We start from the raw sequence: 70199 nt of genomic DNA, 5'->3' as shown, positions 1-70199 counted from the left end.
GATCAACGACGAATTGACAGGAACATTGCTAGAATAGGCGAAGACATTTTCCTTGAATTCTAAAACCTGAAAGAAAATATATTACTCTCAATATCTGGCCTTTTCATTATTTTTCTCATGATGATTTTTGTGATGGTTGAGGATAAGGTGGCGACACCTTGAACTGTAACAGACAAAACGTGGCATTAGCCACACCGTGCCAATACACCCCCAAGTTATGGGTCTAACCCTCATACAGAGCCGTAGCAGGCCACGTAAGATTTGGAGGGTGGAGGGGCACAATACAGAAACAAAAAAAAGGGGGGACACAGCCACGCCTCTACTGGTCATTTTTTTAATACTAGGCCCTGTTAAAAGTGTCTTTACCTAAACATTATTACAACCATACCTGAACATTCAGTGGTGTGCGACGTTGTACTCCTGGAATCCCAAACTTTTTAGGGATTGTGAAGCTTCCGGACGTTAAAACAAATCGTTTCCCTTGGAGCGATACGCTGTCGTGTCTGTCTGCTACAAGTGTAAATTGGCTTGTATTGACTAATAATGGGTTCTCTCCTATCTGTTTTTGAGTAGATAAAGAGAAGCTGGTGTCGTCTATGATTCTCGTGATGTCACATGTAAGGTTCCGAAGAATATCCTGCAACCGTGAGGCATCAAAATATCAAAAAATTGATATATCAAAAAGAGGTTTGTAAGGGGCTTTAATGCGGTTCCTCACATTTTGTATATAAAATGAGCTGGAATGATAAGGAGTGGTGGAAAAACAACCGCGCCGAAGTTACTACTAATTCAGCAGCTAATAGTACAGCATAGTAAAAAATGTCACCGTAAAGACATAAAAATGAACGATAAGGCTTACCTTACGGTTGTTTTGTTGGCCAAGGCTTAAAGCTGCTTCCATGATACTTGCCAGACTGGTAAGGACCGCCTTTCCGATTCTTTCTACTGTATCGGCAGGTGTATCGGAACTTGACAATGCGGTGAGAACGCTCCCAATGTTAGACAAAGACTTCAGCCCAGCTGCCTGTAACAGGACACAGGGAGCCAAACCTTGTTTTAATTAAATAAAAGAGGGATCACGTTATTAGGGAGGCTAATCACCCTCCTTGCAGCTGGAATGCTAACAAGAGCGCAGGTATTACTTTATCGAGTCGAAGGCATAGAAGGCGCCTCAGGCAGCCGCGATACGAGTCATGCCTGACCACAGAACACAGCTTAGATTGAAATCGTTGGTTTTTGTAAAGGGAGGAAAATCGGAATAACCGAAGAAATATGCTCCCCTATGTAACATCTACTGCCCATCGGTGGTTTACCTGTGCTGTACTCGACAACTCCTCGCTCCTGTGCGTGACTGATCGAAGGGCGTTGCTTGTTAGCTCCAGGTCAGCTGAAGATGCTAAAGGGATGCCCGATACTTGAACAAGTATTCGCTCTCTGACCTTTGAAAAAATTAATCCAAACAATTACTTCATGGAAAAAAAAAAATATTCATCATGAATCTATTTCCATTGTTACCTCGATTCTTTGCCTTCTTGCAGCCGCCGTGGCTTGCATTATTCGCTCTTTTTCTCTTTCCGCTTGAGACGCGCTTGATTCACTAGAGTTGCCACTTTGATTGGTGCTGCTCTTGTTAGAGCCTCCATCTGAAGAGTCACCTCCATTACCACTAGAGCTGCTGCCTGAATCGCTCCCTGTAGATAAGGAAGCCCCACTAGACCCACCTGCTCCACCGGAAGCACCTCCACTAGAACTGCCCGCTCCACCGGAAGCACCTCCACTAGAACCGCCTGCTCCACCGGAAGCACCTCCACTAGAACCGCCTGCTCCACCGGAAGCACCTCCACTAGAACTGCCCGCTCCACCGTTAGCACCTCCACTAGAACCGCCTGCTCCACCGGAAGCACCTCCACTAGAACTGCCCGCTCCACTGGAAGCATGCCCATCCCCTCCACTGCTATCGATGTTGCTTCCACTGCTGAGGACTGCTAAGGAATTCAGGAAACTGCCGATGATCGCAACTTGCTGTAGAGCTTGCTGTGTGTTTTCTTTGCTGCTTCCAACACTGTCCATTCCACTTGTTAAGGAGCTTAAATTTACCGAACTCGGATTTTTAACCTTGAACAAAATTATCTGTTTCAGAAATGCGGTTCAAATCAAGGAGAAGTAAATACCGAGACCCGAAGAGCTCATTTTAAGAATGAATATCGTGAAACGAAAAGGATCAAACAGTACATATCCTTACCTGCACTTCTATCCGTGCTTCTGAACTTGAACCATATGAGTCTGAGATGATAACCACCACCACAAGGACGCTGTCACTTTCTCCCATAGGCAGTTTAGTCGATGTCTCATTCGATAGACCTGTGTACAACACATTCAATTGATTGTCGTATTCGTAGGAAAATCTGTATTTCAGGGGCGTATCCGGGTCTTCCCAGTCCCTGCAATATATCTTAAACCGTGTCGTCATAGCTTCCCCGAATGAGGGGTCCACTGCGCATGTGCCATTGGCAGGCCCGGTATTTGTACTGACACGTAACTCCGATAGCCCCGCCTTGCCACCAGGCCTCCAGGAGCGTAGACTGAATCTGTAGGTGGATCCTTCTTGCAGGGAGTTGGATAAGATAATGAGGTTTGACCTTTCGAGGCCTGTGCTGGTAGACACCTGTGGTAATGATTTCCAGCTTGTGTAACCTGCCCGGATCTGTATTTCCCATTTATACAGTAACAAACTTGTCGATAAGCAGTCCACGCAAGAGCTGGAGAGGACCAGGTTTGTGGAAGGGACTAGCCTTGCTCTGCAGTTAGCCATACACCTATAGTCAATAAGAAAGTCATAATTGGCTGAATACTTTGCCTACTGTCTTATTGGAGACTATAGCGACTTTTACATACTTGACGAGATAATCAGGACCTCCCACCTCAGTTTAACCAAAGCTGAGGAGTCATGTAAACGTTCTACTTACGTTATTTGCATTGTTGGTGCAGCTCCTTGAACAACCAGAACACTTTGATCATACGTCGCATTCCTGTGATTTTTTTTTATCAGTAGCTTGAATTTGTAAACAGCATTCTCTATCAAGCCTCTAGTAGACATTGAGACGACCTTTTCTAGCGAGAATGCTTTACTGATATTACCAAAACATCCTTTGGAGCCATCACCCTCTTGCCTCGTACAGAACCAGATGAATTGTAGGTCCGTGTCCTTCTCGCCTTCGCCGACATCAGGGTCTAAGGAAAGTGTTCCATCTAAAGTTAGCATGGAGTGTGAACCGACAGATCTAGAAGCCCCGCCTATGATGTACGCCTTAAGTGATGATGGCACTATGTTGATCAATAACGTTCGTGAAGCCTGGGTTTCATTATATAGTAGTATGATATCAGGCCCGAATGGGGAGACAAGCGCTTGAAATTCGTACTGACCGTAATCCAAGGAGCGAGCGGTTATGTTCAGTATTGCTGGAACGGAGGTATACGTCTGAATTTTTGTGAGCTCCTTTTTTTGTCCATCGGATTTCTTGACCAGCCAGCGCAACAATACTCCCTCCGCAAGACTGCAGTTTCCGTTGTATGAAAACCCTATTGAAAATCCCTCAGCTTTTCTATACTTAAGGACCTCGCTGATGTTTATAGCTTTATTATCGTTAGACCTTGTGAAATTGATCTGACGAATTAAGCAGTCCGGTCTTTGGACGATGACGTTCGTGTTAAGTCTCACCGAAGAAACATCGTTATAGCCGTATAACAATACAGAGTAAGAGCCTTCCGAAGTGAACTTGTGTCGGAAAGTAAGGCTCGTGTTACTTGAGCCTGCGAAGATTTGAGTATAGTGTTCTGGATGTGCATGGCAGTTGACTCCACCGATTACTAATTTTGGCGAGTCATCACCAAAGTTGATTTGGTAACAAGCGCCAGTCCCAAAATCTTCAACATTTATGTAAAACATCGTAGAACTTCTAAGCAAAGTAATCCTGTCCGCAATGAACGTAACGTTTAATATGGGTTGCATTACAGTCACATTTATTGACGCAGAACCTTGAAAGAGAAGGTTTATAACTGCTACTTTAATACTATATGTTCCTTGCTTGGTGAAAGTATGAGAGAAATACGGATACTTTGTAAAATGTGTTACATTATTATTTAGGACTTGCCAGACATACCGCTGATCGTATTGCTGAGATGGCACTCTGAAAATTACTTCCATTTCATTTGAAAAAATACAATGACCAGACAGAGTTCTATTGTATTGGGTACATGTGAGGTTCGTCAGACTTGGGCCTGCAGAAAGATATAACGAGGTTCGCTTGTGGACATGTCCCAATGTTTCCACTGTTAATGAGCTGACGTTGTTAAAGCATACTACAGTGATCGTAAAATAGCCTGGATCTAAGTACAGATGGGAAATAGCTTGGGAATGGGATACAAGTGCTCTAATTACATTTTTACCATCGCCAAAATCCCATGCACAGGTGGCATTTGTCGGTAGCATTTTATCCTCCGGTACGGACAAGTTGAATGTCATCACACCATGGGCCAAGGTCACCGGGCCATCAGACCAAATCGAGAGTCTCAGTACAGGATTTTGTACGAACACTTGAGCAGATAAAGCAGTAACCGCCCCAAGTATATTCCTCGCCGTTACGTGTGTGCGATACACTCCAGCATACTCGTATCTATGCACCGTCGATACGCAACTTATGTTTGTTATTTCAGTTCGATTAAAGTTTAGTATTTTTCCGACACCGAAATCCAACTCAATACGAACATTCGATCCTGAGCTCCAGGATATAGTAAAATTTACTGGTGCATCTGGTGATGTGTGAGACGAGTTTTGATATATTTCTAGCTCGCGTATAGGTACTTGCACCTCAACTAGTCGCTCTGCGGTAATCACTGCAGCAAAATTTTCGCAGGCGATAAGGACTCTGTATTCTCCAATATTAGAATAATTATGATAAACTATTCTATTTATGTCCGAGTAATCAGTTTCTATTTCATTGCCATCTCCAAAGCTCCATTCACAAAGAAACCCTTTGCCTTGGCTCATACTAAGGTCAAATGCCCAGGGAGTGCCATATTGGACAATGGGAGCTTGGAGAAAAAGCCCTTTGATGGGTTCTGCCTCTTGGATAACAAAAACCATGGGATACAATCGGCTTTTAGCACTCACACCGTTCATGCAAGTAACGTTGATAGTAAATTCCCCTGTCCTGTTATAGCGATGCGAGGAGAATCCTATCGGACTAGACCCGTCACCGTAGAAGTCAAAATAGCACTTGACGTTTGAACCTTCGGATATTGTTACAGAAACATCGATATATTCTCCAACACACATGTACACTGTTTTTGTACCATTTTTGGCTCGTCTCGGCAGCTTTACAGTGATGGCTAGACCATGTATTGCAATATCGAATAACACTTCTATCTTGCCAGTGATGGTTGTGGTTGCTCCTACTATGTTAGACGCCACTACCTTGACTGAGTAAGTGCCAACATTTGTGTAGTTGTGTCGTAAGAGGTGACGACCAGGCCCTAATCTATGTAATATAGCTGTCTCGGAAGAATCCCCAAATGTTATGGTGAATGTCGCGTTGGTTCCTTTGAAAAAAAAAATTTCAATACAAAATTGGGGTTTGACCTAACATCAGTATGTGTTATTTGGCGCCACACGCATATGACCTTAGCCTTGAGTGATCAAAGCCCTTACATACATTGCATTGTTTCCTTAAATTGTTGGCATAAATCGTGACATAGCACATCATCTTACGGCCTCGGCCGAGATGTCTTGCACAACAGTTTAACACATTTAGCGAACGGCCATGGCAGATGGGAGGTCCTGCTGCGGGATCCCCGTGTCCTTTGTATAGTGACAGGGAAGGTCAGCTTGCGAGACCTGACGGGGCGTCGGCCTGGGTTCCACAGGGTTAGACGGGAGGTGTGTCTGTCCTAGTCTTTTGCACGAAAGCTGGACAAAGCATAATACAAATTGTGCCCAACCATTTGGAAAGCACTCTAGGGGATTGCTAAATAAATTACTGCATAGACTAAGTAAGTGAACATGTTTACTTGTCTTGGTATATCATGGACTTTTATCATTGCTTGTTTAGTATACAAATATCAATTACCTTGCTGAAGCTCCCAACGGATGCTGGCCGTTGAGCCAATCAGCACCGGCAAGCTATCATTTATGTATCTCAACCCTTTGATGGCGTTTTGCACGATGATGGTATCGTAAACGGTTTGGTTACTGATCTCGTTGTAGCCTGTTAGTGAGATTCTGTACACCCCTGCCCTTCGGTAGCTATACAGGAAAGCCTTGCGCAGTGTCCGAAATTCCATTCCATCACCGAGCGCCCAGACGTAAGTAGGTGATGTGCCGTAGTGGAAGTACATTGACATTGAAACCGTTACGTTCGTTTTGATGTACTTGGGTACTCGTATGCGAAGGGAAGATATTGGAATAACTACACAAAAGCAATCAAACATGATAAACAGGAGTGGAGTTACAATATTGATGAGTTTAGCACTTCGTTACTTATAGTGGCAGTGGTTGTTGTGTTGTAACTTACTTGTAGTAGCAGTGGTTGTTGGGATTCTACTTACTTGTAGTGGCAGTGATTATTGGGCGTCAACTTTCTTGTAGTAGCAGTGGTTGTTGTGTTGTAACTTACTTGTAGTAGCAGTGGTTGTTGGGCTTCTACTTACTTGTATTGGCAGTGGTTGTTGGGCTTCAACTTACTTGTAGTGGCAGTGGTTGTTGGGCTTCTACTTACTTGTATTGGCAGTGGTTGTTGGGCTTCTACTTACTTGTATTGGCAGTGGTTGTTGGGCTTCAACTTTCTTGTAGTGGCAGTGGTTGTTGTGTTGTAACTTACTTGTAGTAGCAGTGGTTGTTGGGATTCTACTTACGTGTAGTGGCAGTGGTTGTTGGGCTTCTACTTAGTTGTAGTAACAGTGGTTGTTGGGCTTCTACTTACTTGTAGTGGCAGTGTTTGTTGTGTTGTAACTTACTTGTAGTAGCAGTGGTTGTTGGACTTCTTCTTGTAGTAGCAGTGGTTGTTGGGCTTCTACTTACTTGTATTGACAGTGGTTGTTGGGTTTCACCATATTTATAGTAACAGTGGTTGTTGTGTTGTAACTTACTTGTAGTGGCAGTGTTTGTTGTGTTGTAACTTACTTGTATTGAAAGTGGCTGTTTAGCTTTAACTTACTTGTAGTGGCAGTGATTGTTAGGCTTTTATTTACTTGTATTGAAAGTGGCTGTTTAGCTTTAACTTACTTGTATTGGCAGTGGTTGTTGGGCTTCAGTTTACTTGTAGTGGCAGTGGTCGTTGGGCTTCAACTTACTTGTAGTGGCAGTGGTTGTTCGGCTTCAGTTTACTTGTAGTGGCAGTGTTTGTTGTGTTGTAACTTACTTGTAGTGGCAGTGGATGTTGAACTTCTTCTTGTAGTAGCAGTGGTTGTTGGGCTTCTACTTACTTGTAGTGACAGTGGTTATTGGGATTCACCATATTTATAGTAACAGTGGTCGTTGTGTTGTAACTTACATGTATTGGCAGTGGTTGTTGGGCTTCTACTTGTATTGGCAGTGGTTGTTGGGCTTCAGTTTACTTGTAGTGGCAGTGGTTGTTGTGTTGTAACTTACTTATAGTGGCAGTGGTTGTTGGGATTCTACTTACTTGTATTGGCAGTGGGTGTTGGGCTTCTACTTACTTGTAGTGGCAGTGGTTGTTGTGTTGTAACTTACTTGTAGTAGCAGTGGTTGTTGGGCTTCTACTTGTAGTGGCAGTGGTTGTTGTGTTTTAACTTACTTGTATTGTCAGTGGTTGTTCTGCTTCAGTTTACTTGTAGTGGCAGTGTTTGTTGAGTTGTAACGTACTTGTAGTGGCAGTGGTTGTTAGGCTTCTATTTACTTGTATTGGCAGTGGCTGTTTAGCTTTAACTTACTTGTGTTGGCAGTGGTTGTTGGGCTTCAGTTTACTTGTAGTGGCAGTGTTTGTTGTGTTGTAACTTACTTGTATTGGCAGTGGTTGTTGGGCTTCAGTTTACTTGTAGTGGCAGTGGTTGTTGGGCTTCAACTTACTTGTAGTGGCATTGGTTGTTTAGCTTTAACTAACTTGTAATGACAGTGGTTGTTGGGCTTCCACTTACTTGTATTGGAAGTGGTTGTTGGGCTTCTACTTACTTGTAGTGGCAGTGGTTGTTGGGCTTCTACTTACTTGTAGTGCAGTGGTTGTTGGGCTTCTACTTACTTGTAGTGGCAGTGGTTGTTGTGTTGTAACTTAGTTGTAGTGGCAGTGGTTGTTGTGTTGTAACGTACTTGTAGTAGCAGTGGTTGTTGGGATTCTACTTACTTGTAGTGGCAGTGGTTGCTGCGTTGTAACTTACTTGTAGTGGCAGTAGTTGTTAGGCTTCTACTGGGCTTCTACTTACTTGTATTGGCAGTGGTTGTTAGGCTTCTACTGGGCTTCTACTTACTTGTATTGGCAGTGGTTGTTAGGCTTCTACTGGGCTTCTACTTACTTGTATTGGCAGTGGTTGTTTGGCTTCTACTTACTTGTATTGGCAGTGGTTGTTCGGCTTCAGTTTAATTGTAGTGACAGTGGTTGTTGTGTTGTAACTTACTTGTAGTGGCAGTGGTTGTTGTGTTGTAACTTACTTGTAGTAGCAGTGGTTGTTGTGTTGTAACTTACTTGTAGTGGCAGTGATTGTTGGGATTCTACTTACTTGTAGTGGCAGTGGTTGTTGGGATTCTACTTACTTGTAGTGGCAGTGGTTGTATGGCTTCTACTTACTTGTAGTGACAGTGGTTGTTGTGTTGTAACTTACTTGTAGTGGCAGTGTTTGTTGTGTTGTAACTTACTTGTAGTGGCAGTGGTTGTTGGGATTCTACTTACTTGTAGTGGCAGTGGTTGTATGGCTTCTACTTACTTGTAGTGACAGTGGTTGTTGTGTTGTAACTTACTTGTAGTGGCAGTGGTTGTTGTGTTTTAACTTACTTGTAGTAGCAGCGGTTGTTGGGCTTCTACTTACTTGTAGTAGCAGTGGTTGTTGGGCTTCTACTTACTTGTATTGGCAGAGGTTGTTGTGTTGTAACTTACTTGTAGTAGCAGTGGTTGTTGTGTTTTAACTTACTTGTAGTAGCAGTGGTTGTTGGGCTTCTACTTACTTGTAGTAGCAGTGGTTGTTGGGCTTCTTCTTGTAGTAGCAGTGGTTGTTGGACTTCTTCTTTCTTGTAGTGGCAGGGGTTGCTGGGCTTTAACTTACTTGTAGTGGTAGTGGTTGTTGGGCCTTTTGTATTGGAACTAGTTGTTAGGTTGTAACTTACTTATAGTGGCAATGTTTATACGATTGCAATATATTTATAGTGACAGCGGTTGTTGGGCTTATAATTACTTTCAGTGGCAGTGGTTGTTAGGCTTCTAATTACTTAAAGTGGCAGTGTTTATTGGGCTTCTACTTACTTATAGTGGAAGTGGTTGTGAGATTGCTACATACTTGTAATTGCAGTGGTTGTTGGGGCTGACGTTGTGTGAGCCGTTGGGGGTTTTGTTAAGACCTCTCTCACTACCCGACAAGGCGGGCCCATCTCTACACCGGGAAGCGTTTCTGCAATAAAACACGTATCGTGCGTCATGGAGTAGAACATATTGTTCATGTCTATGTTTAATAAACAGGGCGTGATTGTTGAAATAATTGATAAAAACTTTAAAGTCATGAGCATAAGGCTCTCTTTTTGACACGCTCAAGATATTGACCAATCAGAGCATATTGTTTGTTGCAGTGGCTTGATTGCATTTTTAGTTCACCTGCGGTTTTGTTGAGAGGTCGGCAGCCGTAGATTTCTAAACGCAGACATATATCCTTGACCCATGTGTGAGGGTTGAGGCGAAGGTAACGCGTGTAGATAGAAGGGAACATTGAACCATAAAGGACCGTCCCTGCGTCGCTATTCCCTCTTATCTAAGAATTTAGGTTATAATAACGATAAATAGGATGTGAATGATGGTGATTATGTACTATACTACTTTCAAGAATTTGAAAAACAGTTGCAAGAGTTTGGTTTATACTTTTCGCAACATCGCGAAAAAAAGGCCCTGTACATCGTGTTTCTACAACCTCTACAAAGTTCTTTATTCGATTTCTTTGCATTGCAAGTTGCAGGTAAATCTGCCTCGTGTACATCCCATTATTCAATCAGTCCGATTTTGTTAGACACATACCAAGGCAATGTTTTTCTCGGTACCGTAGCAGTACCATGTCATATTGTCAGGGCTGAACTGAAGGTAGAAGGATGACACCCATGCATCTCTACCGTTCCCTTGGGTCGCCACGAAAAGCAACATCATCTTCTCGCCGATATCCACCTCAAGCCACTGGTCTTGGTCATGTGACATCGCGCACCAGTAATTACCATTCCCCAAGCGGCCATCGTAAGCGGGGTGGTCGCTAAGCCAGGAAGAAGCTTTTATTCTGGAGTCAGGGATGAGACGGTTTTCCAGGCCTACTGGCTGTGGGCGACTACAGTCTAATGCGAAAAAACAATAAGATGATAAAAATCAGTCTAATACCCATTAAGACACAGTCCAAAAAGGTATTCGGCCTACAATAGACACCGTAAATGGGACTTACATGTACGCCATCCTCAAAACTCGCCACATCTCAGCGGTATTATATTTTGCTATTCTAAATTATTGGTAAATCAAAGTGCATCTGAGGGAATAATATTTTGCTATCACAAATTATTGGTGAATCAAAGTGCATCTGAGGGAATATAAGCGATATCTTTTATGCTAGAAGAATCGCTTTTACCAAAAATATGATTTTACCCCAAATCCCCGATTTTTTTACAGCCGTTTGAATAAACCGCGCGTGAAGCGAAAATCAAACACTTGTCAACTCTCGTCATGTACACTTCCAGGTTACCACTTTTGATTTTAGATAATAGCAATAGCTACTAAATACTACTAAGCAACTACTAAAATTAAAACAATTTAAGTCGGGTTTACCTTGTCTTGGTATATTGTCGGGTATACCTTGTCTGGTATACTTGTCGTGTATACCTTTTCGGGTATACTTGTCGGATATACCTTGTCGGGTATACCTTGTCTGGTATACTGCCGGGTATACCTTGCCTGGTATACTAGTCGGGTATACCTTGTCTGGTATACTGTCGGGTATACTGGTCGGGTATACTTGTCGAGTATACCTTGTCTGGTATACTTTCTAATTACACAGGCACTATAGCTATACACTACTATAGCTGAAAATAGCACTAAAGCCTATTATTCTACTAGCTTCTTTAACAGGTAATAAATGGTAGCGACGAATCTCGACAAAGCTACCAAAGGCCCAGTTTCACTAAGTTTACCTTGACCATGTGCTAGCTCCCAGGGGTTGAGGAAAATCGGAAATACCTAGTAAACAAAAGATTTAGATATGTACCCTGCATATGATGAAGAACAAAGAACTTAACAATTTGTCGAGTACTTACCAAAATAAAATTAAATATACACTGTATAAAACTTCCTGTTTTCATGTCTTTCTCTTTGTTGTCTATCGTAACGTTAAAGTGTGCTATTCAGATACACTAATCTTTACTCAGAACCAGCCCTTGATTAAGTACTTTTATCAACTAACGTACGAACGAGATCTCGTGTTTTCAAACAAATCTAAAATTTATAAAACCACCAAAGACACTGTATAGACAAAGAAAATCTCCCCCAGGGTGTAAGTCTTTCTTTTTCCTGACACCAAATTAAATTTTCATGATTACGAAGTGCAACTGACGTGCCTAGCTTTACTTCTTTGTGACAAATATTATCTATACATCCATTATTTGTCATTACTTTTTGATTAATTCAAATTTTTAGCTCTAATTTTAAGTTTAAAGACCAAATTCCCTAGCCTATCCGAGTTCATGAAAATTGTTTTCCCTCGAATCGATCCAGTTTCATTGGCCATGTTATTATTGGAATCAGTCTGTGTTTTATTGGAAAAGGGTTTTGAAGGGTAATGCCAACAGCTAACGACAGATCCTCTAAGAGGTTTGAATGCCGAAGTGAGATATATATCTTGTAATTGTATTCAAAGGAATCTCGAGGTATCACTTTTTGCTCATAAAATATTACAATGTTTGTAGCACGTAAATTGTACGTTATCTCTATTTTTATAAGAACCGTTTTTATAAGAACGTCCAGCCTGCGATTTCACCAATTTTCAAAAAATGCCTAGGCTCAGATAGCAGAAGAATATTGCTTTTTTAGACCTGATGCGTTCTAAAAATGTGCTCATAATAACATCCTTAATATATTATTGCTATTGATCATTAGTGTAATTCTCTTCCTAATAATTCATTGGGTTTTAGATTCTTATATGCACTAAAATTTTAGAATATCGTTAAGAACAGTCAGCCTTTAAACGTCCCAAAAATAATGACGGCCAAATCTAGCCAAAACTAGACGGGTTTTTTTTATAAAAGAGTGTATGCAATAAAGTTTTTTTAATCTATTTCTCTTGCAAACAAGTTTATTCGCATGAATATATAATAAGGGAAACATTTTATTCACCGTTTGTAAAAACAAATTCTTGGCACAATAAAGGCTATTTTTTAAACTGGTTCACCGTAAATTTTTCTGTTAGGAATACAATATCAATATTAACCTTTTTAAAAAATAATGAGCGTACAACTTTGAACTCTCATTATAAATAGCATATCCTGGCCAAAAGGTTACATAAAAGATCGGAAGTTTCATTTGTCTGTTTGAATGGTTGCATCGTGTTTACTAAAGAAAGATAATAAGCTTAAAAAACGTTGTAATTTCCTGTGAATACAATGTTTAAACATAGTTATTACCCATGGTCTAAAGCGCTGGGTACTCTTAGGTCACCGCGAATGCTTCGCCTTAGGATGTTCTGCTGTTGACATAAAGACAGTGATATAGCATGCTCGCGCAATTTTTTTTCAAGTGCTTACATGCTCAATTTTAATATCAAAAAACGGAAGAGCATCATTGCCCAAGAACTACTTTTTTCATTTTCATTTCTCACTTTAAATAATTCACCCTCTTTGTAAGGACTCGGGCTTTGCTCGTGATCCGATTACCGAACAACGGTAGGGGAATTAGCATGGAATATTCGCAATGAACAAAGATGATCGGTCGTTGCCATGTTACGTAAGAGAGTCATTTCAAAATTTTGGCTCATAATGGAAGCCTTAGATATTTTTGTTATTTGCTTCCGGGACCCCTCCCTCTACCCCTTGCTAGCTACGGCCTTGCATTCTAGCCAACTCGAATAAAAGGTTGTCGTTTTGTACATAATTCCAAGAACTCGTTTGCGAGAGTCTCAACTTTACACTCACTGTCAATCACTTAATGTTTTTATGAAATATATAATATACATTTTTTTTCATATAGCTGAGTTTAATGTTTGATCTAGAATAGATTTCTTTACAGTTTGTAAAGAAAATAAGAATCTTGGGGTAATACTCTAAACTGGTCCGTGTCCTTCTAGAAGACTCGCGGAGTTCGGACGAGTGGCCTGTCCTTTTAGGTAAAACTCGTGGCGTTGTTAGATTCCTCTCCCAAACCCCTGACTCTCCTCCATTGTCTGGTAACAACAGCGCGGAACTCTGGCATCCTAATGGCGAATATCCAAGGGTGAATAACCGCCGAGAATAGCGCTGCAAGGAGGACCCATAGTCTTACTCGGCTCACTTCACATACCTCTTCTCCCACTACCGTATCAATGACGGTCACCACAAAATATGGCACCTAGAGGACCACAACAAGGCCGGTAATGATCATGATTGCCCACGCCGCCTTGTTATTCCTCAGCCCTTCTCGCGTTCTCGAGTCTCGCTGATGCTGCTGTTCTGTTGGTTGAACTTGGTTGCTCTGTATTGTTCCAATCTTGATTTCACTCTGCTTTTGAAGGTTCTTGACGGTTCTCAGTATGCAACAGTTTAAGATGATGATGAGAATGCACGGGAATAGAACCGTCAGTACATTTAAGCCCACCCACAAGTACCTTATATGCTCATGAGCAGTAATAAAGCTAAGAGAAGACAGTGCGAGTGAGAACACCCAAGCTGCAGCAATCCATATCTTGCACCGAGTCTTTGTAAGGAGTTGTTGGTACCTAAATGGTTTTGTCACGGCCAGACATCTGTCAAGGCTAACCAAGCACAGACTAGACGTCATGGCGGTAAAGATAAAGATCCACGCAAAAATCTCTCGTACAGTGGCACTGACCTTTTGCTTCTCGGTCAGATAACCGTTCCAGGCGGCATAGATGGCGTTCATAGTGAGGCCAAGCAGTAGGTCTGACGCCGCTAGAGACGCTACAAAGTGGTTAGATACAGTTCTTATGGATCGGAACTTAAAGAAAGCCGCTATGACTAAAGTGTTTTCAAGAAAAGCTGTGATTCCTGAGGTGACATTCAATGAAAATAGAAGTTTTTTCTCGGTTTGTGTGGCTGCTTCGCCACAACTCCTGTTAGACATCTTTCTACTCCATTGTACCAGTGTATTTCTGTCTGAAACCTGGAAATTTTCAGCTGCACTATTTTTTTGACACATAAGAATTACCATAAATAGATAACAGCACTTTGTTAAAAGCAATTAACATTACAAAAAAATCAGTGTCAACAATGCGCTAGAAATTACCCAATTACAAAAAGTCAAGTGCACAACAGAACATTGCCATACATATGTTGCCATGACTAAAAATTACCTTTGGCAACATAAAAGTGCTTGTTATGAAGTTTGAAATCCTCAAAACCATAATTCTGTGTCTTTGGTACGTGTTCTGAAATACAAGTCCGACAGAACGGGAGTAACTTTAGTTGTTTCTTTGTATTTTATTTTACCAGGAGCATTATAAATGTACGTAATGTCGAGGTGTCGGCAATAATAATAGTGTCCGTAGTGTAAGGTGAAGTATGAGTAGAGGTTCCCATTAGCCCAGGGGTTTTATTTTCCACCGTCCGCCGGCTAATAAGAAAGTTGATTTAAGTTTTATTTGAACCAACCCCTGCATTAATTAGCCAATATCCGAATTGGACCTTTTACTTTTCACAAATAAGCGCCACCTTTAGGCCGACCCCGTGCTTCTGACAGGCCATTTTGATTGGCTATTTTGAGTTAAAAGCAAAAAGACCAACGAGAAGTTCGATGAGCGAGATTTTGACGAGCGCGAATAAGACGGAAAAGGAGAGGAAGAAAGTAAAACCGTGATTTCCGCTGATCTTTGATTGGCTGTTTTTGACAACCTTTTTTCTTCTTCAAATAACCGACCCTCTCGGGCAAGCGATTCCCTTCCTTTTTCGCGCTCGCTCCATTTTTCGTGCCGTCAAAATCTCCCTTATAGAAATTCTCGTAAATCTATTCGTTCAAAACACACGGGGACACTGGTTTACCGAAAGTGCCATAAAAGCGATTGTTGACTGTAAACAAAAAAACAACAAAACTCTCATTTAATTTATTGTAAAATAATCTCCAAAGCGGCACCAATGTTTGGCAGCGGCTTCTGTAAAACACTCGTTTTCTGAACAGTTTATAATTTCGTAAAATAATCCTTAAAGCGGCACCAATGTTAAAGTAATACTAACATTTATAGCTTTTGTTGTAAACTTCTACAAGGCGGACCAACCTCGGCCGGCTCCCCCCGTTTTTATACATCATGCTTTTAACTCACAGCACAGTCATTCCCCTAGTTGTGGGAATATTCTAATAAAAATACTAATCAATTCCCTTTTCAAATATTTGGTGGCAAAGGCTAATTATATTTGTATTTGTTGTCGACTATAAAGCGATAAAACCTAGTTAAACCTTATATGATTTTAGTATTACCCTCATGTTACCCCGTACCGCTTTAAGCCTACTTAGTTTTTTGTAAGTCTTGCAGGAAATATTCTAGCAAAAGACATAATTGGAATCCAACACAAGAAATGAGTGCACACATTCCATATCATGTTTTGTTTACTCAAAACATCATTACATATGACACGTTGGATATTTACGCTATAAAAAGCAAGAAAAAAAAATGGTAGACAGTCATCCCCAAGATTAGTGCATTCGAGAGATCTCGCTAGCCCCTGTGTTATCTTGTTATGAGATCTTTAGAGCACATGACAGTGTTGGGGGGCTGTTTAGTATTTGTGTCGCTGATAATCAACCTGTCAATCAAAACAGCTTATTTCTCCTTTCACTGTCTTTAGAGCGTCAGCAGTGCGAGTAAGCGCGCGTGTGTAGAATACTTGGACCTTTCTTCGTTCCTCTCTGATCCCCTCTTGTCTAGAAAGCGACTCAAGGTCAACTCAGTATAATGAAGTAAGTACATTGATCGTGTCTAGTAGAACATATCGAGCTTTGCCCGATTGTCAGGATATATCGAGACCAGGGAGCGGCAAGCCGCTTAGGAAAGCTAAAGACAATCCCTTCTTTCTTGCGCCAACCCATATCATCTATCGCTGGATTTATATGTTATGGTATAATATCAAGTTAACATATCGTAGTTGATATAAAAGTAGGTCAAATTGACTGACTTCTATTAGTTTTGTAATATCCTGAGTATCTCATTATTTACTCACCGTTCATCGCGTCATATCTCTCAACAGCCACACTTTGTAAATAGCGCCATGTTGTGCACCTCGGCTCGTTGCGAGTTTTTTAAAGTTTTTCTCAACAGGTTGTTCGCAAATCAATTGCGCGCCCGCACAGTTTAGAAGAAGGTGTAGCATCCCTAAGCTGTTGAATGGACGTGCTTAGGTCGTGACCCTATGGCTAAAGCACAACTTTAATCATATTAAAGTTTAACTAGCTAATTTCGCTAATTCTCGTAGGCGACCACCGCGGGAAAAAAACAATTATGCTATCGAAGCTATATGCCGCCTATGCCGCCTATAGCAATATAATCAGAAACGAGGAAGAAATAAAAACTTTAAATGAGGCTAAACCCTTTCTAAAAAAAAGAGTTTTGTTTTGTTTTGTTTTCGTTAGCGCTGAATAAGTTGCTTTTTGTTGCTGTTTTTTTGCGGCTAAACGGCTGATCTCTTAGCGCAAGTCCCCTATTAGACGCAAAGGCTAAAATCAATCAGTTTGAAAGTATCTATACAACTTGCTATCGGTTCTCACTGATTTTAAAACCGATAACATTCAATAGCTCAATGGTGTTTGTATAGCACGTATTCTGTTTGTAAACAGTGGACCCCCAACAACTCGCACGCTCAAAGAAACAGTTCAAGTAAGCGGGGAATTCGAGTTATCTGAGTTCAAGTTATCCACTGCAGATACGTTGCGATATGAGAGACAGGAGCTCCGGTTTAGGGACAGGCCATTCGAAATTTGATGGAGGGGGCTCAGGATTACCAGAGAAAACTTAGGGGTAGTCCACACTAACACGGACTCAAAAGTATCCGGATTCGTTTCGGCGAAAACGCATCACTTGATTCGCGTCCACACTATCGTTTTCGCATCGTGTTCGCCTGGATCCAGCCGTCCACACTAACACTGATTCAAACGTTTGAAAACGCTTAAAGGTACATGGTGACGTCATTTTTATGATATGCGATGCACGCCATCGTTTTCATTTTGATACGGATTCGACCGTCCACACTACGGACCAAAAAATACGGATTCATTTTGATCCAGCGTTTTCAAAAGTATCCGGATTCGCTTGATCCAGAGGGCGTGTTAGTGTGGACGGAAGGCCTAAACGTATCAAAAAGTACACGGACTCAAACATATCCGTGTTAGTGTGGACAGCCCCTAACAAGCATGCCCAAAATGTAAGAATCCGTACATGAGGGAAATCATAAACCTGCACCCTCCCCTCCCCAATCAAATTTCTAATGGTCCGCCCCTTATTATCTATAGACAAGGGTCCTCAGAGCTAAGTCATTAGCACCTCTGACCTGACCCTTATTTGAACCCGGGACCCCTGGCTTTAGAAGCAAAGCCCGTGCCACAGGGCTACCGCGGCCCCCTAAAGTGTCTTTACGCGAGTCACGTTAGATTTTTTAGAGCAAGGACCTGTAATGTCAATCTACCATCATGGTCATTCTTTTCTTAGCAGAAATTATAGCAAAATTTCCCCCTCCTCCCTCATTACTACAACGCCACAGTATAATAGAGGCTTACGGAATTAGCGCTGTGTACTTAATTAAGGCGATGGCTCCATTCCTTTTTTATGCATTAACATTTCGAGTACTCTTTACGATTCAAAAATGATATTTTTAAGATATGAATCGATATCTTTCAATTAAGAGATTTATTTTTTACACAAGTGGAATGTTTTCTAGTAGTGTTTATATGACACAGTGGGAGATTAGATTACTAATGCACGCTGTTCACGGTTGAGTACCCTGGACACTGCACATAGTACTAGAGATTTTGTAAGTAGCTCATAACGAGCGGTCATGGCGGATAAAACACCACAAAACGGCGAAAATGCGGACGCTGAATGTCAGTTCATTGAGGGAACTAAGCCAAAGCGGCCGTGGTCTCTCTGGTACGTTTACATTCACGTGTTTTCTAACCTTCGTTGTGTCTGACCCTGCTTAATTTCTATATTGTCATGCTCTCTGCCGGCTATTCGCTTATAATGTAACTCGCAATGTACTCTATTCCTATACGTGGGAATTATGACTAAGTCTAGAACCCTTGTGACGATTCTTTTAATGCATATTCTTGTTTTTACTATGCGATAATGATCTGTGAAGTGCCTAAGATTATGCCGATTGCAAATATTTTAGGCCTAGGTTTGTTGGAATGCCATTGTTATATTTGAAAGTTACATTAAGTTTGGGACGTAGGACATCGTTGGCGACGCGAATCGTCTTGCATTAGAAGACAGTAGTTCTTGCAAGAAGTCCGGCTCCGAATCCACCGACTTATCCACAATTTTACACTCGCTATTTGTTAGAGTGCACATTAAGAGTGTACAGAAAGTACATTGATGAATTGACTAAAGAGGCTTCTTTTTGCATAATAATGTTTTTCGCACGCTCGTTTATCTCAGCATTTTTTTGTGCATACGAGCATCTTTATCCTACGGCCACCGACCAAAAGCAGCGTATTGGCTGACACTATGAGAAGACAGCCATTTCCCACTTGGAGCTAAAACAGGTTCTTTGCCATCTATTGTTTCATTTTATTTTATTTTTATAATAAAAAGGTTTCTAGACTACAGCTTTTATTTGCAACCGCTGGACAAAAGCATTAAGGACGCAAGAAAACCAGTCATCTAGTCACTAGTCAGTTTTCACGCAACTCCAACGTACTTGCGAGAATTCACAAAAACTTATTCACTAAACTGAGGGGAAGCGTTCTCCGTGACTAGAACCAAATTTGACCGTGACCCGTGAAATAGTAATTCTCCCTACAGGCAGAGGAAAAGCTTATAATAACATATCAGTCAATCTTGTTTCAAAAACTGTCGTTTTTGAGCCAGCCATCTTGGAAGTGAAGCCTAGTCCCTAACGTTTTGGAATATCACAGGTCTCCCGCGCGCTCGCCCCAGGCTCTTTTACACCATTTAGAAAAAACGACAGACATTGCTTGATATGTTATTTTTTGGGGGGTGGGGTTGGCACTTGCTACCCAGTGCCCCCACTCCCTTCTACGCCCTGTAACATACCAATAAGTACTCATTTTAGCGCTGGTATTTTGATATTTGTCTCTGTAAAGGCAATGGGATGAGCGTATAGTCATCGCTCTTTTGGTAGTAATCTTATATCTAAACGCTTGTCTCTCTTCAGGCTGAAAGATAGATGTACAGTCATTGCGCTGTTGGCAGTAATCTTATATCATAACGTTTGTCTCTCTTCAGGCTGAAAGATAGATCATAGTCATCGAGCTATTGGTATCAATTATATGTCAACGCTTGTCTGTCTACAGGCTGAAAGATAGGCGAATAGTCATCGCGGTTCTAGTTATCGCCCTGCTGGCAGCTATTGGAATTGGTATCGGTATCGGGTACGCCGCAAAATCTTCCAAGAGCAGTAAATCCTCGTCCACCAGTTCTAGTACAACTCACGGTCCAACCCCAGTGCCCGCCACGCCCAGTTCCCCTCCTCGACCTACCCCGGGTCCCGGATCTGGATACGGACCTTATGCAAGTGGTGCCGTGGCTACAGATGCAGGGATGTGCTCAGAGATCGGACGAGATATCCTGAAGAAGCAAGGAAGTGCGGTAGACGCGGCGATCGCCAGCTCGTTCTGTATTGGTGTGATCAATATGCACTCTGCGGGGGTGGGCGGAGGAGGGTTTATGCTGGTTTATGATAAGAGCTCGGACGTGTCCGAGACGATGGACTACAGGGAAGAGGCACCATCTGGCGCCTCACAAGACATGTTCAAGAACAAGTCTTCACTTGTAGGTGGGTCCTCAACCCACAAGTCTATTGCCTTTCACTTAACCAACTTATTCACATCAGTCGAATCAAGTCAATAATTTCTGTCCGTTGAGTTAAGATTTTGACTGGATTTTTTGCTCTTTAAATCGGCAAATGATTTTAAACGAAAACGCGACAAATATTGCAAAATCGTAAAAGCATTGTATCTATTGGAAGTTTCTTTGAGGAAGTGACTTATGATTTTGAGCTGAAGGCCTGTTAAATAGCGCGGATTATAGTAGATTCTTTCGTATCTTGTCGGGGAAGGTTCCCACGACCCTCCGAAAGTAAACTGATGACAATGCGGCTTTAATGACTTGACGTTTTTGTTGATCCAGGTGGCCTCGCGACCGGCGTCCCAGGCGAAGTCAAGGGTCTGTATGAAGCCTATCGAAAGTATGGCAAACTCCAATGGAGAGAGCTCTTGCAACCGTCTATAGACCTTGCAAGTAAAGGCTTCCCTCTGCCTCTTCCCGTCTACGAGGCCATGGTCAGTGGCGAGGAGGCGCTGCGGGCGGACCCAGGACTTAGGTAAACAACTATCAACTATACCCTATTTTGAACAGCAAAACGCAGTTGAATATAATATCTATAGCTGCCATCCCAACCTCACTCCAGCAAATCCTGGCTAGATCTCTGTGCAACGATACGAGCATTCAATTAGCTTCTGAGAGGGCAATTTTGGGAATTGCACCTTATTTAAACGGCCTTGCTAGCTAGCTAATGATGCACGTGCTCGGAGAGTTTACAAAATTGATTCGCGAGCGCTCAAGGCGCACTGACTCATTGGCTCATAGGATTGAAGTTTCAAAGAGCAACAATGATGATGACAATGATGATGATGATGATGATGATTGTGGTGGTGATGGTGGTGATGATGATGATGATGACGACGATGATGATGATGATGATGATGATGATGAAAACAGAAACGGCTGGCAATCGAACCTAAATATGTCAGAGCTTTAAAGAGACACCTTTTATTCTTCAGACAACTTCTGTTTAATGGCGACAAGCTCAAACGTCTCGGCGAAAAGATGACGAACCCGCAACTCGCCGTTACCCTCGAGAAAATCCGCGACGACCCGCACAGCTTCTATAACGGTTGCCTTGCCAACGATATTGTGAGAGACGTGAAGAAAGCAGGAGGGATTATTACTCTAAAGGACCTTGCGGCATACTCGCCAAAATGGAAGAAGGCACTTGCAAGTGATGTTGGTGACCTGAACATGTACACTACCCCACCCCCCTCTAGTGGGGCTGTCATAACCATGATACTCAATATACTAAGAGGTAAACATATACACTACCCCACCCCCCTCTAGTGGGGCTGTCATAACCATGATACTCAATATACTACGAGGTAAACATATACACTACCCCACCCCCCTCTAGTGGGGCTGTCATTACCATGATACTCAATATACTAAGAGGTAAACATATACACTACCCCACCCCCCTCTAGTGGGGCTGTCATAACCATGATACTCAATATACTACGAGGTAAACATATACACTACCCCACCCCCCTCTAGTGGGGCTGTCATAACCATGATACTCAATATACTACGAGGTAAACATATACACTACCCCACCCCCCTCTAGTGGGGCTGTCATAACCATTATACTAAATGTACTACGAAGTAAACATGTACAATAACCCATACTTCCTATAGTGCGGCTGACATAGCCATAACCACCCTAGTAGGGCATTCCTTTGAAATTATGGAAATGTATTACATTAACATCTCCTTGGAACACCATATGTAATGAATAAGAAAACCCTATGTTTTCCTGAACGCTCAACCATCCTGAATTATCCGACCAGGTTACAACATGACAGCCGCTGACCGCTCTAGCGATGCCCAGTCGGCTCTTACGTACCATCGCATCATTGAATCGTTCAAGTATGCATACGCATGGCGCGCTAAGCTCGGGGATCCGGACTTTTCCGACGCAGCTTATGCCAATATCAACAAGGTAATACGATCTTGATATCTTGCCTCCCTATATATTTTGTATTAGAAATGGAATTTAGGGATATTGGGATTACTGTGGCGCGCGGTCAAAGAAAAGTGGGCTGGGCGACTTAAATGGCGTACTTTCTATCTTGCTAGCGTTCATTCACCCCGAGCGCCTGTTTGAAGGCTATGTTTATTGGTGAAGGGAAAATACCTCTTTGCCGCCACGAAGGGTTGACCTTTTAGTCAACGTAAGGTCTTGGCGGATCAATAAAAGTCCACGTAGAGGGTAAGCCCTCCCCCCTATTCTTGAAGGCACTTCTATACTAAAGAGGTGATTTTGAACACTTGAGAGATCGAAAAAGACTTCCTTTTTCTCGGGGAGCTACGCCTTCTACGGAACATCTACTCTCCATTTAGCCCAGTATTAAAAGAAGTATATATTTGCTACACACAGGTTGTAGAGAACATGACAGATCCAAGCTTTGCGGAGCGCATAAGGCAAAGAATCCTTGACGACAAGACTTTCTTCAATATGGACCACTACGGGCAATACTATGCCGGCACAGGTCCCGAGGGAACGTCTCATTTATCGGTGCTGGCACCCAACGGGGACGCGGTGTCTTTGACTACTACTGTCAACTGGAGGTACATCCTTACATGCCAATCCCTTCAAGCTACACCCATTACACCCGTTTTTTAACCATGGCTTATATCAGCTTACACCCCTTTCCCTTCAGTCTCCACAATCTCAGTCCTTACAGCCATCGATTGGAGAGGCATTCCCTTACACTTCCCTTTCAGGCCTCATACACCACATCCGCCCCTGATACTATTTAGTCAAGGTACAACTAGCTCGAGTATCAGGCGATATTATTTTTCAAGTTGGAGAGGAAAGATAAAACTGCGCCTGACACAAATAATAGAAGCGACCCCTGCCGCTTCTTTTCAGGCCGCTGTCAAAACATCCTCGAGGACCCAGAGCGTCGCAGAGATCGGGCACACAGGGAGCGCGTGAGAAAGAAAGAGCACTGAAAGACTTATTCCGCGACGCCCTGGGTCCCCGAGGATGCTGTCAAAACACATCAGCTGTCATTATCCCGCTAAAATGACTCGCGTGGTAGCACAATCAAATGCCCAAATCAAATTATATACGGGATATCACCAATTTATTAAACAGGTTTTTTTGTCTACATAGAAAACCTCTGCTTGAACACAAATGTCATTATTTGATAAGTACAGTCTATCAACTCGCGGGAAGTACCGCTAACAATCCCAAGTTTTTTCCGCTCTCACAGACAAACTTCTTGCATATTTGGCGCCTGGTCTATCTAAGAATTTGATAACTACTACTAATATGATATCCGTAGTATTAAGCTTCTATGACATCCATATTTCCAGCGCCTTAAGTATAACTAGTAGATCTTTGCTTCGAAAAATGATACTGAATGATAAACACAACTGCCTTGCCTAAACAAGACATTTGAACATGCTGATAAGCGCCAATCAGAGCACGCTTTTTTATTAGCATTGTTTTCTAGCAAATCCCAGTGGTCCCAAAATATGGGCCCCGAACATGAAATTTTTTACAGTATTTGTATCAGGCACTGTTTTATCGCTTCTCGCTATATACTTAATAGGAAACGATAAAAAGCCCCAGCCTCCACCCCTATAACAATCCAGTAGGGGTACATCAACAAAAAACCCTCCTCGACCCTCTTCTCCAAACCCATACCACGAAAGAAGATCCCCATACACTGTTTCTTTGTTTGCGCGTCGGATCTGCGTATTGATGATATGTCTCCCTGAGTCTATTTATAAAGCCGGTCAATATACAGGTTCGGTGCCAAGTATCGTTCGCCTGCGACAGGGATAATTTACAACAACCAGATGGATGACTTCTCCACGCCAGGACAACCCAATGGTTTTGGTGTCGCTCCGTCGCCTAGCAACTACATTCGTCCAGGCAAGCGGCCCATGTCGTCCATCAGCCCCGTCATTTTTACCAAGAACGGGACAGTGTATCTTATCGCGGGCGCGTCTGGAGGAACTCGTATTACCACGGCTACAGCCCTAGTGAGTGGATTTTACTATTTGGGGGTTAGGGTCGATTAGGGACTCGTATCACCATGGCTACAGCCCTAGGGAGTGGATTTTACTATTTGGGGGTTAGGGTCGATTAGGGACTCGTATCACCATGGCTACAGCCCTAGTGAGTGGATTTTACTATTTGGGGGTTAGGGTCGATTAGGGACTCGTATCACCATGGCTACAGCCCTAGTGAGTGGATTTTACTATTTGGGGGTTAGGGTCGATTAGGGACTCGTATCACCATGGCTACAGCCCTAGTGAGTGGATTTTACTATTTGGGGGTTAGGGTCGATTAGGAACTCGTATTATCATGGCTACAGCCCTAGTGAGTGGATTTTACTATTTGGGGGTTAGGGTCGATTAGGGACTCGTATTACCACGGCTACAGCCCTAGTGAGTGGATTTTACTATTTGGGGGTTAGGGTCGATTAGGGACTCGTATCACCATGGCTACAGCCCTAGTGAGTGGATTTTACTATTTGGGGGTTAGGGTCGATTAGGGACTTGTATTACCATGGCTACAGCCCTAGTGAGTGGATTTTACTATTTGGGGGTTAGGGTCGATTAGGGACTCGTATCACCATGGCTACAGCCCTAGTGAGTGGATTTTACTATTTGGGGGATAGGGTTGATTAGGGACTCGTAGTGAGTGTGTTTCACTGTATAGGGGCTGGGTTATTGGGACCCGTATTGCCACGGCCCTAGCCCTAGTGAGTGCCTTTTTGAATATATCCCGGGCGTTAGCGTTAGGAGACGTGTATTTTTCAAAATACATATTGAAAGTAGGCTTTTTAGTAGCTTATGTGCCTTTTGGGATAATACTTTTGTAACAGCACAGCGAGGCTATAGCTCATAATAATTGTCCTTTGATCTCCATTCTGATAGCCTGGACGTGTACGTGGTTCTGAATGAATAAGTTCTCTTGTCACATGCTTTACTGTTTATTGCTTTTAAGACTGTTTACTAAAGACTATTTATTACTAAAGTAATGTTTTCAAATGCATTTGATATTAATAATCGTCCGTCCCACAGGTGGTGATGAACAAGTTGTGGTTCGGCCGAGAGTTGAATGACGCGGTGAGCGATCCCCGCGTGCATAACCAGATGTCCAACACTACGTACGAGACCAAGGAGAAGCAGTACACTCTACCTCAAACCATCCGTGACGGGCTGATAGCCCGTGGCAACCAACTCAAGGGGTATCACGGGTTCGCTGTGGTTCAGGCCATAGAAAAGCGTAACACACCAGGGAAGAGCATCTACGCGCAGTCTGACCCTAGGAAGTATGCCTGGGCTGCTGGCTTGTAATCTGCTCTATGTGCATTATGGGAAGGGTACTTAGGCTGACTAAAACCTTCGTAACACTTTTCTATTTATTTGATGATAAGAGCAGATTTCTTTGTATGATCGGAAAATAAGACAGCCTGCAATCGCGCTTTTGGTGAACTGGCGTTACGTATCATAGCGTGACATGCCTGTTTGACATGCCTGTCTAGAAGTAACCTTTATAGCGTGCCGGCCTGGTGTAACGTGTATGGCGTGAAGTACATTGCTTGACGTGCCTCCGCGTGACGTGAATAGCGTGACGTCGTTGCGTGACGTTTTTAGTGTGACGCGCTTTCGTGTAACATGTCTGGCGTGACTTCTCTTTGCGTGACATTTCTAGCGTTACGTGCCTTCGAGTAACGTGAAAGCGTACCTTCTACTCTCGCGAAATAAAGGTGTTGTTTTATAAACAAGTTGGATGTAGTCATTCAGATTATGTACCATTTTATCATAATGCGTTTATTCTAAAATCACTCATTACTGCCATAAATATGTTATAAAGGATTACAGGGCTACGTTATAAAGGATTACAGGGCTACGTTATAAATGATTACAGGACGTCCATCATTTCGTCTCACCTGAAATTAAAGAAGACAATTGTTACGAGCCTATAGAGCAAAAGGTTACGTGAAAAATATAGACGTACCTCAACATACACCACAAGATGCCTGACAGCCTTGGCTTACTTGAGAGTCGCTACATTTGACTATACCCGCATCGATGTACCAGTTACAAAAGTCATCTCCTTGAAGATTAGAGCCTGAACCAAGAACAATAAGAAAATTTATTTAAAATGCATTTAATGTTCATATAAACGATAACTACAACTCGTATCACCCCCCCCCCCCCCCTTCCCCCGCCACTTCCAATACCCTCTTCCCAACCCCATGTCTAAGTGACTAAAACACGCATCGATGTACCAGTTACAAAAGCGATTTCCTTGAAGGTTTGAGCCTGAACCAAGCACAATAAGACAATTTAATTAAGAGGCATTTAACGTTCATATAAACGATAACTCGTATCCACCCCCCCCCCCACCCCCCTGCCCCGCCACTTCAATTACACTCTTCCCAACCCCCATGTGCACGCGGACGGGAAGGCAGGGTGCAATAGTTATGAGGTGGTATCACTGCTGATTTTTACTATCGATGAGATGAAAGCAGGAAAATAAACTGAACACTAAGCGTTCGAAGACAGACGGGTGTGAGGAGATGAATACCAAGAGCTGAAAATATTTACAAAGACTTCCTCGGGCGAGTTTGATGCTTGACCATGAAAATGATTAAAAAATACTGATCTTATGTCTGCGAATTTTTTTGTCGCTTTTTCTTTTTTTTTTTTTTCAATGCTTTTTGTTTGTGTTCACATCAAGACATATTCCAAATTTATTTAAAAAAAAAGAAGAAAGGATGTTTGGCTTGGTATTTTTTATTAACTTTAGTAGTTTATATTTATTGGTATTACAAACCTTAAAAACTGCTAAACTCGGTTGAATAGATTTCGAATTGATGAGTGTTGTTGAAAGGCCACTGACTTTTCAAGGGTCGTTGATTGCCATATTGGAAATCAAATAGTGACATTGATAAGACATCTTCTGTCAACACAGACTTTCGTTAAGGCCGTCACGGCTAACTGCTTTGTCCGTTATTTCGCGCGCGTAGGTCAAGAAAGCTCCCTTTTGAGGGTATGAAGCAACATTTGGTCGATACTTCAACGCGGATAATTTGTTAATTACTCCACATAGATGATAAGTGAATAGTAAAAACAATTAAAACAATATACCACGAAGGGTCAGAGTACATGTTGATATAGTCCCTTAAACGATTTCTTATCATCCATTAAATAATAATAGCCGCACGCAAACTTTACGAAGTCTAAAATACCGTGGAAAAATAATGTCTCTACTTACAGCCCGCTGGATCTGCCAGGTTTACTGATCTTTCAAATAAAGCTTTCACTTTTTTCAGTGAAGGTTTAGCTGACACAGACATTGTTGCCACCAGTACAATGAGAAGAACTACGAGTCTCTTGTCCATATTTGCCGGAGGTTGTCGAGTGCTGCAGTGTTTGTCTGAGTCGAGGGGGCGTTGTGAAGCGAGAAGTCTGAGCGCGTTCTTTTATTGTGCGGCAGGCGCATGCGCACAAAAGACTTCCGTTAGGTGACAATTCAAATAACGTTAGCATCAATTGCCCGTGAAATGAATTTGAACTTAAAAAAACAACAAAGGCCTACTCGTAGAGCCCCAATTCTTTTTTTATTTTATGTTATATTTTTTATTCTGGTCCGAGGTTTCTGTTGATTACTTTAAATCATTTTATTTTGGCTGAAAAAAGACTATGAAAAAAATGAAATGTTGGATTCCAATATCTCATAATACAACTTTAATATTATTTGCAAACATTGTTTGGTTTTCATGGGGTTTATTGTCAAAAAATCCAATATTGCCCATTAGTCCCATTAATTTGTCAAGACGTTATCGCATGGTGGTAATATTGGTATTCTAATAGCTGACAATTTTATTGCTCTCTTTCCAGCTTTCACAAGAATAAAGGACATATTTGTCACACGAATCACCTTTATCGCTAGAGGTGCTAAAGTGCTTCGCCTACTTGATTTATTGATAACGTACCGCCCTTGCTTATTCTTGTCCGACTTCTCTTCGTGAATGTTTTAATCTTAACGAGATTTTCAACCCTAGCACCTTGACCTGGTATTAGCCAACGTACAAAAATAGATCTGTTTAAAAGGCAAATGACAGATACTGGTTTTCGGCTTTTGTCGGCTCTTAATGCTTAATGTCTAAAGCTAAATGGCCAGTCCCGAAAGTACACAATAACGTACATATCAACAGCGCTGAGATTCTTTTTTTTTATTAATTTATATTTCTTGTCTTAAAAGCTCTTCTGTTAAAAGTGTGGTAGACAAAAACTTTTTGCGATTGATTTTTTATTCAGGAAATTATATTCTAACTGTACATTTATTAGATTTAGTATCATTTTTAAAAATTCCACCTTGTGGGATTTTCTTTCTTGTCTGTCAGTTTTGATAAAGTATGTGCTTGTGGTTTTCAAGTCGTAAAATCAGTATGAAAAATAATGTGTCTATCAGCCAAAAAGAGCGAATTTAATCACTGGTTTCAGAAATACTAGTATATTCTTCTTTGTTTGTTTTATTAGATTTATGTACTAAAATAATCCATGATAGCGATTTCCCAAGTACTGATTAGTGTGGCGGTTGCTCTGATCTGAGAAAACAGAGCGACTATACGGCACCTTTGAAAAACCCGTTACTAAAAAGGGGATAAAGGAATTAATTGATAATGATGATAAAAACGCAAAAGATAATCTTTATTACGATATCACCAGGATCACAGGACCTTTTACCAAAAATGAAAAAAACTTTAAAAGCGCTCCATTCGCTATCAACGGTCTCCAAGCGACCAATAAAGGGTCAAACAATGTCTGAATTAACGCCTAAAAACGTGGCGAAAAGAAAGAGGGTTTCTCGGGATACTAATTGATTATCAAAGAAGTCAAGTACGGGTAATGGGAATTCCGGGGTTGAGTGGGCGGCTTTGAAAACATGGCTTAGGAGAAAAAGGAATACAGTCGGGTCAGATAGTTTAAACCGCCAATACTGCTCGAACTGTCCCAAGGGCCGGGTTCCTATAGGAAGGCTAACGCTAGTCCAGGGATAAACGCCCTTTCTATCCAACCGAGCTCAATACTTCCTTCTTCCATGGAAACATTGTCTATAGAGTGCATTGTCTATAACAAATCAGATCATTTGAACAACTAAAATAGATTTTATTAATCCCAGAGATTGCTAATGTTTCAAATAATGTATACACTGTCTTCTATGAAGTGTAACAATCTAATTCACCCTGCGAATGCCACTTTGTATATCGGAACTGGTAGCCTTACCGCTTCCTGCCAAAAGATAATATCATACAATTAGTTTTACCGCTTATTATTTGCTTATGGACGCTACAATTATCTAACTTTGTTTTAAAAACAGTTATAAAATCATCACTTAACAAATAAGCCTCTTTATTGTCAATATTGTAATAAAGATTCTTTGTTGTACCCACAGGTTTAAAAAAGCATACTAAAACCAACATGAATAGTAAATCTTTTCTGTCATAACGGCACGACGATTATGAAGAATTCGATTATGAAGAATTCGTGTCAAATAGGAGCAGATTACTGGCGAATCAAATGGAGCAGAGAAGGAAATGGGGCCTCTCGCGGGTAATTGTTTTCAAAAATTCGTTAAAATTGAAACCCGTTTAATAGCCCCTTTAAAGCGTGCGATTGGTCTGAACTCTGTCTAATATAATCACCAATCCTTCTAGTTTGCAAATTCTGAAATGAATATGAGATATCATTAATCGGCGAGCCGTGATGCACGTGCGAATGAAACCGCAGTTTAGGGGGTTTGGTATAAAATCTAGAGCATAAGGGTGTGTGTGTGTGTGTGTGAACGTGCCATAGATCATAAGGTTGTGTGTGATCGTACCATAGATCATAAGGTTGTGTGTGAGCGTACCTTAGATCATAATCATAAGTTTGTGTGTGTGAACTTACCATAGATCATAAGGGTGTGTGTGTGAACGTACCATAGATCATAAGGGTGTGTGTGTGAACGTACCATAGATCATAAGGATGTGTGTGTGAGCGTACCATAGATAATTAGTGTGTGAACTTACCATAGATCATAAGGGTGTGTGTGTGAACTTACCATAGATCATAAGGGTGTGTGTGTGAACGTACCATAGATCATAAGGGTGTGTGTGTGAGCGTACCATAGATAATTAGTGTGTGAACTTACCATAGATCATAAGGGTGTGTGTGTGAACGTACCATAGATTATAAGGGTGTGTGTGTGAACGTACCATAGATCATAAGGGTGTGTGTGAACGTATTATAGATCATAAGGGTGTGTGTGTGAATGTACCATAGATCATAAGGGTGTGTGTGTGAACGTACCATAGATCATAAGGGTGTGTGTGAACGTACCATTGATCATAAGGGTGTGTGTGAACGTACCATAGATCATAAGGGTGTGTGTATGAACGTACCATAGATCATAAGGGTGTGTGTGTGTGAACGTACCATAGATAATAAGGTCGTGTATGGGAACGTACCATAGATCATAAGGGTGTGTGTGTGAACGTACCATAGATCATAAGGGTGTGTGTGTGAACGTACCATAGATCATAAGGGTGTGTGTGTGAACGTACCATAGATAATAAGGGTGTGTGTGTGAACTTACCATAGATCATAAGGGTGTATGTGGACATACCATAAGATATTCAGCACCGGTTACATGTCTTCTTGCATCCGTTTCTCATAGGCTCTGCATCGCAACTAATCCCCGGGATGTTTTTGTGGCTTACTAGCCACATTGCTTCCCTGCTAGCAGAGGCCTCTTTTCTCTGTATTTCGCTGGGCTGGAGTTCGCGAGGAAAAGATACCTCTGCCATGGGTCGAAACTGTTTCTGTTGCGCATGCGTGAGCGTTAATAAGCGACCGACGTGCCAAAACCCGTGCTTTGCATGGGTTTAGTCGGAAATCATGAATCAAACTCCGGTTAGTTTTCCTCTTCGAAAAAAGAAAACAACTGTTCAATTTCAATCACCTAAAACGTCACTAAAAAGATTGAACAACAAACGCAGCAAAGACGAGTTTTGTCTTGTTTGTGGGATTAATTTCAAGACATCTGTGCAGGCGAATTTCTTCAATTAAATGTAAATATCGCACAGTTGGATTCGAAGAAAATGTTACAAAACTTTTGGCAAACTTAGATCAGCTATTCCCAGAAGAATATGCAAAACCTGTAAACGGAAGATTGACTCGTTAGTCAAAAGAGAGAAAATTTTGAATGAAGATAAGGCATTGAATGGCTTCTTTTATAATTCGTCGCCTGATATTTCTACGGAGGACGCCGTTTCGAATGCGGGCTCATTATCTCGCAGCGGATATACGTTTCACGCATGCGCTAGTCATTGTAGGCTCAAATAGTGGCCAGTAATTAATGAACGGAGCATGCGCTCTGGATCTCGTCCACGATCGTGGACGGCGGTTTGATCAAACGAACTTGCGACCCATGGCAGAGGTATCTTTTCCTCGCGAACTCCAGCCCAGCGAAATACAAAGAAAAGAGGCCTCTGCTAGCAGGAAACCACATTGCAAACACACAGAATATTTGGCTTTGTTGATCATTGCAATCTGGGAATGTTGTGAGAAAAACGTTTCTATTTTAGAATTAAAAGAGCCAAGATACATCGAGACATAATCAAATGCTGATTTGTACCCTTCAACATTGGCGGATCAAAGGCTGGCCACGTGGTTAGATAGTAAGGCACGTACCCAGGATTGGCCGAGGGGGGGGGAGGGGTGTGCGCAGTTATAGGTATCATATGGAGAAAGTATAGGATTTGAAGATTCCTCAATAAGAAATGCGCGCACCTTGCGCACTCCCTGTGTAAGCGCCTGAAATAGAACCACCCTTTCATGCAAAGTTAGGGGCAGAAAATTGAGGGTTGGAAAGGCGTTGGAATAGTCTTAAACTACACTAGATTCTCCTCTTCGTTGATAAGATGTGATGCACTCCATTTGATGACTTTGAGTTAGTGTGTAAGTTCTTATACGTCCCTCTCAATACAGGCCAATGAAGCGCCATCAAAGAATGGACGCACGATGCGAGACGCATTTCCCAAAACGTAGACGTCCTCATCTCATGGATCAAGGGCATCGAGTTTTTCCCCCTCCCTTCCCTCCCCCTCCCTCCCTAGTTGTTCTCGCTCCGTTTCCACGCACCTTCGTTCCCACGTCCTCACTCTTGCTCCTTAAAGATGCAATTTGGAGAGTAGATACATAGTACAAATATCTTGGGTCTGGATTTGTTGAGATTGTGAGCAAAGCAGTAAAATTATTTTTTTTGTCGACGGTGCTGGCCTAAAGGTTGAAATTGTGGTCGGAGGGCTGGCTTGAGATAAATTTCAGGGGGCGCTAATATTTAACCGACATTTAGGAACGTTAAAAAGCTTCTTGTATGGAGTCCCTCAAGCCCAAAATTTTGACATTCTCAATTTTCTTAAAGAAGAAATTGTTCTAAAAGGTTATTGGAAACATCGTGAGCCCAGTTTATTTTACCAGCTTTCTTGGGCCGATGCAGGATATTGTCGCTGTGAACTTCGCTATATGGTCTAGCAGACACAAGAGTACACACCAATAATATCAGCACTAGAGCTTTCATTGTGGCCATCCTTACGGTGGAGTACACAGGCGTTTTCAGGCTCTCTTCTTGCTCAGATAAGTGCCGCAACTGTGTATTGGTGTATATATATGTAAGCTTCCCATGCTATTTGTCTGGGTCAGTTGGGATAACAATAATTAAATGTTTAACTCACCAAGACATACGGAAGTATCCAGTCGTCCCTCGCTAATTGCGCACTGTAGCGCATGTCGGGAATTATTGTATTTCTTCTCCGGAAGATTATTCTTTTTGTTATTTAGAATATTTATTATTCTTTTTCGTATTGTTTGTAACAATCAAGTGTCGTCCATTAGCGGAAGTTGCTATTTTATCTTTCCCGTTCTCTTTTCTTACATTCTGGTTTTCTCCTTAGCACTGAATATTGCTTCTTCTGTGTACAATGCTTAATTGGTTCTTCAAACATTTTACATCAAATTGTATCTACAAAATATATAGTATGTCTACGATGGATTTTAAAAAGATAAATTGAAACTGAAGCTCAAAGCGTACTTTACAAAGCCTAATTACGATTTGACTCACTAAATGGAATATAAATCTTGTTTTGGCTTTCACATCGGTGTAACTCATCTGCTCATACGAACACTGGGTAATAGCGGTAGAGTAATAAGCTCGATACTTAAGTTCGATACGCAGCAAATGCATAAACAAATAAAATGAAAATTTAAATAAATCATAAGAAATACGGTCATCAGTCAAAGAGGAAGCGCGAGCGCTTCGACTGTTTTGATTTGTTTTGTACATATTCGGCGCAATGTTTCCTCCTTTCCGTATTTTTATTAGAAATATTAGAAGCAGAACAATTCGTAACCAAACCCTTAATTTCTTGTGTGTATCCAGGTTTGTGTGTGTGTATCTGAGGGAGGGGGGAAGGTTATAGGCTGTGGGTGTAGAAAGGTGTGTGTGTGGGGGGGGAGGGGGGGTTAAGGGTGGCTGGGGGAGAGGGGTTTGTCGGGTAAAAGGGTCCGTCAGGAGCGGTAGATGAGCCTTCTGTTATAGCATTTCTAGTAACTTTATAGGGGCGTGAATCCAAACTCTCGATCCACATTAAGTCAAAGGCCCTCATGAAGACAGGCTCGACCACCACTAGGGTCAGAACATGGCTTGTGTATGGTAAGGAGCGACTGCCCGCCCACCTATACTGGGCTATAACACCGGGCTATATTTGCATATCTTGGCCTGTCAAAAAGCGCGTTCTAAATTTGCTCTGAAATTAATGTTAAGCTCTGGTACATGCTTCTTGCTAAGTTCCCACACCACTTTATTAAACAAACAATAAGGTCTAACTTATGAATACAGTCATGACAGCCATTGTAATAATATAGTAGCAGCTGTAGAATTAACTCATTATCATTCATTGGTGTATTTAGGTTAATCCTTTCCCTCATTTGGGAAAAAGGTATTGTGTTATAAGTTGGGGGGAGGGTGTTACACAAATTAATTTCTTCCCACTAAATTCATACATACTCTGGATAGTTCCAATAGTTCAATTTATAAAAAGATACCAGCCCCCCCCCTTATATATGAAATCCTAACGACCCCTATTGTCCTTTTAAAATCCAAGAAAAATCCCATACAAAATGGGTAAATACCCCTTCCCTCAAAATCATGGCTTTGGATGTTAGAGGACAGCACTATGGACTAAATCGTGCGTCCTTTTATATCCGCATATAATAATCTTTTATACATATTGAGATTTGTTCACTATAAAAAGGCAGCGTAAATTTCGCACGAAATACGCAACTAACCAATAAGAGAACAGAACGACAATCGTTCGACAAATTAGAGGCGTGAACGACTGTGGAACAAATGGTAATTCAAACTCCACAGTACATCGCCAAAGAGCTGCAAAGATTCGCTTTTCTCGAATGAACAATTGACAACTTTATAGATAATAAAGAAAAAAAACGAGCAAAGTATTTAGTGAAAACATTTACTTCCACGAAAATGTTTTGCCAAACATGTCGTTTAAGTGTACGACGCAAGAAAATGTATTCGGGTTCATGAATTCCATGACCTTTAAATTTTTTGTAAGTGAAAGAAAATGTATTCGCGTCATTTATATGCCCTTAAAAGTTTTTTTTTCAAGTAAAGTCGTTCTAAAAATTTAATCGCGTTTTTCTTGTGTGTGTTTTGCTGCTTTTGCACTTAAGGTAATTCCCTTGAATTGCACTGCGGACCCCTTCTGCGCATAGTGGCGCGCGCTGTTTGTTCGAATTTTCCGGTATTAAGTGCGCGCGCGACACAGTTGTACAAGAAAACACAGCAAAAGGCGCGCGTTTTTTACTTAAAATCGCTTTGACAGAAAAACGAAGTCGGTTACCCCCATTTTTTATTTGCTCAAATAGTTAAATATATACGAAAAAATGATATACTGAAAAGAAAAAAGTTGGGATGTAGAAGTTTTGGTTATTTCTCTTAAAAGCCGTAAAAATACTTCAGTTGGGATTTTTGCGCGATCAGATAGATAGATAGATAGATAGATAGATAGATAGATAGATAGATAGATAGATAGATAGATAGATAGATAGATAGATAGATAGATAGATAGATAGATAGATAGATAGATAGATAGATAGATAGATAGATAGATAGATAGATAGATAGATAGATAGATAGATAGATAGATAGATAGATAGATAGATAGATAGATAGATAGATAGATAGATAGATAGATAGATAGATAGATAGATAGATAGATAGATAGATAGATAGATAGATAGATAGATAGATAGATAGATAGATAGATAGATAGATAGATAGATAGATAGATAGATAGATAGATAGATAGATAGATAGATAGATAGATAGATAGATAGATAGATAGATAGATAGATAGATAGATAGATAGATAGATAGATAGATAGATAGATAGATAGATAGATAGATAGATAGATAGTTTATTGTACCACTTGCAGATTAATCTGAAATACGGGTGTCTGCGCACACGGAATATAAATACTGACTTACATAAAATACAAATAATTACATGACTTGGAGAAATTCCACAAATTTAACAGTGACAAAGTCCGCCAGCCTGTTAGTGTTGCAAAGGGCGGGTACGATCTTTCTATCTGCTCTTAAATTATATTGGTGTAGTGGCTTTGTGGTTCTCGACGAGGCAATCTGATGTAATGGATTGTCCCTACGTAAGCTCATGAACTCTTTGCAGAGTTCGGCTCTTCTGTCCTTTAGAGATCTAATGCCGGCCTTCATCAGGCAATCGGAGTATGGTATCCCGGGAAAGATGATCTTAAGTGCTCGTTGTTGAATCCTCTCAATAGCATTAGAGAGAAATTCAGTGAGGTTAGAATATACTGGGGCACCATACTCTAAGATTGAGCGAATAAGGGTGCAGTATACCTCGACAATGTCTCTTACATGCACACCTGATCTTTTCAGTATTCGTATCGCGTAAATTTTTTTATTCGCCTTCTTAATAACGTAATAGATGTGGCTGGTCCACTTCAAATCGTCGGATATATAAATACCGAGTAACTTAAACGATTTGATGCATTCCACCGCCGTGGTCCCGATAACCACAGGCTGCCACACACAACTACGATACTTTAGAAAGTCTACATCCATGGTCTTACACTTAAATGGATTAAGTTTCATATTATTAGTAACTGTATAATGATTGATGTCGTCTACTATGAAATTAAGTAGGGATGGAGAATTTCTTGGTTAGACTTCGAGCACCGTCAAATCATCTACGTATTTAGCGCGTAGAGAACACGAGGATACGAGGCTGTTAACCATAACGGCAAAGAGTACCGGACCGAGACGGGTACCCTGTGGAATGCCTCCGTTGATTTTGAGAGTGCTTGACTAATACGGTGTTAATTTAACGGACTGTTCTCTTCCTTGGAGGAAACAAGCAACAACGAGGGATGGATGTTAAATTCAGCTAGCTTGCGCATCAAAATGTGATGATCGATAAGATCAAATCCTTTGCCGAAGTCCGCAAAGAATAATCTAAATTAAAAACGCGTCATCTCTACGCCCTTCTGTTGTGAAAACAAGGCCTGTACTCCCATTTTTTTATTACATTTTTTGAAAGCCCTTAACTTCAATATGGTTTATGCCAAGTTTTAAAAAATTCTGGGTTGTAGAACTATTTCAAGGGAATTACCTTTAACGGCTTCCTGGTTTTGAACTTTGACTGAATTTGCGACAGAAAAAAAAATCAGTATGTATGTAATAAAAACATTACACCATGGAAAGTGCTCGAACTATTTTTTTTCTCTCGTTGCTTTGCCCACCAAAAAAAATCACTCGTTTTCGTTTTTTGATGCTGCGCATCAAAATAAAAAAAAATAGTTTAAAAATAGGTTAAAAATAGTCCGCGCGCTCTTTCCATGGAATAATCTCTTTATAATAGACAGATATATTAAAGGAGTAAAAGCCTGCCGTAACATGACAAGCTATCCTACTTTTATTAAATGATTGATATGATTCAACTACTGTTTACAATCCAGTGCAAATCAACAAGGACAAAGGGAAGATGAAAAACAAAATTGATGGAATTGAACGTTTGAACATTTTCATGCTTTTTTGAATTCCTCGCACAACAATTAGAATGAAAATTTACTTTAAAATTCTCATAGTATGGGACTAGCAAAAGTGAGAAATGGGAAAACCCCATTGGAACAAAAAACATACTTATTTCTGCACTTCACTCCTGGCTCGCAGGTGTTAAGAATTTAAATTTTTTGTTTGTTTTGAACAAACACCAAAACACTGTTTTCGAGCATAGATAAATTGCTCTAGGACCAAGCAGTTAGAACTCACAGTAATCCCAATAATTTATGATGTTTTTTCGTGTACATGTCTTATTTGTTATTGTTTTTATAGTATCTCGCTCCCTGCCAGGTTGTTGTCTAGAGAAAGGGCGATTTTTCGATGGCTCATTTGTAACTTTGTTAGACAAAGCTTTGCTCGGTGCTCCGACGAAAACAAGTTTCGCGCAAAACTATCTCGAGTGTGTCTTGTACTGCCTTCAGCTCCCAAGATGCTTTTCCGTGAACTTTCAAATCTCAGCTACACGCCAAGGAAAGTGTGATATGTTTGATCGAATCCTGTCCAACCAAGACCTGCACCAGGAGACTGTCCTCGAAAACAAACAAGGATTCGTGTTCGCTCAAATGGTTGCACCCGTTTCGGTAGGCCTTTCTTGGAATACTTTTATATGAATAACAGTTGTATATTGAATGGGTATGGAAATGTGTTGTTTTGTCAGAATAAGGGACACTATTCTTGAGTGTTTATTTCCTTCAACTGCGGCTGTGTCTCTGCATCAGGTGTGACGTATTTAGAAAGTGTCTATCAAAATTGAAATTCTAAAATTGATATTTCCCCCTTTTTAAATAGTAGCGATAAGTTTTGATTAGGTTTAGGACACGCGGCTATATCACGCGAATTTGGCATAGAATTCGATTGTTTTACAATCATTTTTCGCACTCTCCCCATTCAATTCTTTATTGCATTTACCAAATTATGGTTATTGAATTTGCGTTTTGCGTAGTGCAAACAAAATGTATTTCCTTATTTATGAATTCTACGCAAATCAATACGATTTGAATTATAGAATAGAATCGAATTATGTACCTTGAAAATGTATATATACGAGAATTAATCTCGCGCACACATGCTGACGCGATATGGACCCTTGACCAATCGAGCGCGCGATTTATTATTGTCGTTGTACAAAATTATTATTGCTGGTCCCTTGTGATTGCAGAAGCCACGTTCCTGTCTGGCGTACGGACGAGCCGGCGTGCGAGTGTCTGGCATCTACGACATCTACGACAAGGATGATACAGTGTACCCCGCCTATTGCGACTTCACGAGCGAGCCTGGGTCCGCGTGGACCCTTCTCATGTCCGAATACACAGTACTCTTGAACTTGTTTAAGAAAGTCCCTTTGTACACCAACCTACCTTTGCTCGAAGACAAGGCATCTTTTAGTGGTTATCGTCTGTCCCTTGATCGCATGAAAGCGCTGCGCGATGCATCTACTCATTGGAGGATAACATGCAGCTTTCCCCAGTACGGCGTGGACTACAGAGATTATGTGCGAGCGAGATTCTCTGACTTTGATATGATTGAGTTTAAAGGCGACAAGGTATGCAAGAAAGTGGAGTATATGAATATTATGGGGCATAACTGCACAGGATGCCAGGCTGGCTGGTGGCAAGGCGATGCGTCGCAATTTCACCATGACAGCTCGGTAGACATTTGCCAATTTGGCAAAACTCCCGGCGCCATTAACAGTCAGGATAATTTTGGGTTATATAACGCGTACAACGACAAGTTCCGATGTGTAAGCGGCTCTCAGTCAAGCACTAATCACTGGGTAGGAGGCTATCTATAAGGGGGAGGGGTAAGTGGGGTGTTTAATCCCTTTTGTACTTTCTCTCAGGGAGACCAGCTAGCCTGCAGGTAGCATGAATTGATAAGTTTATCGACTAGCGAGTTAGAATTATAGCCGGCTGTCATTTGGATATATACGAAAATGTCTAGTTTTCCAACTCGTGAAGGCCAGAGTGTGCAAACGTTTCAGTGTACTTCGTCCCCGGATTCTAGAATGTTCTAGAATATTTCAGAATTAGCCCAAAATTGAAACAATGGGTGATACTCTCACCCCCGTTTACGTAGTTCGTGAAACGATTATTATTATTTAATCCTTTTATCTGCATTCCCTGGAGGGTTCTTAGCCCCCTCCCCCCCCCCCCCCACTCTTCTAAAAGGTTCGTCAAATGTTATTGTGTTATGATACCTATGACTGCCCCCCTTTCCTCAAACAAAATCTTGGTTACGTACGATGAAAAGGTTCTTATTACTCACAATAATTACCGAGAAGGATATGTTATTGAAAAGACTAATTAGCTTGACTGGATTCCGGTTTTTCATCCCCAAACAAAAAGGACACGAATTTGTAGATAGCCAGAAGAATTTCTTTCTTTATAACGCAAATTATTCGCAAAATTTAATAATCCTGATAACATATATGATAAGTAGAGAATACTACATGGAAAGTGCGCGCGTACGGATTTTATTCACGAGTTGTGCAGTATCAAAAATCGAACGAGTGAGCGCAGCGAACGAGTGAGTTTTTTTGATACAAAACAATGAGGAATAAAAACTGTACAAAGCACTTTCCATGCTGTATTTTTTTATTATATACATACTGAGAAATTTATAATAAGCTTATTACATAACATTTTGTTAGACCTGGCTGCAGAGGCTCCGAGGTTTGTGCTGTTCGACGGTTTAGTTGAAGACAGACAGAAACTTACATTGAAATGAATCTGTCTCGCTAATGTCACGCACGAGACTGTGATGTTAGATAGCGTTTTAACAGTATTACATCTCGCTCGGTTTTTCCCTTTGTATTATTGTTTTCAAGACTTTCTACATAATCCTCTACAGTGTCATTGAGAGTAGCAAATCTATAGTCTTCCATTTTGAACGCTTTGTATTTAATTTTCACAGTAAAATTTCATTCTCTCGCTCAATGAAGCACAATAACAAAAGTGACATGCAAAGCTACCCGTCTCCCCGCGTTGGGATTGAAGCCATTCAAGTGCATTGAAAAAATATCGTTCGTCCAATCAGAACCGCGGACTACTTTTCTTCACGGTGAAAAAACATCGTTAGCGCCTCTGATTTGCTGAGACCAGTGAACGAACGAACGAAAATTTACTGAATATGTTTTCAGTGAGTATTTCTCAGTATGTATATAATAAAAAAGTATAAATAAAAATAGTCTAGGTTAAAACATTATGGATGTATAACAAATCATATCAATAGCCACAGTGTAAGAAGAGGATAATAAGAAGTTTTGTAGACGTTTATTCAACGGTGAAACGAGCCATGAGTCTTGCACAATCTATATGGGTCCTGGGTCACGTTCTGAGCACGTGCTCTGTCACGCAACTTGTCACATCTTCCCTCTTTTAACAGTAACGCTAACGGTTGGTTAAAACAACATTATAATAATCAAAGGGTAAAAATCGAAATTTTACAACTAAAATCATACGATGGATTATTACTAATGTTCAGTGTCCTAACAGTTTCAATGTTATTTTGGCACATAGTCTTTGAGCCATGCAGGAGGCTTCACCTCCCGCCGAGGCCTTGTTATAGCCTGTGAAGAATCTGGTGGCATGGCAACCTGGCTGGGTTGCTGCTGAGCATCATCGGGTTCTGGTGATTCCAGAACATCAGGTACTTGGCTGTTTGTTTCTCCAGTGCTGATCAACTGTCGGCGGTTTCGTCGGTAGGTGGTACCTTCAGTCTCGACGTTGTAGCTCCTAGGTCCGGCTTGACCTAAACACGTACCAGGCGTCCACGTGTCTTGTCCTGGTAGCTTCATGCGCACAGTTTCGCCGACAGCAATGGGCTCCAGGGGCTTGCTGTGCTTATCGTAATAAAACTTCTGGCGTTGCTTGGTACCTATCAACTTCCTGGTGTCCTCTTCAGTGTTGTAGCTAGGCTGTAGTAGGGAACCAGCCACAGGGAGAAGTGTTTTGCATCGACGTCCGAAAAGGCGCTGGGCCGGGCTAGTTCCGATTCCAGCAGTCGGAGTATTCCGCCAGTCGAGAAGTGCTTGGAATTCTGACCCCCCGGATGTCTTGCATTTTTTAAACAGCCTCTTTACTGTCTGTACAGCATTTTCCGCTTTCCCATTTGCTTGGGCATATCTTGGGGATGACGTCTTGTGTTCGAACATCCAGGTCTTGGCAAATACACTAAACTCCGCTGATGCGAACTGCGGTCCATTGTCGGTTATAAGGGTGTCTGGGATGCCAAACCTGGCAAATATTGCCTTCAGCTCCTTTATTATTGCTCGTGACGTCACTGTGTTAAGCCGGGCCACTTCTATGTAGTTGCTGAAGTAGTCACTGACCACTAGCAGTGTTCGGTTGTCGAGCTCACAGAGGTCAGCTGAGACCTTTCCCCAAGGTCGAGCGACAAACTCATGTTGGAGAATTGGCTCCTTTCGTTGGCCACTGCGATGAGTCAAACATACTTCGCATTTTGTGATGTACTCCTTCAACTCGACAGTCATCCGCGGCCAGAAAAACGTGTCTCTTGCTCGTCTTATGCAGCCTTCTATACCGATGTGGGATGAGTGTGTCTTTTCCATAAGCTCCTTCCTCAGGGCTCTAGGAACCACCAACTGTTGGCCTTTAAAGATGAGTTCTTCTTGGACAGTTAGCTCGTCTCGAATATCAAAGTAAGGATGCACGCACTCCGGCAGGTCTGTTTTGCTCTCTGGCCAACCTCTCTTTATAACCTCTCGAAGGTTTTGTTGCACCGCATCATCTACTGCTGCATTTTTGAGTTGCTGCCAAGTCTCTTCTCTCACTGGCATCCATGATCGATGGTCAATCTCCTCCAGCTCCCTGGTACACTCCCAGGCGTTGACTTCGGGTAGGTAAGCTCTGCTTAGGGTGTCAGCCAAGTAAAGATCTTTGCCTTTCTTGTACTTCACATTGAGACTGTAACTCTGCAGACTCAGCAGCATTCGTTGTAGGCGTTTCGGAGCAGTCGCCAGAGGTTTGATGAAGATTGGTTCCAAAGGCTTGTGATCAGTCTCGATGTTGACGACTTCGCGGCCGTAGACGTACGTATGGAAACGGTCACACGCAAAAACAATCGCGAGCAGCTCCTTCTCAATCTGTGCATAACGCGTCTCAGCGGGCGTGAGTGCACGTGATGCGTAGGCTACTGGTTGGCCATTCTGTAGTAATGCGGCACCCAATCCGCTCTGCGACGCATCGCACTGAAGTGTAATCTCCTCGTCTAGGTTGTAGTACCGCAATACTGGAGTGACTGTAACGGCATCCTTTAGCTTTTCAAACGCAGACTGTTGCGCATCATCCCAGATGAACTGCACGTCGCTCTGTGTGAGATCCCTCAGCGGCTTTGTGATGTCTGACAGCTGGGGCAGGAACTTTGCAAGGTATTGGGCTAGGCCTAACAGACGCTGTACCCCAAGCTTGTCGGTCGGTGAGGGCATGTCCACAATTGCTCGCACTTTAGCAGGGTCGACTTTAAGTCCCTTGTCAGTTGCTATGTGGCCAATGAAGAGTAACTCTGATTTCCTAAGTCTCATCTTGTCGGGATTCAGGTGTATGTCCCGTTGATCACAACGGTTTAGGAATGCCAGGAGGTTCCTGTCGTGATCCGCCGTTGCCTCCTCGTAGCTCTCGCCATAGCCCACTACCAGGAAATCATCAGCAACAACTTCGGTTCCAGTCAGACCTTCGGCAAATTCATGCATCTTTCTTTGAAACACTTCTGGTGCTGAGGAGATCCCGAAAGGCATTCTCTTCCATCGGTATCGGCCAAACGGTGTATGGAAAGTTGTTAGATAGGTCGACTTTTCCTCTAGCTGGACGTGCCAGAAACCGTTGCGGACATCCAACAACGTGGACACCTTGGCACCGTGTAATCGTGTTGCAACCTCTTCTATGGTTGGTAGGGGATAGTTTTCCCTCTGGATGGCTTTGTTGAGATCCTTTGGGTCTAGGCATATTCGCAGTTTTCCATCTTTCTTGGGAACTACTACCATAGAGCTGATCCACGAGGTGGGTGTGGTCACCGGTGCTATTATCTCTTTGTCCACTAGATCATTCAAGGTTTTCTTGAGCTGGGGTCTTAGGGCTACTGCAACTCTACGTGGTGCGTGTTGTACTGGTTGAGCGTTTGTGTCTAGTCTGATGGTGTATTCTCCATCAAGTTTGCCAACCCCGTCACTGAACACTGCTGGGAACTTAGCCAATATTTCTTCTCTTGTTAGTGCAGCTCCTGGTTTGGGGTCAACGGTGAACACTGTCGCTCCATCTGTCTGCGGTTTGTGAAACTGGTCGTTGTCATTGTACTGTATAATGTTCATGCCAAGGCATGCCTTACGCCCCAGAATCGGGCGGATTTCATGGCTGTCAACAAGGCGACAATCCAGCTGGCACGATACATGGTTTCTCCACACTCTAATGGTGACATGCCCGACGACTTTGATCTTTGATCCCCCATACGCCACTAAGGACGTTTGCACGGGTTTCACTTTTACTAGCTTGTGGTCGTTACACGCCTGCTTGTATATGTGCACTGGCAACACATTGCATTGTGCACCAGTATCAGGTTGGAAACGGATGAAACTTCCAGACTCTGATTGAAATGTGACCAGCTGCGAATCATCCAACCAGACGGCCAATACTTCCTCCGTTTGATATGTCTCCTCAGGATACATATCTGTTTCTTCGACTTCGGTAGCCTTGACTTCCTGTTTGCATCTATTGGCAAAGTGATTTTTCGCTCCGCACTTCCGGCAGTCCTTTCCTCGTGCGGGACACGATTCCTGATTTGCCATATGTTGGTATCCACAGTTGTCACATTGTTTGCCTTGACCTCGTTGCTTTCGCCGATAATTTTTGATGTTGGGTTTCTTCGACTCGAATTTACTCACGGCATTGACGTCTGTCTCAGATGTATCTTTGACTATTTTCATCTGAGCAAGCATACTCTCAGCCGCTCGGCAAATTTCATCTGTTTTCGCTAGTGTTAATTTGGACTCGCGTAACAACCTTTCTCTGACCTTCGTGTCATGTTTTCCAAATAACAACCGATCTCGAAGTATTTCGTCTGGCGTAATCGTATCAAACTCGCAGGACTCGGCCAATTTTCTCAGCGCTGTTCTATAGTGCTCGTAGGACTCTCCAGGCTCTTGCATTCGCTGGTTGAAACGGAATCTTTCGAACGGCACGTTCTTTCTTGGTTGACAGTACTCGGCGAATTTCTTTATGACAGGCTCTATCTTGTCTGTCTCTCCTTCGGTCAGGGTAAATGTCGAGTAGACTTCTCTCGCCTCTTCACCGATAACTGTTAGCAACGTAGCTACTTGTACGGCTTCAGCTTTCTCGTTCAACCCAGTCGCCAACGAGTAGTTTTTCCAAGCGAGCACAAATCGCTTCCATTTGTCAGCAGCATTGCTATTGTGTATCTCCAGCGGCGCCGGCGGCGGTAAGACATATCCTGAGGCCATAGTTAACCGCGGCCACCATGTATGAAGAGGATAATAAGAAGTTTTGTAGACGTTTATTCAACGGTGAAACGAGCCATGAGTCTTGCACAATCTATATGGGTCCTGGGTCACGTTCTGAGCACGTGCTCTGTCACGCAACTTGTCACACACAGCTCAGCATGAAGCTCAAGCATCAACTGGAAAATTTACTCAAACACCACTTTAATTAAGAATAAACTTCATATGCAATAAAAGAGAGTATAAAAGTTTTATCAAATAGGAATGTCATTTTCAATGACAAACCAAAGAATCCACAGTTATTAGGTAACACGCTAATTGGCTGATTAAAACGGTCACAGATATTTATCTAACTTTATCTTGACCGCTTTAAATTTACTCGGAGTCCCAGCGGTCGTTGTAGAGGAGCATGCGCTTTACTCCGCGAGGCGCTGGTTTCTCAGGGGGTGATCTTCAGGAACCTTGTCCCTAAAGGCCACGACTATCGGCCACAGGGGGCCCAGCTCGAGCTCGGCCTGCCTGATCTCTTCCACACCTCTTCCCTGAAACAATACGAAGCACGCCATAGCCTCCATTGTCCTGGCAAACTCTTCGTTCTCATCTTTCTCGAATTTTTCCTTCACGGTGTTGTTGTCCACGTCAATCGCGCCTGATTCATCCTTTGCAATGCTGTATCCCCCATCATTGGCATCAGATACGGTCTTTCCCTCAGCGGTGACATCATCACTTGCTGCCAATTCAGGCAGGCTACTAGCGATACCAACATTATGCACGGTAGTTTCGTTCCCATTTGTATTTGTTTTGTTCCCATTTGTATGTCCATCGTTGTCGCCGTCATTTTCATAGGGGACACAAAAATTAGGGGCGACACAAATTTCCTCCTTTTCAGAAACATGTGACTGGGTTTCCTTTTCAAAGTCAGCAACATAAGCTTTCCCCAGCTCTACAGCTGAAGTATCGCTTCTTTTATAAAGTTCTTTCCCAGCATCAGTTGCCTCGTTGATTTTGCGATTGCTTTCCTTTTTGTAAGAAAGTGCCGCCTCCGTTTCAACAATCCTTTTTGTCTCAAGAGACAACGTCAGATCAGTCATGGAGTCACTCTTGATTTTTTCGGAGCTTGAAGCATTTTCCTGTGAAAAAGTGAATATTTTATTATTCACCTAAGGCAAAGATGACGCGTCTGGGGATTATTTACTGCTATTCGTTGATCGTGAGGCGAATAATTGTTTAACTATTCCCTTGCCGTGGTATTCCATGCCTAGAATAGGAGTGGGGTTGCAAGGGTTTTTTTATCAGCTCAGAATATTTCCTTTTCTGGAAACACTTTTTTGTTTTGACATTCGAGGCATCAAAACATTAAAACAACCAATCACAGATCAAATTGTAAGATGACGTCATAACACTCGCTGGTACTAAGTTAAAAAAACATGGCGGCCATAGAGAGACGAGAAAAAGAGCATAAAACAGTATCTTTCTACTTTTTGGTAGGGTTTTAGACGTATCAAAACTTGAAAGACTTGTAGAAAAGCCTTTGGGCGCAAATATGTGGTAAAAATTTATATTTCGAATGGCTATTTTCGGTGGGAAAGTCCGATTCGCTATAGTCAATAGATGACGGCGAGGATGATGGTCATCACGATAGAATTACAGCTTGAAAGCGTAATTATACTGGAATTTGAAGGCACACTTAACGGTGGACAAGCAGGCATGGATTCTTGACCCTGGAGTTGACTACTCAGTACTGCAAATGGTATTCGTTGCGTCCTCCGAAGCTCATATGCATGCATAAAAACATGCCTTACGGTGTGTTGTGTTTAGTTTCAATAAGTTATATATGCAGCCCGTCCGAATTTGTCGGTCGATCATGAACATTCAGTATTCAAATTGCCTTGTGCAGGCGCTGTTAAAAATTGAATGAGGGTCTAGAATTTTTCAATGGTGGTTCAATTTATGAAAACTATTACAATAGCTTTGTGCTTAAAAAGGATTGGACCATTGGACCACAGAACCACACCTGGATCAGCCACTGCAGAAAATGACTTGACACAACAGTATTTCATATTTGTTTTAACGACTTAATAGTGGTATAAGCTTATATCGTCTCATCTCCTACACACAAAAAGCATGTGGTACACAGAATATTAAATAAAAAAAATAGAAGACAGTTTGAATTTTTTTTTTGCTTGGCTTGTACCAACCAGCCCATCTTTTGTATTACTCCTTAATTTAAATATTTGACAATGCCCCTAGAGCATGAATGGGCTATGACTTGATAGCCGAAAGGCTGAATGGGCTTAGGATTTATATGCCTTGAAGGTTAGAAGGATAATTGCCCAGGGGTGGGGTGGAAGGGGGGGCAGTATTCAGTTATATACATTATGGAATGGTCCAACAGAGCTCAAAACAATACTCCGACAAGCTTTGCCCTTGTGCAGAATAGGTCATGGATGTAACAGCATTCCACAGATTTGAAACAATATATTTAGACTGTTTAGATGTCATACTGTAATTTTTATGTATTGATTTAGTGGCGATTCTCTCCTTCATTGGACCGAATATTCAGAAAAATGTCTGGAAATTAAAATCCAAAAATATATCTCCTTTCATGCATTACATATTGGTGCACCCACCATTTACCATATAGTGGCCTTGTTGTTGGTGGCCTACTCCAAAATGAATGCAATGAAGAAAAAACAGATTGATTTTGGAAGCAAATCCTAAAAAAACATCTAAGGCATCACTGACTAAGGCATCACTGCTAACTTCTAATTTCAAACCAAACCCTTTCATTGATCTATGTTTGGGGTAGAGAGGAAGGAAAGAATATCAATTGACTAAAAAATAGTCGACGGGGGAGGAGATATAAAGGGAATTGACTCAACTTGAAGGGTTTGTTGAAAAAAATATAACAGTAATGAAAATAATTTGATTGAGCATTTCTTGACATTCCCCCTTTCCCATTATTTTAACCCTTTCATCCCCACAGGCCTCTAAAGAGGCCATGTCTATGCTATCCAAACTATGTGAACAGAATTCTATTATTGAAAAAGAACAAGGTTGTTGCTAGTGTTATAAAGTTTAAGTATCTTGCCCTAAAAAACCCTTCCCTTAATAAAAGTTCCATTAATGTACATTTGTAAAGCTACATTCTGACAAGCTTTGTCCTTGCGAAGAACAAGTAATGGACAGACACAACTTTAGATAAGATGCAATACTGAAGTTTTAATGTACCATTTTAAGTGGTGATTTTCCATCCCCATGGGAATTACTATCTACAAATATACATCCAGTAATGCATTAAACTTTGGTGTTTTTAGAAACCCTGGATCCAACCATTCCAATGAAATAAATCTAAACCTTTAAAAATAAATGTAATGGAAAAGAGACTTGGAAAGGAAAACCTAAAAAGAAGATATAAGTGAAAGTACTAAATGAAAATTTCTAATTTAAAAATCAAATCTGTTTATTAATTTATTTTTGGTGTAGAGGGGAAATAGCAAAGAGCATCAATTGCATAATAATAGTCAACAGGGAGAAGGAAAGGAATAAATATGACTCTTCTTTAAATGTTTGAAAAGAAAATATAATAACAATAATGTGATAATTATATTCAGTACTTTCCTAAAACATCCCCTTTCCCATTATCTTTAGGTTAATAGAAAACTGTTTTCTTTACAGATTTATTATTTAAAAAGCAAAAGTTTGTTTTTAGTTTTATATAATATAAGTATCTTGTTCTAAAACAAACCTATTGAGTGTGTACTGCTAAATCACATAGTAATGCCCTAGTCATTTGAGCCCCCTCCCTTATGGTCCTGGGGAAGTCAGGGGTTAATGTGGGGTTTTAGATTACTTTTTAACCAAAATATATCAAGAGGGGTGGTGGTATTGACTGTTTTTGACTCTTAACTTGGAAACAGGCTTTTATTAAAGTCTAATCCCCCACCCTTTCCTGGGACCATGTGTGTGGGGGTATCAAATGACTAGTGAATAAGAACTCCCTACTGTCTTTCAGACATGTCTTTCAAGACATGGTTCATAAAAGAGTGACATTTGTTTCAAAACAATCTTTTCATCAAGACATTTATAATCTGACTAATTTCCACAAATATTTGAAAACATAATAATAAACACATGAGATGTAAGATGCAGACAATAACAATACATATTGGCAACAGGGGTTGAATTTTGTTTTGTTTTTATCCTCGGTAAGGAAAATTTCTCTTGTAAGTTGAAAAAGTTGCTGTATCTTCTAAGGATATGTATCTTCTTAGGACTAAGAGCACAGGATATAAAGACAAGAACGGTCTTCTTTACCAGTATATGACAAATGCAACACGATATTGGTTGGCCTTTATGAAATATTTCAACAGAATCAAGAATAAAGATAGAACAAAGAATGTCAAAACAAAAGGTGTTATGCTCATTCTCAAAGCAAACAAAAAGGACAACAAAAAGCCCAATAACTGTCATATCCTCAATAGACAATAGAAATCGTCGTCTGAAACTCACCTTGCATTTTGTCGCTTTCTTGTGGTTGTGTTCGCTTTTTAATGTGAACTATTACTTACTTAAATTTACTAGCAAAAACCAGACATATCCTTACATAAATCTTGGCGTGAATGAATGCTAGTAGATCTCCTCTAGTTGACTTTATCCTTAAGTCACAAAATTTGAGGCAAAAAGAAATAATCAACGCATGACAAGAACTTTTCCCTTGTTCCGTGCTTGTATTTAGCCGCCATCACGGGGCCGAGTGAGGCCTGGGAGTTGCGCGGCTGACTGACTGGCTGGCTGGCTGGCGAGAGACACCACAGGGTACCCGCGCAATGACCACAAAACCAAGTCGCATAGTTATACCATATTTCTATACCTATTGAGCTCCGCGCGCGGCCTACGGCCGCGCTGGCTCCGCTATAATGCGATATGTCTTGAAAACAAATCATTTTCATAAGCTTATCATTCTTCTCCTAAACAATTTTACTCCAACAGAATTCTAATGATTTGAATTCTTTCTGGTAGAAAATTTTCGGTCAGAGTAAATGGGAGAAAAGTGGAAACAATTTGTCCAATCATACAATTTTTACAATCAAGCACCATACATAAAAGTGATGTGAAATAATCATAGATCCCCTCTCATTTCAAAAGACCATTGCACCTTTTGAATGCACAATATGCTGTGTCTTATATTATGTTTTAGTGCGAATTAAGTAGTATAATGCTTTGTTAGCTCTGGGGATTTAATACATAGAAACTTTTTAACCAACCTTCATCCGTGCTCTTGGTTTATACTCGGATCATACTAGAAGTAGAAAACCCTTCCCTCACTAGAAAACATGTTATTACAAGAAAACCTATTTTCAACAAGGGGTCCATGGACCAGGGGCAGGGCCGTAGCAGAGGCTAGGGTGCAAATCTCCATTAACGTTGAAAGCCATATAATCTCACCATTTTTCCACCAAGCAGCGTTCTTTAAGCATTGTCTTTGTGAATACGAAGGGGGTCCCCCCTTTTTTCTTGACAGTGCTACAGAACTGGGGGGTCAGTTTGTAACCATACTTTCAAAAAGTGTAGTAGTCAATAACACATACCTTGAACAAATAAAATATATATTCAAAAAAAAAAGAATAGTATAAGTTTTTTATCACTAAGAGTGGAATACAAGGGAGAAAATTCAATGATCTCTCTGTCCATCCATATATATTTACTTATCTTCATCTTCTTTTCCATGGTCAATATCTGAAATAAATTGTAACAATTATATTTAGAAAAGAGGAAGGGTTTCTTTTCAATTTGATTTATAGAGTACAGTAGCTTATTATTTATGATGGCCTTATTGCAGAGGAGCCAACTGAAACTACAGCCTCACACACTAATTTTATTTTATTTTTACTCAATTTAGCTATTTAATAATAAACTTTGGCAGCGCTGTATAAGATTTCTGGTTTTAAAATCAGCCAGAAAAAGCAAAACATGATAGCAATAAATACGGCTAGGCTAGCTACTAAACGAAGCAGTCCACTTGACAGTGTAGGGAGGGCCCTTGTTTCCTATACTTATGTCGGTAATGTACAGAGCTCAGCACGATATTGTTTAAAGGAACCAAACGTCCCAGCAACTGGCGTCGCGTCCCATATAGAGACATACCGATTTCGAAAGCTACATAACCCCTTATTCTCAGAATAATTTTTTCTAAGCCCAGAAAAATTATTGTAGAGAGATCTTGGCAAATTTCTATATGTGTTTGGGTTCGAAATCGGTCAAACATGGCGCTGCAGAGCTTCAATTCCCTTCGAATAAATACTCACCATCTTCCATATTTTTACTCCATCGCTTCGAAGCCTTGCACGAGATATCTTGGAAAGATGACCTAACACACTGGCTGCTCTAAAATTGCAAAAATCGACGGGAAAAAGCTTTTAAAGCGAAAAATATACCTTCCCGGCGGTAAAAGGCGAGGGGCTTGAATGATGACGTCATAATCCATTTAGGCCGACATATTTGTGTTTCCAGAAAAGGAAATATTCTGAGCTGCTTATCTTGCTCCCAGGAAAAACAGAAAAGGGGTGATGAACAAGCATTTTTGCCTTTTTTGTGTTTGTGTACTCGGATTAAAACGGTTCCTTTAAAATTCTTCATTGCTCTCGGGAGTTCCTGTACCAAAAAAATTATAATAATAAAGACAAGAATGTTCGTTTACCTTTTTTACGCTTATGAGTAAAAACGCAACCAGGTACCTTTTTGGTGGGGACAAAAAAAAAGGTTGGAACCAAATTTCAACTAGTCAAGAGAGAATGATATTAACCTGTTAACGACTCCACTAGCTTCTTGTCATGTGTTGTCTTATCTCCAATGCTGGACAAAACTAGTTGTCGCGTCCCTAAAAAAAGGCGGATTTTTCGATATCTATCGTTAGTCAACTAGCTTTTTTCCCAAGACAATTTACATTAAAACCCCCCTTCTTCCCTTTCAATATTGGATGTAACCGTGCTCAAATTCTGAGAAAGACAGCCCGGATTGAACAACATTGTACTGGGGAAGAGGGGGAGAAGAGCACAGGAGGAGTGGGTAACATTGAAACCCCTATGCAGTGAAAAATCAAAAAAAGGCGACAACAGTTTTGTCCAGCATTGTCATCTCCGTACCAATACTTGTACCATAATACCCGAGGGCCACCCCGCCGAGTGCCAACACGCCAATCGTAGCGCAGCGCCAGTAATTTGGCATTTTAAAGGGGCTTACTTTATAAATACTTCAACTTCAAAAGAGTTTTGTGAAAAAGTAATAAGTTTAATGAATCTTTAATTAAATACTATGACGTAATTCACCACGCGCGGTTGGACCTCGGGACTAAAGCTAGGTAAAGAGCACGCACTGCATGCTGGTTCAAAACCTTTTCAATTCCCCTACACTCCTGGAACCGCAAGCACAAAGCCTAGATAAATCATCCGCTGAATAAGGGCTCATCCAGTGAATAGGACAATCAGGTTACAATACGACAAAAAAAAAGTAAAACCCAGCGTGTAAAAACCTGATTTTTATAATCAGAAATTTTTGATTTTAATAAGAACCTATTAAAAAAAAGATTCAAAAGGTTCTTATATGAGGGTTACTCCATGAACAATAAGACAAATTATGGGGCTTTGACAAACGATTTTTTTTAACATTTTGCTCTCCCATAAAGATATTGACATTACAAATATAAGATACATACATTAGGATATCCATACTCTCATATCAAACATATTCCCCCACATATAGTGTCCTTCGTATGTATTGCCTTATATGGGCATTGATGCCCATATTTAGAAGAGCTAAAGTTTTCCCGCTCCCGGATCTCCAGAAAACATGGTAAAAAATGCTGATTCCTGTCAATTTGAGACTTGCGGTCAAAATTTGTTAGAAAAACTTGATCGCTTGGTGAAATCTTTTTCTCACTGATCTTGAAAAGCCCTTAGACCCAGGCCACCAAGAGGTCGGCCGAGTGGGTATGAAGGTCACCCAAATATTGATATAGGAAAGTGGCTATACATTCAGTCACACATCATTTAATTTGAACCCTACTGTTGATAAAGCAACTTTACAAAAAAAATAAAAATAAAAAAGAACCTATTTTGCCTCAATTGTTAGTAAGTACCCCAAAATATAAGAACCTTTTTGACAGAGTTGTAAAAATCTAGGTTCTTAAAGGCGGGTTTTTACAAGGCGCGTACACAGGGGGGTACGCAGGGGGCGCGCGGACCCCCCTGGCCGCCAAAAAAGTGGGTCATTTTTTTATTAAGAGAATGCTTTCTCCATATGATACCTGACTGCGCACCCCCACCCTCCCCTCCCCCCCGGCCAATCCTGGGAATGCGCCTGTTTCCTGTAGTTCTACGTCGCACAACTAAAAATGTTTGTGCGAGCATTAGTCAAACACTCTATCTACTAGGAGACATGTGGAGAGTGCGAAAAAGTCTCTTTTCCTAGCTCACTCACCGCCAAGAAAACATGTCATGCCTAGTAGCGCGATTTGAAAATAGTTTGCAAACTATACAATTAACTATTTCTGCGCGTTTACAACTTTTTTCGTTGGGGGTGGGGGGAGGGATAAGGGTGGTAATGTTACACGCGAATGTCTCTCAGCTCAAACAGAACCCTCTGAAGGAACTCCCCCCCCCTCCTCTACGCCTTCCTCTTACTCTTCCTCTCCCTCCCGTTCCAAGTCTATTCTACGCAGTGATGGAATTAAAAGGGTCGGGTCCAGCTTTGCATCCTTACATGCATGGAGCTAGTGGAAACCACAAATTACCATCCGCCGATTCTCCCTGGGAAAGGCAGGAAATTCTGTCGTGAAGGTCATAGAGAACTTGATTAAAACACTCTTAGAAGTTTAACGCGTGGGAGAAGGACTCCCTAGATAGTGAAGCAAGCGATCCGCCTACTCTCTGGACCAAGAAAATTAAAATAAATAGATAAACGCCGCACCATTTTAAAAAGCAAATTCGGTAATCTGTTAATCGATGCTCTATGGCCATCTGCTTACCGTCGTTGTAGAGTTACCGCATGACGTCACTGACCAAGATAGTAACAGTTACTAGCTTGCGGTTGGATTATTGTAAAAATCCTTATCACGTGTTTTATCGCTCATTCAGAAATTACAAGACCAAGAATTACGTACGGAGCGAATGTATTACAGTACGCTGATATCAAGAATTGCGATTTATTTAGATATTTCAGCGCTTTGTATTATTCAGAACACTGACCGTCAGGTAGTCGCATTTTGTTAACATTTGTTTGGTATAGCGGGGGTGTCGTGGCATCAAAACCTGCTTTTACGCCTACGACGAGTGTCTACCGTAAACATATTCGGCAAGTTGCCTCTGCGATTCTGATTGGATGATTTCCTAATCGAGTACGTCATCAATGATCGGCCGCGTTCGGCTTTATTCGGGAAATCATCGGAGGAGTCTGATTGACCCAAACCAAGGCATACAAGAGAAAAGTCTCATATTGTTGTAAGTTTTTCCTGAGCACTTTTTGTGGTTTTCTTGTGGCAAGCTTTACTGAGGTACTAACAAGGCCTTCGTTAAGGCTTGGGCTTTGAGATTGCCAGCCAAACTCGAGGAAATCCACCCATTTATGACTCTCGGTTCGATGCAAGTTGGAGAAGTCAGAGTTGCGAAAGCTGAAGACTTTGAGCAGTTTCGGCGTTTGTCTGAAAGTGCGGAAAAATGGGCTTTACAATACGACAGATGTGGTACAAAGGTTTACTCCAAAATCACAGACGCGTCAACTGTGAAAATGATAAAGGTAAATGGCCTTACACGACGTAAATTTTATAGCGTTGTTTTATTTGTATGTTGACTTCTACCAGTTGTCGCTATCTTGTCGTTTGCCCATTGAGTACTTGTTGAATAAGTCCAAAATCAACTGCCTCTATAATCTATCGTGTTTGTTTTTTCTGTCCTGTAACCTCTGAGTCCATATTTCAAGCCGTAGTCGTCGATCGATCACACCAGTCGGGAGCGTCCTTGCTATATACCGTGTGTTTTACTCACGCCTAGACATTCGATTTGGAATAATTATTGCACAACTCTTACGTATCGAACACAAAATAATTCCAGGACTATCAACAAAACGAGTAAACCAAACCTTCACTTGCGCAAATTTTTTGTAATATTTGACCGATAACTCATAACTGGCACGAAAAAGATGAATTTACCCATGTATAAGGAATAGACTAATGGGGTTTGTTTTCATTCACAATATCTCGTAAGTACATGATATTTTCAATGGAAATCTAAAAAGGAAGTTGTAATGTTAGTACGAGTACGTAAATAGCAAAATTCGTGATTGTCTTTTCGGGAGGGAATATAACTATTAGAAAAAAAAAAAATAAAGTGCATTGTATTTTAGTTCGCGTCGCATAAGAAAGATTGTGAAGTGAAGGATAAAAATTCGAATTTCTACTACTGGTCTTAATTGGTTGGCTATCAGCGATCATTATCCGCTTGATAGATCTAGATGGAGTCGAACTTTTATCGTGTATTCTTGATAGATTTTTTGTGGCGTTATTAATATGTTCACAAAAATAAGAAAATGTATTACTTCCTCACCCTCAATAAATTACTTTTCAACTCATTTATTATTTATTCTAAGCCCTAGATTTCCAATGACTTATTCTTTCCATGCTGAGCTAGAAACATCTCCTCTTAATTTTGTTAAAAAAGCCAAGCTAACCTCAACAGCCATCATGCAAATGACTGCCTTTAGTTTAATCACCCCTAGTTCACCCACTAACAATTATACAAGATTTCTATTTTCAGAGCATTTGAGTACTAAAAACTCATCCTTATCTTTTGCTAAACCCCCTTAAATGTGAAAATATAAATTTTTGCTGATAAGTGCTATGTATAGCTTGTTTTGACTACTTCTGATATAGTCGAAGAATGTGCTATGCTTGATTTAATCTTAGTTACCATGAGACAAAAACCTTAGTTCAAAGTTTAATTTTAAGGGCTTTTTGTTTGAGATGAGTGTTTTATGGCAATGCAAAATAAAAACTCTTTAGGCTGATCTCAGTGTATCACAAGATCATCATTGTTGATGGAGTAGATCTCATGGAATCTGCTCTGAGATATATCTTTGTTACTGTACAGTACACATCAGCCAGCCTACTCTTGTTTTGAAAATTACTATTTTTGATAGCCACGAACATCAAAACATTTTGAAACTCCCAGACAGCTATACATATATTAACACATCTTACAGTAAGAGTAGTTTGAAAAATTGCAAAAATGTTTTCTTACCAATAAAAATAACAGCAATGCATCCTGGGTAGTGTGAGCTGGCCATGCACTTCAACGATTATTAATCAACCACTCTCTTGCAATAGTTAATATTTATTTGCTGAATGACACTAGATTTGAACAATTTAACTGAAATAAATTCTAAATCCGCCACCGTTACTATTATTATTTATTATCATGAGATGATATTTAGATGTTTATTGTGCCTTTGTTTAGACATGTATTATTTATCTTGTTTCCAGGTCGTTGCTCACTTTGCAGATGTTCCATTCATGGTCCTCTACGATGTCCTGCATGACCCAGAGTATCGGCGAAGCTGGGATGAAAATATGATAGAATGTTATGAACTTTGTCAGCTTGATTGTAACAATGACATCGGTTATTACTCAGGTATGCCAAAAATTACTCAGGTTCTCAGAAATTTGTACATGCATAGATGTGAGTGTGAATCAGATGGATGAGAGTACTCAGATCTTTTGTTCCATGTATAATACAGAGGGGAGTGGTATGACCATGGCAGTGCATTCTTTATATGTATATTGGTATCCTAGAAGCTTACTTCATTTGTTTGTCTTCATAGTCAAGTGTCCTGCGCCAATGAAGAACAGAGACTTTGTAACACAACGTTCATGGAAATGTAGTGATTCAGACTTTGTTATCATCAACCATACAGTCCACCATAAGGTATTCCTCATTCCTATCTACTTATATCGTATAATACCATGTCATTGTTTAATTTAAAACAAAGATCCAAGACAAGAGTAAAATTAATTTATGGTTAACCTTTAAGATATAATTAATTTTTTGAAGCATTTTTTTAGAACAAGCCAGCTAGTAGTAGTAGTATGGGAAAAAAAGGCACATTGTTTTGGAGGTTTCTTTGGCACTATAAAAAGCTTGTTTGTCCAAAAAACTGACTTCTCTCCCATGGCCTATTCAACAAATTAGGCTTTTTATATAGTGGAACAGAAAATTTTAATTTCAACAAATTTGATTAGATCAGTTTAAACTATTTTCCATCACAAGGTAAGGAATTTCCCCGTCATTTGAATTTTTCATCCTACAGAGGTTCATCGTAACTCTGAAAATTGAAAAAATGTCAAATACCTTTACATACATCTGCCCTACCCACTCCTCTATGGTGTTACATTGATGCATGTACTACTGTTGATTGCTATATTATGGCATTCTATACTGTCTTATATTTTCCTTGTGCCATTGGCCTCTTTCTTATGCCATCAATTGCTGTCTCATGCTATCCTATGCTGCCTCATCTTAAGTTGCTGTCTTAAGATGCCATTGGTTGCTGTTTTGTAGGCGGCTCACCCAAAGAAGGGATTTATAAGAGGCACATCAATTTTGACTGGGTACCATGTGAAGGCCAAGAACTCAGGCTGTACGCTAACGTATGTCACACAAGTCGACCCTAAAGGTATGCTTACTTATGAAATAAGTCTTACAGGGCTTTTGAAATTATGCGGAAAAAAACTAAAAAATAAGCGGGATTCTTTGCTAAAGTACACGCTAAATTACGCTGAAAATCAATCATTACGCTCTAAATTACGCTGGATTTTTTACTGAATTACGTGCTAAATTACATGGAATATCAACTGTTACGCCCAAACTACATTTTGTACCAAAGGAAAGCACGAAATAACTTGAAAAAGGTTTATTTTTTGTGCGAAAATATCTTAGGTGAGTTTTCAATGGCTCCTAGCCACCAGCCAATTAAAAAAGGTATTTTATTATTAGTCCTAGGCCTTCGCAGTTTAGCAAAGAATGCCTAGTCATTTTATTTGTTTTTGAAATTCATTTCGAAATATCGCACTCTTACGAAGAATATCTGTCTTTTTTTTACGAGAAATGAAAACACATCAGCTGTGCATGTTTTGTCTTTCAAAATTCAGCTAAATTACACGGGATTACGTGGAAATTTGTGGATTACACGGATTACGCAGAGAAAGCCAAATTACGTGCTTCCGCACAAGCGCGTAATTCCAGAAGCCCTGGTCTTACCCTAAAGATACTGTATGCTGACATAGTACTGCACCCATATGTCTAGTACACTAAGGGTATTCTGTTGTTGTAGCACTCCAAGTATTTCTGTCAGGAAGACAGGTGCAACAAAAAAGTAAAAAGGTTTTTGGATTCATTCAGACTGTGATAGAAATCTCCTACATCTTTTTTGATAAATCAAAACTGCATACTGTATCTTGTATAATAATTGAGAATATCAAACTTAATGAATGACCTATGCTAAATGTTACCTCCCTCATCTTCAGGTTCTAATTGGTTTGGAAAATCTTAAAAAGACAAGTGCTTATGTATAAGGGAGACTAATACAAGGGGGATATCGGACAATAAGGGCTTTGTGCTAAAATAAGTTCTTTGGCTGTCCCTATAGGTACTCTTCCTAAGTGGATTGTGAACAGAGTGTCTGGGAAAATAGCTCCTAAGGTATGTATAGGCCTTGATGATTTTGTTACAGTCCTAATCTTTATCCTATGCACCCCTCCCTCTTAGCAAACATTCTGGTTTGTGCCTAGCTACTCTAGGAACTATTTTTGTACACTACCTACAATAAACATATTTATTACTTTAAGGTTGTTGCAAAGTTGCACAAGGCAGCCATTGAGTACAAAAGCTGGAAGGACCTTCATCAGCCTAGCTACAAACCTTGGATAAAACCAGAACAGAACACCCTCCCATTCGTCCGCTCTGATGATGTGGAGACCGACGAATCTAGCAGTGGTTCTGAGCAGGAAGAGCCAGAGAATGAGATCATTGTGGAGGATGCAGGGACACCGTATTCAAGTGAAGATAATCTTGATGAAGGTTTATGACATTCTAAGGTATCAAAGGTTAATATTACTGGATAACAGAACGTTTTGTACAGGTATCGCTTAAAAAAACATGTAATTTTCCAGTTTCAAACTTTCAAATAGTCAAATAGCTCAAAACAGGCATCAACTCTAAACGTTAGACTCATTCTAAATGCTAGCTAATGCTGTGAAACAAAAAATTCAAGTCTCATAGTTATTGAGAATCTTTACTTCTTATATAAATTATTTGCTTCAATTAAGTAGACATTATGACTTCAATATTTATTTTTGGATTGCGAAATGTTTTCTTTTGTTTGGTTTTATGTGTTGATTAGACATGTTTAGTGCAACTTATCCATAAAGTTTTTCTGCTGGTCGGAGAATGGATAAAAATGATAAGTTCTAACACCTTTTTTATGTTTTATTCGCATCCCTTTGATTCCATCAAGCCTCGGATATATCTGGGATGTTTACTTGTTAATAAAAAAAGGTGAACATATTGTACAATGACAAATGCGCCCTGCACTACAGTAAACTTTAGTTAACATTTACAGAATTTCAGTGTCATAAACAAATATATATCTTTTCGCTGATTTGTTGATAATTCAAAGAAATTATATGTGAGGGTATTATAAAAAAATATATTTAATTTGATTATCTCATGTATCTTAAGTAAACTATTTAGGTAGTTGAAGAGATATTTATTGAGCATTTTGTTTCTACATGCTTGTTGGGTCAGTGTAAACCTTTCCATATAAACATGTTTGAAGCCCACAAAGTAAATCAACTTGTTGAAATGTATTAAGCTAAGGTATACCAGAGATTTTCTTTTTTAATTGTGATTGATTTGATGATGCGCTGAACCTTGAAGCATGTGTGAATTCATACATTATCATAATAATAATAATATAATAATGATAAAAGATTTGTAGTGAGAGCAACCAAGTATTTCATAGAAGCAATTACGAAATGTATTTTATTAGGTGGTTTTCATATCTTTCATAGTGAGATGAGAAATAAAGCAGTATTGCCTAATATAATGGTGTCTTATCGAATGGGAGTGTTTTTGTTTGCTTTTCAGATGAGCACCCTGTCACTAGAAGCTCTTTGAAGCATCTGCAGGGCCTTAGATAGATAGCTACAAAACCTTGGCAGCCAATTGGCTAAATTGAAGTCACTCACAGCAATAATGGAGTAGTTTTTCATCTAGTTCATTATTGATGATAATTGCCTGCCAAGGTTATATTGTTAATATGCCTTCAGGGGGAACCTTGTCTCCCACAAAACAGATGGGGGTGTGGGTGATTGTCGGCAAAGTCAATTTTAACCCTAAGGGATAGCACTTCGGGTGTGGTTAGCAGCAATTCTTACCCCTAAAAGATAACAAATTGGGTGTGGTCTTAGGAATTTTTAACCTTAATAGATATCAAAATCGGAAAAAATGGTTTCTAGGAATTGCAGTTGGTCGGATTTTTATACCCTAAGAAATAGCAGAATCAAAAAAATCCATAATAATCACTTAAGGAATAGCAATTGGTCGAATTGTATACCCTAAGAGAAAGCAGAATCATAAAATTTCTTAAACACCCCTAAGGGAAAGCAGTTGGCCGAAATAATACACCCTTTTATACATTCACCCTTTTCTACTTTTCTGGAGGCCCCCCTCTGGGGTTTTGTATCTTGACTGACAGTTTTTATAAGCCAACGAGCCATCGGGCATGGCTTGTTGAGTTGAGTCAGTGCCATGCCAACAAAGAGATCCTCACAGTGGCATGACTCTGGTTGAAGGAACTTGCCTTACAGCTTCCATGGCGCAATTTGCCTTAGAGCCCCCCTCCCAAGGGGGACGGGGTTCTTCCCATGTCGATGCCTGATAGGGATGCCCTTCCCATGCTAGCCTACTTGTAGGCTTTGCATACCAGCCAACCCCGGGAGATTTTTTAGGGGGAGGGGAGGGGGTACTCTTATTGTTGTTGGGTACCCTGTGGTGAAGTGAAAGACAAAAAAAACGAAATCGAAATTTTCGAGATCCCCCCCCCCCCCCCCCCCGAGAACTATGGAGAACTTTTGGGAAGTTAATAAGGACATGCTACTCTGTCATTTAAGGGCACAATCACTTGAAGTGCAATAACTTTTTGGTAAAACACTAAATTGACTCGACTAATGGTTCGATGTTAAGGGGAGATTCCTATCAAAGAAGTGCCAAATTTGGGGTTTGTATTTAAAAAGTGACTATTTCATTACAATTGGTCAGATTTCCATAAAACTTGGTACAAATGTTCTCAATAAGGTTATCTACATCATCATGTAATTATATGTGAATACTAATGAGCCCCTGGTTAAATATTAACTCTCAAAGGGAATATTTCAAAACGCTTTATTAAAACTGCCCCCACCATTTTTTACACTTTCTATTTACATTGAAGGCTTTATATTGCATACACACATTATGGACATAAGGAAAAACAAACCTATGGGACAGTTTGTTGATAAGCAATTCTGGTTACCATAGCAACCAAAACCTCTTCATGAAGACTTATACTGGTATATCACAGGCTAGGTTTAAGTTTTTTGAAAATGCTCCCATAGGTTTGTAATATGGACTATACACTACAAGTCTTTCAAATTTGAGCTAAAACCGTTAAATACCTGTCAAGATACTTAAGGGGGGCAATAAATTAATACGGAAATTAGTGTATTTGAGAAATCAGCTCTTAAAGTTTGACAAATGAGTTTTGAAAGCAAAACCACTCCAGTTAGGCTTTATGCTTGGTATAGAATAAATTAGACTGCCATAGAATCACAATTTATCATCTACTTAATGTTTCTTTGCCCTTTTCTTCCTCCTATGGCTAGTTGAGGGCCCCAAGTCATGTCCTAGCTCATTAAAGCCTCCTGCCTCATATGTTGTGCCTTCCCGTTCTAACCTAAGCTCTTCGTCCCTCTTCCTTGCCAAACTCCTTGCCTGTCTGTACTTCTTATGCTGGTCACTAGCCCTCTTCTCTGCCTTTTCTACTCTCTCCCTATCTCTTCTCTTACTCTCTTTCTCTGTATGACTACCCACTTCAATCCCCGCCCTTCTCATGATTTCATGCTTCCCGGTAGCACCCAGACTGAAGTGGATAGCCGCAGACCCAACAGCCATCTCCACTCTCTCCCTCCCATGCCATTTATGCTTTGGGCACCTGGCCCACACCAAAGCATTTAAAGATTCATTGGCATTCTGGGTGTAGCCAGGGAGACACCTCGCCAACAGAGCAGGATCTGTTAGCCGAGTATAGATGGGCTCCAGGCACTTGATGAACACCGGGTCCAGGTGGTAGTCCTTGTCGTCACAAGGAAGACCTTTCTTATATTTGCACCAAGAGTTGGCTGGGCAGAACTGGTGTCTCTCCTTGTCAGGGATTTTGCTGCAGTGATACCAGGATGCTTTGATTGCATTTTGCATCTGAGAAATGGCTGCGTCTCTCTCTATCGGCGTATTTGCATTCTTATTTACATTGTCCCTGATAGCTTTTCCATAGTATTTTTTTAATTTTTCAATAGCATTCTTGGTCAGTCTGCCAGATCTCCCTTTCACAGGTTTGCCATCTTCTAATTTGTTTGAAGAAGTCTGGAAGTGATACAAGGCCTTGCCCATCCGTTTCTGGACATGGCCTATGCAGTCCAGCTTGACCACTCTGTTGCAGTCAGCACTTCCATCAAGGTGACTTGACTCCCATTCCACATAGTCCTCAGACTTGAGCCACTCCTTGTACTCTGTGCTTGCTCTGGATATTGACTCAAACTTGTTGCATGTGTCACACACACCGTACTGGTCCCAAATAGAGTCGTAGGACTTACAGTCCCCGTCGCAAATCATGTACTTGTACATGAGATTGAAGGAAAGACTCCTCCCCCACAACCTCTTTGCGCATTCCTTTTCCATACTAGGGCTAGACCCATCAAAGCTTCCAAGGCACTCATGTGCCTGTACCCAGGCCTCAAACTCATCACTTGGAAGTGTGTTCTTTTTTATGTCACAAGCATGGCAAGTCTTGGATAATACTTCAAAGTCCAGGACTTTGCCTGTTGTAGAGGAGATCACAAACCCGACTGCATGGTTGGCTGTGAATCCCCTCTTTGACCATGTGCCATCAAAGCTTACAGGAATGCCCACATTCATTGATTCACTTTCAAGTGAGCCTAGTTCTTGCATGGCTGCTTCTCTAGCCTCTTTACAGTTGGCTTCAAGCACCTCAGCTGCAACTTCCCTCGTCACATTGTGTAAAAGTTTTTGGTGTTTATACCATGTGTTTATGGCCATTGTGAAGGGCATGTTTAAAAGCTCACATAATTTAGCTACCCCTTCCATACCAATGCCCATTTCGGAGGAAGCGTACACAATCCGCCTGTTGATGTCTTTGGCGTTGTTTGTCCTCGGAGCAGTCGCGTCACCAATGTGCTCTCCGGTAGCCAAGAACTCCTTCATGTCACAATCATGGCAATGAACAAACAAACTGCTGCACATTCCATGCCTACTAGTGGTCATCTCTTTTAGTTCAAATTTACCTAGGGAAAAGTTAGATCAATATTAGGAACATAATTAAGCTTAAGCCATCGACAAGTGAAGCGGTTACGGGTGATATTAAAGTATAGAAGAAAGCATTTTTACTTACCAGCATCGCACGTGGTGTTAGCATGTAATCGCTTGGTAAAGTTGAGAAGACTCTGCATCGAAACAAAGCGATATCCAGTGGCTGATTCACCCTCAGTTTCAAAAGCATTTAAGCTATCATCAGAAGATAAATCTTCAAGAACATCATGAAGCTTCTGAGCCGAAGCACTTGGCTGAGGAGGAGGAACTTGCTCGCTCACAACATCGTCGTCACCGACGAACGCGATCTCAGTAACCTGCCGTATTTCTCGTTGATCCTGAGCTTTCTTGTCTTGTTTCTTAGTTCCTTTGAACGTAGATTTCCTCTTACTTGTGTTAGTCTGGACTACAGATTGTTTGTAGCCGTGTTTTGAGCCCTTTGGCATGATTAAGAAGCGTATAATTTTCGTGTGTCGAGTGTAAATAAAGCGAATTTTAGATTTGAGACTTGGACGCGCTGGAACAGCAACCAGGCCTCTAAAACTAGCTTTGGAATAGCCGGAATGGACATCAAAGGAGTCTGGAACCGAAACCAACCATTTAATTTTATGCTGGGGGTCGCTTTGTGCTGAAAAAAGGGCGCAAAACAAAAGAAAGCTATCTCGTTACCATGGTAACGGATAACTCACAACATCGTATGCCTCAGTATTTGTCTTTTTTATGGGTATTTCTTTTAGAATTTAGCATAAAAAGGTATATAACAGAAAAGTATAATGCTTGAACAGTATTTAGAAGCACTTATTAGAAAATCATCACTTTTTTTATTTATTTGGATTTTTTGATAGGAATCTCCCCTTAAGAACATCAATTTCAACTATTTTTTGAGAGGCCAGCGTTTTAATTCCATCGTGTCCTGACCACAGAGCGTCTAAAAATTCTCTTTGAAGAGCATTGACGTTTGTGGCTGGCATGATTTACAACTCCAAAGGCCATTAATTATATATCTAAAGCACAAAAATGGTGACCCTCCCATAAAATGGTGACGCAAAATTGAATGCCCTCCCCCAAACAAAAAAAATCTCAAAAAAGCGTATTCTTAACTTTCTTCAAAATTATACTCTAGTCGTGCAATGCTCTAGCTACACGGCACGGTTTTTCAGGAGCACCAGCAAATTTTATAACCGTATGGAGCACTCTTTTATGAGCCGTGCCGTGTTACAAAAATAGTAAGGGATGAGGCACTTTGTTAAGAAAAGAAAATATATGCTTTTTATTTTTCTAACAAGAATATGGAGTGAATGTCGTTGCTTTCAGCATAATTGTGGGGAGAAAGAATCTGTGTTTGAGGTGGGGAGGGGGGCACTGACTTATTTAGAAGCAGTGTTCATTTAAAGCCCATATTCCAGGGATATAAATAAAATTGTATGGGGGGGGCATGCTCTCTCATGTAAATTTTGCCATTTTCAAACATTTAAAATGCTAATTATTGCTAAAACCACATGGCGGAAATAACGCTTGAAATAAGACGGAAAATTTCTACTTAGTGAGTGATAGCAAACAAAGTATCAAATACATACATAGCGCAAGGATGATCATGAAAAAATATCTTAAAAAGCCAAAATCTGGGTAATTGCATTTCGGCGTCACGTTATTTGTGTTTTGAAAATCATTCCGGAATACAAGGAACCATTGTAAGAAATCGAGTCTTCTATCTCGAATTGCACAGGTTTTTCCGTCATTTTCCAGGTTTTTCCGTCATGTCTGCTACCTAAATATAAAACAGCGTAATTAGCTCCTTCCCACCAGAATTCTTATTTTTTTTCATATCGCCAATGAAAAGATAGTGGGCAGGTAGGGGAGAGAAGAGCTTTGGCATGAATGTAAATTTGTTAATTTATTGATGGAAATTATCAAAACCAAACTGCAATAGACAAAAAAGAGAAAAAAATAGAAGCAACACGTCTGGGGTTCTCCTTAGAAAAATTTTGAGATTCCAGACTTTAAGGAGGCTTGGAAATAGATCAGAATACCCCAAATCGGAGCTAAAAAAAATCGCAACCCTCCCCCTGAACATAGCAGCCACCCCCCCCGTTAAATAATGACCCTTCTCTTACAAACTCGCGAGAAGACACGGCTCCCGGAGGGTACAAAATGCAGGTTGCAGGTCAGATGCAGCCTCCCCCCCCCATGCAGGTTGCAGGTCGGATGTAGGTTGAGTACAAAATGCAGGTCGGGTGATTTTACAGTTTTTTTTTTTGCTTTCTCTATTTCATTCAATTTCTACGGCTCACGTGACGCGTTAAAATATTGAATACTTAGATTCTCCTTTATTACTAAGCAATTACGTGACCTTGGGAATAATACGAAAATCTTGCCAGCGATTTGCTGCACATTAAGCAAACTTGGGTCAAGTAATGTATAACAGTATAAATGTCTCAGTAAAAATTGTATAAGAACGTAAACCCACGAATTTTCCTCCGCTACATGTTTAACATACCGGTTCACCCCCCACCCTCCCCTTCGAAAATGTCTAGATTCACCCCTGTTGTCCATTGGACTTATTCAAAAAAGCTATATACTAGAAAGTGAACCATTTATCTAACAGATATAGTCACCACATTTTGGAGTTTATTCAATTTATTTTTGGTTGATGAGCAGCAAATCACTGGCGAGATATTCGTAGTTTTCCCACGGTCACGTGATCTGTGACGTTACCACCTATACATATTTTTTTCACTTGTCCATCTGACATTATACATTAATTGATCCAAGTTTGGTAGATGTGCAGCGAAGTCACGGGATTGCTTATGCTTAGTTAATATATAGATTTAGGCACTGCCTAAAAGCGGAGCCAGCATTGAAAGAATGTTTTTCAACGAAATTAAAAAAACAATTTTTACTGCCATGTTATTATGAATTGTATTGGCCAATCCAAATGGATCAAGCAAGCACTCATTCTATTCTCTTTCACTGCGTTCAGCCGAATAGAAAATATTTATTGTCTATATTATAAAATAAGAGAGACAGCGTGTAGGAGGATAGCCATCCAGCTGGTTAAGTTTATTGAGTAGTTACAGTATAAGCGATTAAACATTATGATACAATTGGTGAAAATATACCATCGATTCTAGAGAGAGTTATTAGTAGAGCTGGAAGGCGTCAAGTGAATAACGCGACGCCAAACAATGTATAATAAAGACATACTAAAGTCATGTGACCAAAAAGGGAACAAAAGAAACAACAACAATCTCGTTAATACCGAAAATAAATTCATTTCAATAATATTAAATATGCAGTATGAAAGTACTAATCCTGGTGTAAAAAAGGCTGTCAAAATTCAAGTTGCCTTAGTTGATGACAATGTTTTTCAAGAGTCTAATGGTCAATTCTTATTTGTTCCACTATGCATATTTTTTATCAAAACAGCATAATAACAATCTTTGACCTTGTAAAGAATATATTAAGGATGTAACAGCATTTCTAAGATTTAGATGCCATTCTGTAGTTTCCATGTACTGCAACTGATTATTCAGAAGAATGCGTTGAAATTAATACATATTAGTGCACCCACCCTTTGGCCAGTTGTTTTTAGAAACCCTGGATCCACCCATACTAGCTACTCAAAAATGAATGCAATGGAGGAAATACTAAATTACTTAAAGTTCTTTAATTTCAAACCAAACCATGTTCATTGAGTTATGTTTGGGGTAGAGAGGAATAAATAAACAAATAAACAGAAAGTCAATGGGGAGTTGAAAGGGAGAAATGTGACTCTATTTGAAAAAATGTGAATCTATTTAAAAAAAATATATGACAAAAATGCAATAATAGCTTGACTGAGCACTTTACTAACATTTTCCCCTTTCCCTATTACCTTTAGGTTTGATATAAAACTGTTTTCTTTATAGATTTATTATTGAAAAAGCACAAGTTTGTTATTATCTTTATATAATTTATTAAGTAAGTACCTTGCCCTAATAAAAACCCTTTTATAGAAGTTCCATTCATGTGCACACTACACTAGCACTAGGTGCATTCTGACCGGCTTTGCCCTTGCAAAGAAACAAACAATGGATGAAACAGCATTCCAAATATAGAATGATATAGTTAGATACACTTCAGGTGCCACTTACTAGTGATACTCCATCACCAAGGAAATTAAAATCCACAAATATACCTCAGTCATGCATTACATATTGGTGAACCCACCCTTTAGCATGGTGGCCTGCTGTTTTTATTTTATTTTATAGAAACCCTGCAGCTGGATCCACACATGCTAATGCTACTACCAAATTAAATGCAATCAAATGGAGGAGAACAAATTGACTTGGGAAGCAAATTAAAAACAAATCCTTAAAATTACTGATTAGTGCTAAATGAAAATGTCTAATTTCAAACCTAACCTATTTTAATTTATTCAGGGTGCAGAGGGGAAACAGCAAATAATTATCAATTGCATATAAAAATAGTCAATAGAGAGAGAAAAAAAAAACTGGGATAATATTTTTGATAAAAACTTTAGCAGTATTGCAACAACTTGATTGAGCACTCTCCTATCATTTCCCCTTTCCTCATTATCTTCAGGTTGATAAAAAATGTTTTACAGATTTACAGTATCATTGACACAAAGTATCTTGCTCTAAATCCCTATTACACTTATACTGCTGTACCAAAGTAAGAAACCCCGGCTACATTTGCCTATTCTTATGTCTTCCAGCCTTTAGCATCAAGCATGACCCTCAGTATTTAAATAAAAATAAATAAACGATGAAAAAAATTATCTTGTTACTGTAAAGTAAAGTAAAGTAAAGTATTTATGATAATGTTGAAAAAGTTGCTGTATCTTCAAAAAGACTAAATACACAGGATATAAAGACTAGAAAGGTATTCTTTAGCAATATATGACAGGATTATATTTGTCAGCCTTGATTAAATATAATAACGCTGTCAATAAAGTAAAGAGAGAACGAAGAATATCAAAGGATGTTGTTATGCTCAAATTGCTTAGGCCACCAATTCTCAGTTTTAATGCTCGGTTACTGTAAGCTGAGTTGCATTATACCAAGATAAATTAATATACATAAACAAAATAAGACTAAAACAGTACATTATAATAATTTATACAGCTCTATTTCGAAACTAGATCTTAAAAGTAATGAACTGGCACTAGCGGTGTGTGCTGGAAGGCTGTTCCAATCTGGAATTGCGAATAAAAGCCATTCATTTTAGACCATGTAATATTAAGTTTGAGTCTTCTTTTATTTCAATTTTGCCGATAGAATGTCAGTAGAGTAAAGGCTGGGAACCGAGGGGCTCTAGGAACGAGGCACTGCTCGGAAATTCAAACTTCGAGCAGTCGTCGGCGAGACAACGGCCGCGCCGAGTGAGTGTCTACTGTCGCGCCACCAGCGTTGCAGGGAAAACACACTCACTCGGCGCGGTCGTTGTCGTACCGACGACTCCTCGAAGTTTGGATTTCCGAGCAGTGCCTCGTTCCTAGAGCCGCTCGGTTAGAAAGTGCACACGATCTGTTGTCACAGATGGTGAATTCGATAGTCGACGGTGAAAAGTGTAAAAAATATGAGTGAAATTCGCAAATCTGTGACATGAGACTCGGTTCGATTGAAAGCTAAGGTATGTTTTCAAAGTGTTTTTGTGCAGGATTGGCGGCTGGTTGATTTTTGCGAGTTTTATCGGGCCTCGAAGTGGTTGTGTGGTGGCCGTTAGCCGATGGAGTCCCCAGCCTTTACTATTATTATACAGAGAGAGAAACACAATTCTTGGCGGGCTTCAAACTCGCTCTACTGACATTCTATCGGCAAAATTGAAATAAAAGAAAACTCAAACTCAATATTACATGGTCTAAAGTTTTATTTTTCACGATAAAGTATTTTTTCGCTAACATATAAATTCCCCCATATATCTTTTATAAACCACTGACAGTAGCCTTGGGCTGCCTGTGATTAAATACCATTTTCAAGCTGCCTTTCTTCTGTGAACATACCGAACTTTGCAGCACAAAGCGAGGCGGTAAAAAACACACAACAGCGTAAGATCGAATGGGGCCTGGGAGTTGCACGATTGACTAGATGGATAAATGGAGGATGGATGGATGGATGGATGGATGGATGGAGGGATGGATTGTGACACACAGGGTACCCGCGCGATGACCACCAAAACCAAGTCGCATAGCTATACCATATTTCTATACCTATGGAGCTCCGACAGTTCTCAACATTTCGCGCGAAAATTGTCTAACTTGATTGGTCGATATCTGAAAGCATTTCGGTATTGCGGTAGTCCTGTGTTCTGCAAGAAACGCCTGGAAAAGGCTGCTCGTTGACTATTTAGTTCGAAAAAACTGAAAACGTCATAACTTGAATTACAAACTATGAGATTTGCA

The 70199-nt window shown here is 40.6% G+C and overlaps 6 protein-coding genes and 3 long non-coding RNA genes across 10 annotated transcripts in view; 3 read left to right on the top strand and 6 right to left on the bottom strand.

Moving 5' to 3' along the window:
* Nucleotides 1-12174, bottom strand: part of LOC5510574 (polycystic kidney disease and receptor for egg jelly-related protein) — an 18984-nt gene extending 6810 nt beyond the window's left edge. Inside the window, exons 1-13 of the mRNA XM_001630981.3 lie at nucleotides 11495-12174; nucleotides 11372-11417; nucleotides 10224-10528; nucleotides 9810-9963; nucleotides 9499-9609; nucleotides 6126-6464; nucleotides 2967-5598; nucleotides 2243-2816; nucleotides 1516-2115; nucleotides 1314-1439; nucleotides 860-1024; nucleotides 389-637; nucleotides 1-66 (exon numbers count right to left, since the gene is read on the bottom strand). The exon at nucleotides 1-66 is cut by the window's left edge and continues 528 nt beyond it. Coding sequence (XP_001631031.3) covers nucleotides 1-66; nucleotides 389-637; nucleotides 860-1024; nucleotides 1314-1439; nucleotides 1516-2115; nucleotides 2243-2816; nucleotides 2967-5598; nucleotides 6126-6464; nucleotides 9499-9609; nucleotides 9810-9963; nucleotides 10224-10528; nucleotides 11372-11417; nucleotides 11495-11539 — 5412 coding nt within the window. The 5' untranslated portion in view covers nucleotides 11540-12174. The remainder of the gene's footprint in view (nucleotides 67-388; nucleotides 638-859; nucleotides 1025-1313; nucleotides 1440-1515; nucleotides 2116-2242; nucleotides 2817-2966; nucleotides 5599-6125; nucleotides 6465-9498; nucleotides 9610-9809; nucleotides 9964-10223; nucleotides 10529-11371; nucleotides 11418-11494) is intronic.
* A 4011-nt stretch (nucleotides 12175-16185) lies between these two features.
* LOC5510575 (glutathione hydrolase 1 proenzyme) lies at nucleotides 16186-26189 on the top strand. 2 transcript variants are annotated; one of them, XM_048733546.1, is made up of 8 exons: nucleotides 16186-16334; nucleotides 19902-20383; nucleotides 20737-20929; nucleotides 21390-21691; nucleotides 22227-22378; nucleotides 22817-23007; nucleotides 24198-24435; nucleotides 25483-26189. In XM_048733546.1, exons 1-8 carry the CDS (start codon nucleotides 16330-16332, stop codon nucleotides 25756-25758), a joined length of 1839 nt encoding a protein of 612 aa, XP_048589503.1. In that variant the 5' UTR covers nucleotides 16186-16329; the 3' UTR covers nucleotides 25759-26189. The 2 variants fall into 2 exon arrangements, with proteins under 2 accessions (XP_048589503.1, XP_048589502.1); XM_048733545.1 differs by lacking the exon at nucleotides 16186-16334 and adding an exon at nucleotides 18358-18513.
* A 25-nt stretch (nucleotides 26190-26214) lies between these two features.
* LOC116617252 lies at nucleotides 26215-27876 on the bottom strand. The gene is made up of 3 exons (XR_004295687.2): nucleotides 27686-27876; nucleotides 26423-26536; nucleotides 26215-26354 (listed from the first exon to the last, which is right to left on the bottom strand). It is a non-coding gene; the product is annotated as an uncharacterized LOC116617252 (long non-coding RNA).
* A 1076-nt stretch (nucleotides 27877-28952) lies between these two features.
* On the bottom strand, nucleotides 28953-31196 carry LOC125573213. The gene is made up of 2 exons (XR_007313988.1): nucleotides 31082-31196; nucleotides 28953-29706 (listed from the first exon to the last, which is right to left on the bottom strand). It is a non-coding gene; the product is annotated as an uncharacterized LOC125573213 (long non-coding RNA).
* A 6516-nt stretch (nucleotides 31197-37712) lies between these two features.
* Nucleotides 37713-40931, top strand: LOC5510576. Its single transcript, XM_032379753.2, has 2 exons — nucleotides 37713-38220; nucleotides 38799-40931. Exons 1-2 carry the CDS (start codon nucleotides 37867-37869, stop codon nucleotides 39429-39431), a joined length of 987 nt encoding a protein of 328 aa, XP_032235644.2. The 5' UTR covers nucleotides 37713-37866; the 3' UTR covers nucleotides 39432-40931.
* Nucleotides 40932-41141: 210 nt separating this feature from the next.
* Nucleotides 41142-45110, bottom strand: LOC125573181 (uncharacterized protein K02A2.6-like). Its single transcript, XM_048733550.1, has one exon. It carries the CDS (start codon nucleotides 45108-45110, stop codon nucleotides 41142-41144), a length of 3969 nt encoding a protein of 1322 aa, XP_048589507.1.
* A 5589-nt stretch (nucleotides 45111-50699) lies between these two features.
* On the bottom strand, nucleotides 50700-51593 carry LOC125573168. The gene is made up of 2 exons (XR_007313982.1): nucleotides 51416-51593; nucleotides 50700-50846 (listed from the first exon to the last, which is right to left on the bottom strand). It is a non-coding gene; the product is annotated as an uncharacterized LOC125573168 (long non-coding RNA).
* Nucleotides 51594-54537: 2944 nt separating this feature from the next.
* LOC5510572 (START domain-containing protein 10) lies at nucleotides 54538-60255 on the top strand. The gene is made up of 6 exons (XM_001631013.3): nucleotides 54538-54899; nucleotides 56641-56788; nucleotides 56979-57082; nucleotides 57716-57830; nucleotides 58803-58855; nucleotides 59002-60255. The coding sequence occupies exons 1-6, from the start codon at nucleotides 54729-54731 to the stop codon at nucleotides 59239-59241; spliced, it is 831 nt and encodes a 276-aa protein (XP_001631063.3). The 5' UTR covers nucleotides 54538-54728; the 3' UTR covers nucleotides 59242-60255.
* A 1328-nt stretch (nucleotides 60256-61583) lies between these two features.
* On the bottom strand, nucleotides 61584-63805 carry LOC125573274. The gene has a single exon (XM_048733789.1). It carries the CDS (start codon nucleotides 63749-63751, stop codon nucleotides 62039-62041), a length of 1713 nt encoding a protein of 570 aa, XP_048589746.1. The 5' UTR covers nucleotides 63752-63805; the 3' UTR covers nucleotides 61584-62038.
* Nucleotides 63806-70199: the final 6394 nt, after the last annotated feature.

Source organism: Nematostella vectensis, chromosome 10 (genome assembly GCF_932526225.1).
Source record: "Nematostella vectensis chromosome 10, jaNemVect1.1, whole genome shotgun sequence".
NCBI lineage: Eukaryota > Metazoa > Cnidaria > Anthozoa > Actiniaria > Edwardsiidae > Nematostella > Nematostella vectensis.
This window is presented reverse-complemented; position numbering and strand designations above follow the sequence as displayed.

Excerpts from the sequence above, each read along its gene's own strand:
- LOC5510575 (XM_048733545.1), top strand. The coding sequence starts at position 18,422 with ATGGCGGATAAAACACCACAAAACGGCGAAAATGCGGACGCTGAATGT. Across the intron at positions 20,384-20,736 it reads GAACAAGTCTTCACTTGTAG|GTGGCCTCGCGACCGGCGTC; the intron begins GTGGGTCCTCAA and ends TTGTTGATCCAG. Across the intron at positions 21,692-22,226 it reads GATACTCAATATACTAAGAG|GTTACAACATGACAGCCGCT; the intron begins GTAAACATATAC and ends TTATCCGACCAG.
- LOC5510576 (XM_032379753.2), top strand. The coding sequence starts at position 37,867 with ATGATGTTTTTTCGTGTACATGTCTTATTTGTTATTGTTTTTATAGTA. Across the intron at positions 38,221-38,798 it reads AAATGGTTGCACCCGTTTCG|AAGCCACGTTCCTGTCTGGC; the intron begins GTAGGCCTTTCT and ends TTGTGATTGCAG.
- LOC125573181 (XM_048733550.1), bottom strand. The coding sequence starts at position 45,110 with ATGGCCTCAGGATATGTCTTACCGCCGCCGGCGCCGCTGGAGATACAC.
- LOC5510572 (XM_001631013.3), top strand. The coding sequence starts at position 54,729 with ATGACTCTCGGTTCGATGCAAGTTGGAGAAGTCAGAGTTGCGAAAGCT. Across the intron at positions 54,900-56,640 it reads CAACTGTGAAAATGATAAAG|GTCGTTGCTCACTTTGCAGA; the intron begins GTAAATGGCCTT and ends TCTTGTTTCCAG. Across the intron at positions 58,856-59,001 it reads CTGGGAAAATAGCTCCTAAG|GTTGTTGCAAAGTTGCACAA; the intron begins GTATGTATAGGC and ends TATTACTTTAAG.
- LOC125573274 (XM_048733789.1), bottom strand. The coding sequence starts at position 63,751 with ATGACCACTAGTAGGCATGGAATGTGCAGCAGTTTGTTTGTTCATTGC.